At 43.6% G+C, this 70775-nt stretch overlaps 1 protein-coding gene across 2 annotated transcripts; it reads left to right on the top strand.

Annotated features, from left to right (window-relative positions):
* Positions 1 to 20019: 20019 nt before the first annotated feature.
* Positions 20020 to 32826, top strand: kcnj2a (potassium inwardly rectifying channel subfamily J member 2a). Of its 2 annotated transcripts, none has more exons than XM_075457599.1 (2): positions 20020 to 20201; positions 30612 to 32826. In XM_075457599.1, exon 2 carries the CDS (start codon positions 30839 to 30841, stop codon positions 32117 to 32119), a length of 1281 nt encoding a protein of 426 aa, XP_075313714.1. In that variant the 5' UTR covers positions 20020 to 20201; positions 30612 to 30838; the 3' UTR covers positions 32120 to 32826. The 2 variants fall into 2 exon arrangements, with proteins under 2 accessions (XP_075313714.1, XP_075313715.1); XM_075457600.1 differs by having other exon boundaries at positions 30615 to 32826.
* The last annotated feature ends 37949 nt before the right edge of the window (positions 32827 to 70775 follow it).

Genomic DNA, 70775 nt, shown 5'->3' on the forward strand with positions numbered 1-70775 from the left:
GGACAGTTCACCTCTTTAAAGGGACAGTTCGCCTCTTTAAAGGGACAGTTCGCCGCTTTAAAGTGACAGTTCTCCTCTTTAAAGGGACAGTTCGCCTCTTTAAATGGACAGTTCGCCTCTTTAAAGGGACAGTTCACCTCTTTAAAGGGACAGTTCGCCGCTTTAAAGTGACAGTTCGCCTCTTTAAAGGGACAGTTCTCCTCTTTAAAGGGACAGTTCGCCTCTTTAAATAGACAGTTCGCCTCTTTAAAGGGACAGTTCACCTCTTTAAAGGGACAGTTCACCAATTTAAAGGGCCAGTTCGCCGATTTAAAGGGACAGTTCGCCTCTTTAAAGGGCCAGTTCGCCTCTTTAAAGGGACAGTTCGCCTCTTTAAAGGGACAGTTCGCCTCTTTAAAGGGACAGTTCGCCGATTTAAAGGGACAGTTCGCCTCTTTAAAGGGACAGTTCGCCGATTTAAAAGGACAGTTCGCCTCTTTAAAGGGACAGTTCGCCTCTTTAAAGGGACAGTTCGCCGATTTAAAAGGACAGTTCGCCTCTTTAAAGGGACAGTTCATCTCTTTAAAGGGACAGTTCGCCGATTTAAACGACAGTTCGCCTCTTTAAAGGGACAGTTCGCCTCTTTAAAGGGACAGTTCGCCGATTTAAAAGGACAGTTCGCCTCTTTAAAGGGACAGTTCGCCTCTTTAAAGGGACAGTTCGCCTCTTTAAAGGGACAGTTCGACGCTTTAAAGGGACAGTTCACCTCTTTAAAGGGACAGTTCACCTCTTTAAAGGGACAGTTCACCTCTTTAAAGGGACAGTTCGCCTCTTTAAAGGGACAGTTCGCCGCTTTAAAGTGACAGTTCGCCGATTTAAAAGGACAGTTCGCCTCTTTAAAGGGACAGTTCGCCTCTTTAAAGGGACAGTTCGCCTCTTTAAAGGGACAGTTCACCTCTTTAAATAGACAGTTCGCCTCTTTAAAAGGACAGTTCGCCTCTTTAAAGGGACAGTTCTCCTCTTTAAAGGGACAGTTCGCCTCTTTAAAGGGACAGTTCGCCTCTTAAAGGGCCAGTTCTCCTCTTTAAAGGGACAGTTCGCCGCTTTAAAGTGACAGTTCGCCTCTTTAAAGGGACAGTTCTCCTCTTTAAAGGGACAGTTCTCCTCTTTAAAGGGACAGTTCGCCTCTTTAAATAGACAGTTCGCCTCTTTAAAGGGACAGTTCACCTCTTTAAAGGGACAGTTCGCTTCTTTAAAGGGACAGTTCGCCTCTTTAAAGGGACAGTTCGCCGCTTTAAAGTGACAGTTCGCCTCTTTAAAGGGACAGTTCTCCTCTTTAAAGGGACAGTTCTCCTCTTTAAAGGGACAGTTCGCCTCTTTAAATAGACAGTTCGCCTCTTTAAAGGGACAGTTCGCCGATTTAAAAGGACAGTTCGCCTCTTTAAAGGGACAGTTCGCCTCTTTAAAGGGACAGTTCGCCTCTTTAAAGGGAAAGTTCGACGCTTTAAAGGGACAGTTCACCTCTTTAAAGGGACAGTTCACCTCTTTAAAGGGACAGTTCACCTCTTTAAAGGGACAGTTCGCATCTTTAAAGGGACAGTTCGCCGCTTTAAAGTGACAGTTCTCCTCTTTAAAGGGACAGTTCGCCTCTTTAAATGGACAGTTCGCCTCTTTAAAGGGACAGTTCACCTCTTTAAAGGGACAGTTCGCCGCTTTAAAGTGACAGTTCGCCTCTTTAAAGGGACAGTTCTCCTCTTTAAAGGGACAGTTCTCCTCTTTAAAGGGACAGTTCGCCTCTTTAAATAGACAGTTCGCCTCTTTAAAGGGACAGTTCGCCTCTTTAAAGGGACAGTTCGCCGATTTAAAAGGACAGTTCGCCTCTTTAAAGGGACAGTTCGCCTCTTTAAAGGGACAGTTCGCCTCTTTAAAGGGACAGTTCGACGCTTTAAAGGGACAGTTCACCTCTTTAAAGGGACAGTTCACCTCTTTAAAGGGACAGTTCGCCTCTTTAAAGGGACAGTTCGCCGCTTTAAAGTGACAGTTCTCCTCTTTAAAGGGACAGTTTGCCTCTTTAAATGGACAGTTCGCCTCTTTAAAGGGACAGTTCACCTCTTTAAAGGGACAGTTCGCCGCTTTAAAGTGACAGTTCGCCTCTTTAAAGGGACAGTTCTCCTCTTTAAAGGGACAGTTCTCCTCTTTAAAGGGAGAGTTCGCCTCTTTAAATAGACAGTTCGCCTCTTTAAAGGGACAGTTCACCTCTTTAAAGGGACAGTTCGCCTCTTTAAAGGGACAGTTCGCCTCTTTAAAGGGACAGTTCGCCTCTTTAAAGGGACAGTTCGCCGATTTAAAAGGACAGTTCGCCTCTTTAAAGGGACAGTTCACCTCTTTAAAGGGACAGTTCACCTCTTTAAAGGGACAGTTCACCTCTTTAAAGGGACAGTTCGCCTCTTTAAAGAGACAGTTCGCCGCTTTAAAGTGACAGTTCTCCTCTTTAAAGGGACAGTTCGCCTCTTTAAATGGACAGTTCGCCTCTTTAAAGGGACAGTTCACCTCTTTAAAGGGACAGTTCGCCGCTTTAAAGTGACAGTTCGCCTCTTTAAAGGGACAGTTCTCCTCTTTAAAGGGACAGTTCTCCTCTTTAAAGGGACAGTTCGCCTCTTTAAATAGACAGTTCGCCTCTTTAAAGGGACAGTTCACCGATTTAAAGGGACAGTTCGCCTCTTTAAAGGGACAGTTCACCTCTTTAAAGGGACAGTTCGCCGACTTAAAGGGACAGTTCTCCTCTTTAAAGGGACAGTTCGCCTCTTTAAATGGACAGTTCGCCTCTTTAAAGGGACAGTTCACCTTAAAGGGACAGTTCGCCTCTTTAAAGGGACAGTTCACCTCTTTAAAGGGACAGTTCACCGATTTAAAGGGACAGTTCACCGATTTAAAGGGACAGTTCACCTCTTTAAAGGGACAGTTCACCTCTTTAAAGGGACAGTTCACCGATTTAAAGGGACAGTTCGCCTCTTTAAAGGGACAGATCGCCTCTTTAAAGGGACAGTTCTTCTCTTTAAAGGGACAGTTCACCGATTTAAAGGGACAGTTCGCCGCTTTAAAGGGCAAGTTCGCTGCTTTAAAGGGATAGTTATCCTCTTTAAAGGCACAGTTCACCTCTTTAAAGGGACAGTTCGCCGCTTTAAAGGGACTGTTCGATGCTTTAAAGGGACAGTTCGCCGCTTTAAAGGGACTGTTCGATGCTTTAAATGGACAGTTCGCCTCTTTAAAGGGACAGTTCGCCTCTTTAAAGGGACAGTTCGCCGCTTTAAAGGGACTGTTCGCTGCTTTAAAGGGACAGTTCGCCTCTTTAAAGGGACAGTTCGCTGCTTTAAAGGGACAGTTCGCCTCTTTAAAGGGACAGTTCGCCTCTTTAAAGGGACAGTTTGCCTCTTTAAAGGGACAGTTCTCCTCTTTAAAGGTACAGTTCGCCTCTTTAAAGGGACAGTTCACCTCTTTAAAGGGACAGATCGCCTCTTTAAAGGGACAGTTCTCCTCTTTAAAGGTACAGTTCAACTCTTTAAAGGGACAGTTCGCCTCTTTAAAGGGACAGTTCACCTCTTTAAAGGGACAGTTCACCTCTTTAAAGGGACAGTTCGCCTCTTTAAAGGGACAGTTCGCCTCTTTAAAGGGACAGTTCGCCTCTTTAAAGGGTCAGTTCGCCTCTTTAAAGGGACAGTTCGCCTCTTTAAAGGGACAGTTCGCCTCTTTAAAGGGACAGTTCACCTCTTTAAAGGGACAGTTCTCCTCTTTAAAGGGACAGTCACCTCTTTAAAGGGACTGTTCGCTGCTTTAAAGGGGCAGTTCGCCTCTTTAAAGGGACAGTTCTCCTCTTTAAAGGTACAGTTCGCCTCTTTAAAGGGACAGTTCACCTTTTTAAAGGGACAGATCGCCTCTTTAAAGGGACAGTTCTCCTCTTTAAAGGGACAGTTCGCCTCTTTAAAGGGACAGTTCACCTCTTTAAAGGGACAGTTCGCCTCTTTAAAGGGACAGTTCACCTCTTTAAAGGGACAGTTCACCTCTTTAAAGGGACAGATCGCCTCTTTAAAGGGACAGTTCGCCTCTTTAAAGGGACAGTTTGCCTCTTTAAAGGGACAGTTCGCCTCTTTAAAGGGACACTTCACCTCTTTAAAGGGACAGTTCGCCTCTTTAAAGGGACAGTTCTCCTCTTTAAAGGGACAGTTCACCGATTTAAAGGGACAGTTCACCTCTTTAAAGGGACAGTTCTCCTCTGTAAAGGGACAGTTCACCTCTTTAAAGGGACAGTTCACCGATTTAAAGGGACAGTTCACCTCTTTAAAGGGATAGTTCTCCTCTTTAAAGAGACAGTTCACCTATTTAAAGGGACAGTTCGCCGATTTAAAGGGATAGTTCTCCTCTTTAAAGGGACAGTTCGCCTCTTTAAAGGGACAGTTCACCGATTTAAAGGGCCATTTCGCATCTTTAAAGGGACAGTTCTCCTCTTTAAAGGGACAGTTCACCGATTTAAAGGGACAGTTCACCGATTTAAAGGGACAGTTCGCCGCTTTAAAGGGCCAGTTCGCTGCTTTAAAGGGATAGTTCTCCTCTTTAAAGGCACAGTTCACCTCTTTAAAGGGACAGTTCGATGCTTTAAAGGGATAGTTCTCCTCTTTAAAGGCACAGTTCGCCTCTTTAAAGGGACAGTTCGCCGCTTTAAAGGGACTGTTCGCTGCTTTAAAGGGACAGTTCGCCTCTTTAAAGGGACAGTTCGCCTCTTTAAATGGACAGTTCGCCTCTTTAAAGGGACAGTTCGCCTCTTTAAAGGGACAGTTCGCCGATTTAAAGGGACAGTTCGCCTCTTTAAAGGGACAGTTCGCCTCTTTAAAGTACAGTTCGCCTCTTTAAAGGGATAGTTTGACGCTTTAAAGGGTCAGTTCGCCTCTTTAAACGGACAGTTCGCCGCTTTAAAGGGACAGTTCGCCTCTTTAAAGGGACTATTCACCTCTTTAATGGGACAGTTCGCCTCTTTAAAGGGACAATTCGCCTCTTTAAAGGGACAGTTCGCAGATTTAAAGGGACAGTTCACCTCCTTAAAGGGACAGTTCGCCTCTTTAAAGAGACAGTTCGCCTCTTTAAAGGGACAATTCGCCTCTTTAAAGGGACAGTTCACCTCTTTAAAGGGACAGTTCACCTCTTTAAAGGGACAGTTCACCTCTTTAAAGGGACAGTTCGCCTCTTTAAAGAGACAGTTCGCCGCTTTAAAGTGACAGTTCTCCTCTTTAAAGGGACAGTTCGCCTCTTTAAATGGACAGTTCGCCTCTTTAAAGGGACAGTTCACCTCTTTAAAGGGACAGTTCGCCGCTTTAAAGTGACAGTTCGCCTCTTTAAAGGGACAGTTCTCCTCTTTAAATAGACAGTTCGCCTCTTTAAAGGGACAGTTCACCTCTTTAAAGGGACAGTTCACCGATTTAAAGGGACAGTTCGCCTCTTTAAAGGGACAGTTCACCTCTTTAAAGGGACAGTTCGCCGCTTTAAAGGGACTGTTCGATGCTTTAAAGGGACAGTTCGCCGCTTTAAAGGGACTGTTCGATGCTTTAAAGGGACAGTTCGCCTCTTTAAAGGGACAGTTCGCCTCTTTAAAGGGACAGTTCGCCGCTTTAAAGGGACAGTTCGCTGCTTTAAAGGGACAGTTCGCCTCTTTAAAGGGACAGTTCGCTGCTTTAAAGGGACAGTTCGCCTCTTTAAAGGGACAGTTCGCCTCTTTAAAGGGACAGTTTGCCTCTTTAAAGGGACAGTTCGCCTCTTTAAAGGGACAGTTCGCCTCTTTAAAGGGACAGTTCTCCTCTTTAAAGATACAGTTCGCCTCTTTAAAGGGACAGTTCACCTCTTTAAAGGGACAGTTCGCCTCTTTAAAGGGACAGTTCGCCTCTTTAAAGGGACAGTTCAACTCTTTAAAGGGACAGTTCACCTCATTAAAGGGACAGTTCGCCTCTTTAAAGGGACAGTTCGCCTCTTTAAAAGTTCAGTTCGCCTCTTTAAAGGGACAGTTCGCCTCTTTAAAGGGACAGTTCGCCTCTTTAAAGGGACAGTTCACCTCTTTAAAGGGACAGTTCTCCTCTTTAAAGGGACAGTCACCTCTTTAAAGGGACTGTTCGCTGCTTTAAAGGGACAGTTCTTCTCTTTAAAGGGACAGTTCTCCTCTTTAAAGGGACAGTTCGCCTCTTTAAAGGGACAGTTTGCCTCTTTAAAGGGACAGTTCGCCTCTTTAAAGGGACACTTCACCTCTTTAAAGGGACAGTTCTCCTCTGTAAAGGGACAGTTCACCTCTTTAAAGGGACAGTTCACCGATTTAAAGGGACAGTTCACCTCTTTAAAGGGATAGTTCACCTCTTTAAAGGGACAGTTCGCCGATTTAAAGGGATAGTTCTCCTCTTTAAAGGGACAGTTCACCGATTTAAAGGGACAGTTCACCGATTTAAAGGGACAGTTCGCCGCTTTAAAGGGCCAGTTCGCCTCTTTAAAGAGACAGTTCACCTCTTTAAAGGGACAGTTCACCGATTTAAAGGGACAGTTCACCGATTTAAAGGGACAGTTCGCCTCTTTAAAGAGACAGTTCACCTCTTTAAAGGGACAGTTCGCCGATTTAAAGGGATAGTTCTCCTCTTTAAAGGGACAGTTCACCGATTTAAAGGGACAGTTCACCGATTTAAAGGGACAGTTCGCCGCTTTCAAGGGCCAGTTCGCTGCTTTAAAGGGATAGTTCTCCTCTTTAAAGGCACAGTTCACCTCTTTAAAGGGACAGTTCGATGCTTTAAAGGGATAGTTCTCCTCTTTAAAGGCACAGTTCGCCTCTTTAAAGGGACAGTTTGCCGCTTTAAAGGGACTGTTCGCTGCTTTAAAGGGACAGTTCGCCTCTTTAAAGGGACAATTCGCCTCTTTAAATGGACAGTTCGCCTCATTAAAGGGACAGTTCGCCTCTTTAAAGGGACAGTTCGCCGATTTAAAGGGACAGTTCGCCTCTTTAAAGGGACAGTTCGCCTCTTTAAAGGACAGTTCGCCTCTTTAAAGGGATAGTTTGACGCTTTAAAGGGTCAGTTCGCCTCTTTAAACGGACAGTTCGCCGCTTTAAAGGGACAGTTCGCCTCTTTAAAGGGACTATTCACCTCTTTAATGGGACAGTTCGCCTCTTTAAAGGGACAATTCGCCTCTTTAAAGGGACAGTTCGCAGATTTAAAGGGACAGTTCACCTCCTTAAAGGGACAGTTCGCCTCTTTAAAGAGACAGTTCGCCTCTTTAAAGGGACAATTCGCCTCTTTAAAGGGACAGTTCGCCTCCTTAAAGGGACAGTTCACCTCTTTAAAGGGACAGTTCGCCTCCTTAAAGGGACAGTTCACCTCCTTAAAGGGACAGTTCGCCTCTTTAAAGGGACAGTTCGCCCCTTTAAAGGGACAGTTCGCCTCTTTAAAGGGAGAGTTCGCCGCTTTAAAGGGACAGTTCGCCTCTTTAAAGGGACAGTTCGCCTCTTTAAAGAGACAGTTCGCCTCTTTAAAGGGACAATTCGCCTCTTTAAAGGGACAGTTCGCCTCCTTAAAGGGACAGTTCTCCTCTTTAAAGGGACAGTTCACCTCTTTAAAGGGACAGTTCGCCTCCTTAAAGGAACAGTTCGCCTCTTTAAAGGTACAGTTCACCTCTTTAAAGGGACAGTTCGCCTCTTTAAAGGGACAGTTCGCCTCCTTAAAGGGACAGTTCGCCTCTTTAAAGGGACAGTTCACCTCTTTAAAGGGACAGTTCGCCTCCTTAAAGGGACAGTTCACCTCTTTAAAGGGACAGTTTGCCTCTTTAAAGGAACAGTTCGCCGCTTTAAAGGTACAGTTCGCAGATTTAAAGGGACAGTTTGCCTCCTTAAAGGGACAGTTCACTGCTTTAAAGAGACAATTCGCCGCTTTAAAGGGCCAGTTCGCCGCTTTAAAGGGCCAGTTCGCCTCTTTAAAGGGACAGTTCGCCTCTTTAAAGGGACAATTCGCCTCTTTAAAGGGACAGTTCGCCTCCTTAAAGGGACAGTTCTCCTCTTTAAAGGGACAGTTCACCTCTTTAAAGGGACAGTTCGCCTCCTTAAAGGAACAGTTCGCCTCTTTAAAGGGACAGTTCACCTCTTTAAAGGGACAGTTCGCCTCTTTAAAGGGACAGTTCGCCTCCTTAAAGGGACAGTTCGCCTCTTTAAAGGGACAGTTCACCTCTTTAAAGGGACAGTTCGCCTCCTTAAAGGGACAGTTCACCTCTTTAAAGGGACAGTTTGCCTCTTTAAAGGAACAGTTCGCCGCTTTAAAGGTACAGTTCGCAGATTTAAAGGGACAGTTTGCCTCCTTAAAGGGACAGTTCACTGCTTTAAAGAGACAATTCGCCGCTTTAAAGGGCCAGTTCGCCGCTTTAAAGGGCCAGTTCGCCTCTTTAAAGGGACAGTTCGCCTCTTTAAAGGGACAGTTCGCCTCCTTAAAGGAACAGTTCACCTCTTTAAAGGGACAGTTTGCCTCTTTAAAGGGACAGTTCGCCTCTTTAAAGGGACAGTTTGCTGCTTTAAAGGGACAATTCGCCGCTTTAAAGGGCCAGTTCGCCTCCTTAAAGGGACAGTTCGCCTCTTTAAAGAGACAGTTCGCCTCTTTAAAGGGACAATTCGCCTCTTTAAAGGGACAGTTCGCCTCCTTAAAGGGACAGTTCGCCTCTTTAAAGGGACAGTTCACCTCTTTAAAGGGACAGTTCGCCTCCTTAAAGGAACAGTTCACCTCTTTAAAGGGACAGTTTGCCTCTTTAAAGGGACAGTTCGCCTCTTTAAAGGGACAGTTCGCTGCTTTAAAGGGACAATTCGCCGCTTTAAAGGGCCAGTTCGCCTCCTTAAAGGGACAGTTCGCCTCTTTAAAGAGACAGTTCGCCTCTTTAAAGGGACAATTCGCCTCTTTAAAGGGACAGTTTGCCTCCTTAAAGGAACAGTTCACCTCTTTAAAGGGACAGTTTGCCTCTTTAAAGGGACAGTTCGCCCCTTTAAAGAGACAGTTCGCCTCTTTAAAGGGACAATTCGCCTCTTTAAAGGGACAGTTCGCCTCCTTAAAGGGACAGTTCGCCTCCTTAAAGGGACAGTTCGCCTCCTTAAAGGGACAGTTCGCCTCCTTAAAGGGACAGTTCGCCTCTTTAAAGGGACAGTTCACCTCTTTAAAGGGACAGTTCGCCTCCTTAAAGGGACAGTTCACCTCTTTAAAGGGACAGTTCGCCTCTTTAAAGGAACAGTTCGCCTCTTTAAAGGAACAGTTCGCCGCTTTAAAGGTACAGTTCACAGATTTAAAGGGACAGTTTGCCTCCTTAAAGGGACAGTTCGCTGCTTTAAAGGGACAATTCGCCACTTTAAAGGGCCAGTTCGCCGCTTTAAAGGTCCAGTTCGCCTCTTTAAAGGGACAGTTCGCAAGTTTTATGGATTATTTTTCTGAATTATTGTCTGTTATTTCGTCTGATTTTAAGCATTTCATCTTGACCGGGGATTTTAAGATTCAAATAGATAATATGACGGATGGTAATGCCAAAGAATTTTCTTCTGTGCTGCTCATGTTTGGTTTGTGGCAACGTGTAACAGAACCTACCCACCTTCGAGGTCACATTCTGGACCTGGTCATTTCTAAAGGTGTTGATATTTCTTCTGTTGTGGTAATGGATTTGGCCTTGTCTGACCATTTTTCTATTTTATTTGATTTACATATTACTCAGAATGTTCAAACAACCAGCTTCTCAGTTAAGAAGAGGCACATCAATGAGAAAACAAGTGCTCAGTTTAGGGAGGCCATAGCTATGTTACCAACAATGAGCGCAGAGTCGGTTGAAGGAATGCTGGATCATTTTAACTTGAAAATTTTGAATGTAATGGAAGCTGTTGCACCGATAAGAATCAAGAGCACCTTGATCAAACAGAAAACCCCATGGAGAAACACCACTACGGTCAAAAACCTGAAAAGAGAATGCAGGAGAGCTGAACGTAAATGGAGGAAAACAAAGCTTCAGATTCACTATCAAACCCAGACCTCCTCTCCACTGAGAAATGCAACGAATTTTCCAACTTTTTTAGCCAAAAAATCAAAACAATTAGACAAACAAGAAAACTAATCTGTGTCTAAAACCTATTACTAACTCTGACGTTATGTCACAATTTAATATTTTTAATTTAAAAATCCTATAGGAAACAGTTCGGCAGCTGAAATCAACAACTTGTTCTCTGGACATAATACCATCCGACTTTTTAAAAACTGTTTTTACTTCAGTAGAAAGTGATCTCCTACGAATAGTTAACAGCTCACTGGCATCAGGCATTTTTCCCAAGTCACTAAAGACAGCTGCCATTAAGCCACTCCTAAAGAAGAGAACTCTAGATGCCTCTATGATGAACAACTACAGACCTGTCTCTAATCTCTCTTTTATATCTAAGATTATTGAGAAAGTTGTATTTAACCAGCTCAACGACTTTCTAAATGAAAGTGGAAGTCTTGATAAGTTTCAATCAGGCTTCAGACGTCATCACAGCACTGAAACAGCTCTGGTCAAAGTGTTAAACGACATCAGGTTGAATACTGATTCTGGTAATGTTTCAGTCCTGGTTCTGTTGGACCTCAGCGCTGCGTTTGATACTGTAGATCACAGAATCCTGTTGCACAGGCTGGAAAACTGGGTTGGACTTTCTGGAGCGGTCCTTAACTGGTTCAGGTCCTACTTAGAAGGCCGGAGTTATTTTGTTACTATTGGCAGCTATGAATCTGAGCGAGTGGCCATGACTTGTGGAGTCCCCCAGGGGTCAATTCTTGGACCTCTTCTGTTTAACTTGTATATGCTCCCTTTGGGTCAGATATTAATTATATATTATATTTAGAATTATCACGATACACAACTTTATGTGTCTCTGTCACCGGACGACTGCAGCCCAGCAGACGTGCTGTGTCAGTGTCTGGAGGAAGTAAACACCTGGATGAGATAGAATTTTCTACAATTAAATGAAGACAAAACTGAGATCCTTCTGTTTGGTAGCAAAGAGAAGAGGGTCAGCGTTGGTACATATCTTGAGACTCGGGACCTTACAATCACTGACCAGGTTCGTAACCTCGGAGGGTTGATAGACTCAGATCTGACTTTCAGCAGCCACATCAAAGCTGTCACCAAGGCAGCTTTTTACCACCTCAGAAACATCAACAGAATTAAAGGTTTCCTCTCCCAAAAAGACCAGGAGAAACTCATCCATGCATTCATCTCCAGTAGACTCCATTACTGTAACGCTCTTTTAACTGGACTTCCCACAAAGACCATTAAACATCTGCAGCTCATCCAGAACGCTGCTGCTGGAGTTTTAACCCGGACTAAGAGATCTGAACACATCACAGCAGCTTTAAAATCTTTACTCTGGCTTCCAGTCAGTCACAGAATAGATTTTAAAAGCCTGCTGATGGTTTACAATCTGTGATGTGTTCAGAGAATATAAAGCCAGCAGAGCTCTGAGATCCAAGGACTCAGGTCAGCTGGTCCAGTCCAGAGTCCAGACTAAACATGGAGAAGCAGCATTTAGCTGTTATGCTGCCAACAAGTGGAACAAACTGCCAGTGGAGATTAAACTTTCACCAAATGGAGACATTTTTAAATCCAGGTTAAAAACATTTCTGTTCTCATGTGTCTATGCATGAAATATCTTTGAACTTATCTGGACTGTTGCCTGTTTTTAAATTCATTTAAATAATTTTATTTGTTTCTCTTTATATTCTTTTATGTATTTTTAATGCTTCTTGCACTCCCTGCTGCAATGCTTTTATTTTATGTGGAGCACTTTGAACTGTTTGTACATGAAATGTGCTATATAAATAAATTTAATTTGATATATTTTAGATTTATAGAGATCCTATGTGCGTGTTTGGAGCTACTGGGGACTTGAATTTCCCTGAGGAGTCATCCCAAGGGATAAATAAAGTTGATTCATGGGGCAAATAAACGTGAAATATTTACAATTTTTTTTAAATATGGACTTCGTCTGTAGTGTGATAATTATCTTACTACTTTGATGTTTATAATAACCTAAACTTTTGAGAATTAAGCAAGTTATGTCTTGAATGTTTCACCATCAACACAATGAGAGAGCTGCCTGTGGTAAGATGGCGGCCATCTGCGGACGTTCCACTCCGTTGCCCAGCAACGCGGACGAGACATCTAGCCATTCTATACATATCTATGGTGTTTAAGTCCAGGTTGAAGACACACCTATTATAGATAGATAGATAGAAGGATGGATGGATGGATAGATAGATAGATAGATAGATAGATAGATAGATAGATAGATAGATAGATAGATAGATAGATAGATAGATAGATAGATAGATAGATAGATAGATAGATAGATAGATAGATAGATAGATAGATAGATAGATAGTGAGGGTTTGTCTCCGTCAGGGCTGCCCTTTGTCACCAATTCTGTTCATAATTTTTATGGACAGAATTTCTAGGCGCAGCCAGGGCGTTGAGGGGATCCGTTTCGGTGACCTCAGAATCGGGTCTCTGCTTTTTGCGGACGATGCGGTTCTGTTAGCGTCGTCGGGCCGTGAGCTTCAGCTCTCACTGGAGCGGTTTGCAGCCGAGTGTGAAGCGGCTGGGATGAGAATCAGCACCTCCAAATCCGAGACCATGGTCTTCGGCAGTAAAAGGGTGGAATGCTCTCGCCGGGTCGTGAATGAGATCCTTCCCCAAGTGGAGGAGTTCAAGTATCTCGGGGTCTTGTTCACGAGTGAGGGACGAATGGAGCAGGAGATTGACAGACGGATCGGTGCGGCGTCTGCAGTGATGCGGGCTCTGCACCGGCCCGTCGTGGTGAAGAAGGAGCTGAGCCAGAAGGCCAAGCTCTCGATTTACCGGTCAATCTATGTTCCTACCCTCACCTATGGTCACGAGCTGTGGGTAGTGACCGAAAGAACGAGTTCCTATCCTCACCTATGGTCACGAGCTGTGGGTAGTGACCGAAAGAACGAGATCCTACCCTCACCTATGGTCACGAGCTGTGGGTAGTGACCGAAAGAACGAGATCCTACCCTCACCTATGGTCACGAGCTGTGGGTAGTGACCGAAAGAACGAGTTCCTACCCTCACCTATGGTCACGAGCTGTGAGTAGTGACCGAAAGAACGAGTTCCTACCCTCACCTATGGTCACGACCTGTGGGTGGGGACCGAAAGAACAAGATCCTACCCTCACCTATGGGCACGAGCTGTGGGTAGGGACCGAAAAAACGAGATCCTACCCTCACCTATGGGCACGAGCTGTGGGTAGGGACCGAAAGAACAAGATCCTACCCTCACCTATGGTCACGAGCTGTGGGTAGGGACCGAAAGAACGAGATCGCGAATACAAGCGGCCGAAATGAGTTTCCTCCGCAGGGTGGCTGGGCTCTCCCTTAGAGATAGGGTGAGAAGCTCGGTCATCCGGGAGGTAGAACCGCTGCTCCTCCGCATCCAGAGGAGTCAGATGAGGTGGCTCGGGCATCTGGTGAGGATGCCTCCTGGGGCATCTGGTTAGGACGCCTCCTGGGGCATCTGGTTAGGACGCCTCCTGGGGCATCTGGTTAGGACGCCTCCTGGGGCATCTGTTAGGATGCCTCCTGGGGCATCTGGTGAGGATGCCTCCTGGGGCATCTGTTAGGATGCCTCCTGGGGCATCTGGTGAGGACGCCTCCTGGGGCATCTGTTAGGATGCCTCCTGGGGCATCTGGTGAGGATGCCTCCTGGGGCATCTGTTAGGACGCCTCCTGGGGCATCTGGTGAGGATGCCTCCTGGGGCATCTGGTGAGGATGCCTCCTGGGGCATCTGGTGAGGATGCCTCCTGGGGCATCTGGTTAGGATGCCTCCTGGGGCATCTGTTAGGACGCCTCCTGGGGCATCTGGTGAGGATGCCTCCTGGGGCATCTGGTGAGGATGCCTCCTGGGGCATCTGGTTAGGATGCCTCCTGGGCATCTGGTTGGGATGCCTCCTGGGGCATCTGGTGAGGATGCCTCCTGGGGCATCTGGTGAGGATGCCTCCTGGGGCATCTGGTTAGGATGCCTCCTGGGGCATCTGGTTAGGATGCCTCCTGGGGCATCTGGTTAGGATGCCTCCTGGGGCATCTGGTTAGGATGCCTCCTGGGGCATCTGGTTAGGATGCCTCCTGGGGCATCTGGTGAGGATGCCTCCTGGGGCATCTGGTTGGGATGCCTCCTGGGGCATCTGGTGAGGATGCCTCCTGGGGCATCTGGTGAGGATGCCTCCTGGGGCATCTGGTTAGGACGCCTCCTGGGGCATCTGGTTAGGATGCCTCCTGGGGCATCTGGTTAGGATGCCTCCTGGGGCATCTGGTGAGGATGCCTCCTGGGGTATCTGGTTAGGATGCCTCATGGGGTATCTGGTTAGGATGCCTCCTGGGGTATCTGGTTAGGATGCCTCCTGGGGCATCTGGTTAGGATGCCTCCTGGGGTATCTGGTTAGGATGCCTCCTGGGGTATCTGGTTAGGACGCCTCCTGGGGTATCTGGTTAGGATGCCTCCTGGGGTATCTGGTTAGGATGCCTCCTGGGGCATCTGGTTAGGATGCCTCATGGGGCATCTGGTTAGGATGCCTCCTGGGGTATCTGGTTAGGACGCCTCCTGGGGTATCTGGTTAGGATGCCTCCTGGGGTATCTGGTTAGGATGCCTCCTGGGGCATCTGGTTAGGATGCCTCATGGGGCATCTGGTTAGGATGCCTCCTGGATGCCTCCTGGGGTATCTGGTTAGGACGCCTCCTGGGGTATCTGGTTAGGATGCCTCCTGGGGCATCTGGTTAGGACGCCTCCTGGGGCATCTGGTTAGGACGCCTCCTGGGGCATCTGGTGAGGATGCCTCCTGGGGTATCTGGTTAGGATGCCTCCTGGGGCATCTGGTGAGGATGCCTCCTGGGGTATCTGGTTAGGATGCCTCCTGGGGTATCTGGTTAGGATGCCTCCTGGGGTATCTGGTTAGGATGTCTCCTGGGGCATCTGGTTAGGATGCCTCCTGGGGCATCTGGTTAGGACGCCTCCTGGGGCATCTGGTTAGGATGCCTCCTGGGGCATCTGGTTAGGACGCCTCCTGGGGCATCTGGTTAGGATGCCTCCTGGGGCATCTGGTTAGGATGCCTCCTGGGGTATCTGGTTAGGATGCCTCCTGGGGTATCTGGTTAGGATGCCTCCTGGGGCATCTGGTTAGGATGCCTCCTGGGGTATCTGGTTAGGATGCCTCCTGGACGCCTCCCTGGTGAGGTGTTCCAGGCCCGTCCCGCTGGGAGGAGGCCCCGGGGAAGACCCAGGACACGTTGGAGAGACTATGTCTCTCGGCTGGCCTGGGAACGCCTCGGGGTCCCCCCAGAAGAGCTGGAGGAAGTGGCCGGGGACAGGGACGCCTGGGTCTCTTTGCTCAAGCTGCTGCCCCCGCGACCCGACCCCCGGACAAGAGGAAGATGATGGATGGATGGATGGATGGATGGATGGATGGATAGATAGATAGATAGATAGATAGATAGATAGATAGATAGATAGATAGATAGATAGATAGATAGATAGATAGATAGATAGATAGATAGATAGATAGATAGATAGATAGATAGATAGATAGATACTTTATTCATCCCAATTTGGGAAATTATTGTGTTGCAACAGCGTACAGTATAAAAGATATGTAAACAATTAAAGGAAAAACAGGCAAATATAATAGAATAAAAATAGAGAATAAACATCAGCTATAAACAAATCTACAGTATGAAGAGTAGGGTAAATAATAAAAATATTAATAATAATAATAATACTAAACATCAGTAAACTAAATAAAAACAGATTTGTAAATTTAACAATAAAGATAAAAATAAATTTAACTGAGCAGACTGAACCAATAAGAAATATGGGGAATATGGATAATTTACGATATATTGTACTTTGATGATATTTGTGCAAATGTTATTAGTGCAACTAGTTCAGCTGCATTTGAATAAAGCTCCAAATCTGAAGCTCGAGTTTCAAAACTTAATCACATTTTAACTCCTGATTTTATCTATTGTTCTTCTTTCTTTCTTTTTTTGTTTAAAGTTTAAATCTTGCTTTTTATTTCTACTGTTTTAATGTCTCTGTAAAGCACTTTGAATCGCCTTGTTGTTGGATTGTGCCGCACAGATAAACCTGCCTTGCCTTAAACCTTCAGCAGATTTGGAAAAAAGTCAACAACCAACCACGAGATGAGTTGTTCATGAAAATCTTCTAAAGTGAGGCTGAAACCTGCACATGTGACCAGGAAATAAAGTTGGGTCTGTTACGTCTCCTTCAGGTACGATACAACAGGATCCACTGACCTGTGGAGGACAAGTCCAGCCTTTATCATCACCATGTACAGAAATTATTTACTCATTAAGGAATATTCAGTTCCAGCCCTTTGTGCTCAGAGGAAACATTTTAAACAGGAAGATGGAGAAGATATCATTATTAGGGCTGGGCGAGATAACTCGTTATTACTTTCATGGCAGGCTTTATTTTTTAAACCCCAACCAACTAACCGGACTACCTTTTATTTAGGATTGCTTTTAATAATAAGTATGATGGCACTTTTATCTTATTTGATTTTGTTGTATTTTATTGCTTTTACTGTTCTTTGATTGTTTTTTATTTGTTTTTACTTCTTCTTCTCTTTATTTTTCACCTGCTGTACAGCACTTTGGTACATCGTAAGAATCGTCTGTAAAGGGCTGTAGAAATAAACTACATCTACCTTCATCAACACCAAAACGAGGCTGGAGCTCTGCTCACAGGACGCAGCAGGGGGTAAGAAGATGTTCAGAAATGATGTTGCTGATATGGGATGTTACACAGCTTCATGTCAAAAGAGGCGAACTGTCCCTTTAAGGTGTGGGGGGGGGGGCAGCTTCTCCAAACTGTGGCTACCGAGAAATATACACTGAAAAAAACAACTCATAAGATTTACTTAAAAAACCCTTTGTAAGTATTTGCACTCAAATGATTTAAGTAACATTGAATGCTGCAGTATCAAGTAAATGTTACTCACCATAAAACAGTTTTGAAGATATTAAGTACACTGTAAACCCGGAATTTGTTTTCAATTAAACGTTTTAGTGTTCATTACTTATTCTATTATGTTTTGTAAAAATCTATGTAATTACTAAATCAAATTAGTTCTTTGGATTACAAATGTGAAAATATACACTGCAATGATCATGTTAAGCAGAAATTACATATAAAGTTACGTTCTGTGAGGGAGGGGCGGAGCCTATTTGAAGTTCAACTGAGAGTCAAGACCCGTCCTGTGTGAGAGCGTGACCTGCTCGATTTTTGGAGAAAACTGAATTGTGAATTTAAAAATAAACTGTGGATGTTTTAAAGTAGTTTTAACGACACTAAGTAGACGGAAGAGCGTGTAAAGCAATTATTAAGATCGGTCTGGTTGCTAAACGTTTGCTAAAGGTTAGCTTAGGACTGCACCAGTCTTAATTCATTATTGCTGCAGTGAATTATTTGTGTTAATTTTTATTTGTTAATTTCAGTGTTTTCTGAAATAAAATAACTTGAACAATTTAAAAGTATTTTTTAATTTCTTCCTTCCCATACAAATTTCTTTTTAAACAATATATTGTGGCGTGCTGTGGGTGTGTTGCCGCATTGCATTATGGGTGCTCTCTGTTCCCCGTTTATGTGCTGTATTTAGTGCTGTGGTAGAGTTTGTATGGGTTTATGTTTATGTTCTGTACGCAGTGACGGTGTAGTACAAGGTTTTTGTTCGTGTTGCATTTTAACTAAATCTGCACCATAACTGAAAGTGGTGAGATAGAAAGTTACCACCACTTGTTCGAATACATGTGGGTTGGTTGAAATTCACTATCGTTCCTGTGAATTGTCTGTCAAGATAAAAGTGCTTATTGCAGGAGGAAGTCTGGACTAAGCCTTTTCTTGCCTCCACCTCTACCATTACTACAATGGTATATACAAACTCTAAATCAAAACAGTATAAGTCATTAATTTAAATTTGAAGACAATACATTACTTATGTCAACAAATGATGTTAAGTAGTGCTTTAATATATATTTATGTGCATTTGACCTAAAATGATTGGCTAGACCTCAGAAAAGAGATAAGTTATGTGAACTAATGGTTTTGAGTAAAGACTACTAATGTAAACTTGAATATGTCTAAGTTATCTATGCCAATACAACTTAAAAGGTTTAGTTTCATGTTTTGTAAAAACTTAAACGGGATAAGGCAACGGGTTTCCACGCGATTTTCTAGTAAACTCAACTAGTTCGGGTTAAGAGTGTAGCATTTTCTTAATTACATCTAAGTTTTAAGTTATATTTATTTAAACAAAGGAAGTAAAGTCTACTTGTTTTTCATAGGCAGGAACATCATTTTACTCAAACTTTTAAGTCAATGTTATATATCTGTAGTATTTGCTGTTATGAAGTAACTTAGTAGATTTTAACGATACACTTTCAGAGTAAAGTTTATGTACCATTTCTAGGTTTATGTACATACAACTATTAAACATTTAAATTGTATGAGGAAACCTAAGTAAAACTTACTCTCCCCCCATAATTCATGTATTACGTTAATAAAATGTTTAATTTTACTTAAGAAGCTCCAGTTCTTACTGAATCTTAAAAATATAAGGTAGAAATGATGACAGTTACTCTAATAGAGTTTACTTCACCAAAAAGTCACTTTTTTCAGTGTAGAGATGCGTGCAAAGAGTGATAAAATGTTGCTCAGTGCATCCTAAAGCAGCTCGCAGGTTCCCGGCAGCCTGAGTCTGATTCCAGCCTCCAGCCCCCCACCTTGTGGTCGGCGCGCGGCACTGGCTCCCCCTGCACGCATTGTCGGAAATTGGGCATGGAAAACAAAATACACGCGCACACAGGTGGTTTGGGCTAAATATAAGCGCTGCTATAAATAACTGGAGCTAAACATAAGGTGTGCGGGCAGAACATGGAGCGGTTCGGCAGCTTTGGAGCGAACCGTGAAGCCGCGGAGGTTAATGTCGATGAGGAATTAGTAAGCAGGAAGGATGATTTAGCCCGAGGCTTTAGGACAACATGGTTACAGCCCGAGCTGAAATTACAGGGCAGCGGATGCACAGCATAAACACCCGAAGCAACATGATCTGTGCGCGGAGGAAACAGTCACATCGCGGCGCGGCGCGTCGGGCTGCGCGGAGTGACTCAGTGTTTCCGAAGCAGCACATTTTCCATGCCCACGTCTGAAAAAATCTCATCTGTGGACACGGCATACCGTGCAAATCTGCAGGTGGGACGTCCGCGTGTCAAGCTGGTGTTTAATCTTTTTTTTTGTTTGTTTTTATTGCTTTCACGCGCCGGATGATTCCTGTAGCTCAACTCAGAGGTTTAAAAACCCGCGTGTTTTCTGTGGCTGGAAACCTTCAGATGATGTAAACGTTTATTTATTTATTCCTCCCACACCAGTGTAAAAAAAAGGGTTCTTTGTCCAGGTTTGAGCTCTCAACTCAACTTTATTTATAAAGCCCTTTAATGAAACAAAGTGCTGTAACAACATGAAGTATAAGGCATAAAACACAGGAACAATGTAAAAAACAATAATAAACAATGTTAAAATAATAAAACAATAACAGAAACAGAGTCTCATGCTGGGTTGAAAGCCAGAGAATAAAAACGGGCTCTGATTGATGTTTCTCTCAGGTTGAAATTCTTCTTTCTTTCTTTTTTCCGGCTTCAGATTTAACGCGTCCTCGCCTAATTGGAGTCAAACTACCCTCCTTTATTTGCATGTTGCGTCCCGTTCACATCCCTTCCACCGTTCAAACTCCAGATTACACAGAAACACAACAACACAACAACGTTGCGCCTCTGTGTGTGCGCGCGTCCCCGTCCCCCCCGGCTCGCTCCCATTGGCCTGGCGCGCAGCGGTGGGGGCGGGCCGGCCGGTGCGTGCAGTTTAAAACGCTTTGGGGAACTCGCTGCGGAGCACATTATCAAGACCGGTCCTCCAGAGACACGAGGGAAGTTTGAGTCTGGAGTGCGTGTCCAAAAAAATAAATAACAAGCGCGCGGAAGCGACACTTTTGTAGGATACTGGAGGCCGAAATAAATAAAGCGCCTGGATTATATTTCACCCAGCTGAGCCCGACCGGTACACAAATGAGCAACAGGTAGAGCAAACGCGCCTTTTCACCTCTGCTTTGTAGGAAGATGTCTTGTGTTTGAACTTGATTGTGATGTCTGATCTGTTATCTTTTGGCAAACCAACCCAACCCGCTTGGTTTTACCCGCGTTTACGCGCAGATTTCCCGGCTTTATGCACCGCCGCCGCGGTCAGATGGCCCCGCCAAAAAGCTGCCTTACACCGGCTCGCTTCATGCTTTCTTTTTTCAGTTTGAAGTCCTGATTTCTTTATGGTCTGAGTGGTGAATGAGAGGCGTCGGTGGGTGTGAGGGGTGCGCGCGGATGCCTGCATCAGGGACCGGCTCCCTTTCCCTCGCACCTGTTAACATTTGTCGCTGGTGCCGCATTCTTGCAGCTCTGAGGTCCGTCAGATGCTCTGCTGGTTCAAATTATTCACCATCAGAACAATAATGAGAGTCGGGATTATTTTGTGGAGGTTTAACCCCTTAACGCCTGAATTTATATAGCTGTATGTAAAAAAATGTTTTGTGTGTGTTTTAGCCTTTAAGTAGATGGTAAATAATGCTGAGATTAATTTAACTTTTGCACAAAAAATAAATAGAAATTTTGGTCTGTTGCTTATTTGCAACACCAGGCATAATGGTGAATAATAAGATAACAACAACACAGTAAAATAACAGTGAAAAAACAATGTTTTTTTATTGCATATTTATTTATATAAAGGTTCCTGGGTCCGTAGTGAATCTGGACTAACCGGCATTGGGGGAATAAAGAAGCTCTCTCAGCTGTCAAACGGTTTGTAGCATATATGCGACAATAAGCAATAAGGCGTAAAGGGGTTTAAGCAGCTTTTTTCCACTTCTTTTGCATATTTTAAACTGTTCAGATTTGGGTGCAGAGAACCATAAAAACTCTAAAAAATCTGTTGATTGGCTGAGAAACCAGCTTGTAAATCTGTTATATCTGACAGCAGATTTCCCTTTGCTGAAAAAGTGCAGCCGGCTTTCTGCTTTAGAAGTTATTTAAATGATGGATCAGGAGTTTATCCAGGTGCAGAGTTTGGTGTTTGTGTGAAAGCACTGAAGCAAGTTGCATCAGCCGGCTGTGAAACCTCATCATGAATCAGCGGCCGTTTGATAATCTCTGTTCCGACCAGCAAGTGATACCGCAGAACGTTCTGGTTCCGACCGTCGGCTTCCTCCTCATCTTTTAGCCTTTGTGCCACAGAGATGAATCCACCCCAGCACCGTCAGAGGGCCGAGCAGCTGGTTGTGACTTTGTTCCCAGGACAGCCAGAAACTAATGAGAGGTGTTGTTAGTCGTGGTGGGAGAAGCGCAGCAGGGACACCGAACCCCCCGGGGTTTTTTTAGAGTCTCCGACTTAATGCATCCAAAGATGAAGCTCCAAAAAAAACTGAAACTGTCCTGATGGAACTTTTACCTGCAGACAAATAAAAAAAGCTAATTATTATTCATGCAAAAACATCCTGAAACTGCTCAGGAGAAATCCTGATTTTTTTTTTTTTTATTAAATGCTGCATGTCAGCAATCTGCACGTCTAAGCTTTCTCGGTGTAAACTGTTTACATAATCCATCAGCGGGGCAGAACCAGCGGACCATGAGATCCCATAGAAACGCTGCGGCCCAGCTAGAAATGACCAGGTCAGTGCAGAGCATCAGGGCTAAACATCAGGGCTAAACATCAGGGCTAAACATCAGGGCTAAACATCAGGGCTAAACATCAGGGTTAAACCTCAGGGTTAAACATCAGGGCTAAACATCAGGGTTAAACCTCAGGGTTAAACATCAGGGCTAAACCTCAGGGCTAAACCTCAGGGTTAAACATCAGGGCTAAACATCAGGGCTAAACCTCAGGGTTAAACATCAGGGCTAAACATCAGGGTTAAACCTCAGGGTTAAACATCAGGGCTAAACATCAGGGTTAAACATCAGGGCTAAACCTCAGGGCTAAACATCAGGGTTAAACCTCAGGGTTAAACATCAGGGCTAAACCTCAGGGTTAAACATCAGGGTTAAACATCAGGGTTAAACATCAGGGCTAAACCTCAGGGTTAAACATCAGGGTTAAACATCAGGGTTAAACATCAGGGTTAATTATCAGGGCTAAACATCAGGGTTAAACATCAGGGTTAAACATCAGAGTTAAACTTCAGGGTTAATCATCAGGGTTAAACATCAGGGTTAAACATCAGGGTTAATTATCAGGGTTAATTATCAGGGCTAAACATCAGGGTTAAACATCAGAGTTAAACTTCAGGGTTAATCATCAGGGTTAAACATCAGGGTTAAACATCAGGGTTAATTATCAGGGTTAATTATCAGGGCTAAACATCAGGGTTAAACATCAGAGTTAAACTTCAGGGTTAATCATCAGGGTTAAACATCAGGGTTAAACATCAGGGCTAAACCTCAGGGTTAAACATCAGGGTTAAACATCAGGGTTAAACATCAGGGCTAAACCTCAGGGTTAAACATCAGGGTTAAACATCAGAGTTAAACTTCAGGGTTAATCATCAGGGTTAAACATCAGGGTTAAACATCAGGGCTAAACCTCAGGGTTAAACATCAGGGTTAAACATCAGGGTTAAACATCAGGGCTAAACCTCAGGGTTAAACATCAGGGTTAAACATCAGGGTTAAACATCAGGGTTAAACATCAGGGTTAAACATCAGAGTTAAACTTCAGGGTTAATCATCAGGGTTAAACATCAGGGTTAAACATCAGGGTTAATTATCAGGGCTAAACATCAGGGTTAAACATCAGGGTTAAACATCAGGGTTAATCATCAGGGTTAAACATCAGGGTTAAACATCAGGGTTAAACATCAGGGTTAAACTTCAGGGTTAAACATCAGGGTTAAACCTCAGGGCTAAACATCAGGGTTAAACCTCAGGGTTAAACCTCAGGGTTAATCATCAGGGTTAAACTTCAGGGTTAAACTTCAGGGTTAATCATCAGGGTTAAACATCAGGGTTAAACCTCAGGGTTAAACATCAGGGTTAAACATCAGGGTTAAACATCAGGGTTAATCATCAGGGTTAATCATCAGGGTTAAACATCAGGGTTAAACCTCAGGGTTAAACATCAGGGTTAAACATCAGGGTTAAACATTAGGGTTAATTATCAGGGTTAATTATCAGGGCTAAACATCAGGGTTAAACCTCAGGGTTAAACCTCAGGGTTAAACTTCAGGGTTAAACCTCAGGGTTAATCATCAGGGTTAAACATCAGGGTTAAACATCAGGGCTAAACATCAGGGCTAAACATCAGGGCTAAACATCAGGGTTAAACATCAGGGTTAAACCTCAGGGTTAAACATCAGGGCTAAACATCAGGGTTAAACCTCAGGGTTAAACATCAGGGCTAAACATCAGGGCTAAACATCAGGGTTAAACATCAGGGTTAAACCTCAGGGTTAAACATCAGGGCTAAACATCAGGGTTAAACCTCAGGGTTAAACATCAGGGTTAAACATCAGGGTTAAACCTCAGGGTTAAACATCGCCAAACATGGCAAGATCAAGAATTCTATCCTCAAAGAAGCATCGAGCCCTTCTCCCTCCCCAGCCTACTCCATCGACCAAAGCCCCCCCAGCATGGCCCCCATCACCGGTGCCCACAGCTGTCATTTCCAACAGCGTCAATGCTGTTGTCTAGGACACTAAGGGCCTCTGTGTTGGTAAACACCATCTCAACCAGAGGTCCAAGGATGGAGTGAAGAGAGGGACAATCAGACTGTCCAATCAGAGAAATCTTATCCATATCCCTTGCCAGAACACAGCATCCAGTTCAACTATAACTAATCTCAAACACGCAGTACTCAATGTCAGATCTTTAAGTAACAAATCATTCTTAATTAACAGTTTTATTTCCTCTCACAATCTTGATTTTATGTTTTTAACTGAGACGTGGCTCGACAAAAACACAGCAAATGCAGTCCTGATTGAGTCTAGTCCACCTCACTTCAATTTTGTGTCTGAAACAGGAGAAAACCAGAGGGGTGGGGGTGTTTGTGCCATGTTCAGGGACAATATACCCACCCACAAGCTGTCATTTGGGTTTTTTTCATCATTTGAGTATGTGTCATTCAAAATGGAGATTAAACAATCTTCCATACTTTATATCACCATTTATAAACCACCACAGAATTGTTTTATTGATGATTTTACTGAACTACTTTCAATTGTGTGCACTGCTTTTGACTGTTTAGTCATAACAGGGGACTTGAATGTGCATGTGGACGTAGCGCATAACAAGGAAGCTAAAGAGCTCACTGCTGTCCTTGAAATGTTTGGTCTAACTCAGCATGTGACTGAGCCCACCCACAACAGAGGGCACACTCTAGATGTGCTCATTTCAAGGGGTGTTGTTATTTCAAACGTGAATGTCGTCGATGTTGCTTTATCTGATCATTTCTGTGTTTTCTTCGACCTATCTACTTTACCCAAAACACCAGCTGGGTCTGCAGTTGTTCGGGGAAGACTCATAAATGACAGAACAGGGACGCAGTTTATGGAAATGATTAGGTTTGAGAACACCCCGTGTTCTGATGTTGATGATCTGTTGAACTCTTACACATCAAGTCTCTTAAATGTTTTGGATACCATTGCTCCTGTCAAGGTTAGAATGGTTAAAAGTAGGCAAAGGGCGCCATGGAGGAAAGAAGAGTCGGTCAGGGCACAGAAAAGGGAGTCAAAGCTCCAGGTTCATTATGAGACTTACAAAGAAAAGCTATGTGTGTTCAACCAGACTTTGCGTAGAACGAGGGAGAGTTATTTTTCTGAAATCATCAAAAACTGCAGTAACAACTCTCGTGTCCTGTTTGCTACAGTAAACAGGTTAACAAACCCTCCAGTTTCACTGCCTTTAGAACTCATTTCTACATCCAAGTGTAATGAGTTTGCAATATTCTTTAATGACAAAGTTCAAGGCATTAAAAATGCAATAATTTCCACAACACAAATAACTACTCTGCAGCCAGCTAGACACCTAGAGCTGACACATTTCACACCTGTTACTGACAAAACAGTCGAAGAGACCATCTGCAGTCTGAGTTCATCAACGTGCTGCCTTGATGAGTTGCCCACTAGATTCCTAAAGTCTGTGCTGAGCAGTTTGTTACCACAACTCGCTCATCTAGTCAACATCTCACTCCAGACAGGAACATTTCCAAAGGCCTTAAAAACCGCTGTCATTAAACCCCTTCTAAAGAAGAGCAATCTTGATGCCACAGTACTGAACAACTACCGGCCCATATCAAACCTGCCATTCTTAGGCACAGTCCTAGAAAAGGTTGTATACCAACAGCTTAGTGACTTTCTCCTGTCTAACAATAGCCGCTTTGGGACTGTAGGAACCTTTGGCAGTTCTAATAACCTTTTAATCCGCGGGGCCGTTTTCTCCCGTGTTCGGACATACAGGAACTCGGGGCTTTCTCCCTTAGTTCCTATAACTATTTAGCTCCTTCTCCGAGGTCGGGTCTTTTCATGGTTCTATAGAACTAATCTAACGGAGGTGTGTGGTGGTCGGTAGCTACGCCCCATGTCATGCTATCACGGCTGAAATGTTTCCAGGCGCGTGTTTAATAAGTTAAACTTACACTGGTCTCATTTGTCTGCAGCGCTGCTCTCCTTTCTTCCTTCATGAAATAAAAAAGTATCTCCTGACTCTCTCTGTGAGCTCTTCCAGCCTCGATATTAGACGCCTGATGTGATCGTCCATGATTAATATCACCATCATGCAGACCATAAACACGATGGCCTCCCCGCTCTCCATGTTAGCTTCTTTGTGGTGTTTTTTGTACTCTCCTTACTTTTACCGTTTTGTTTTGTGTTTGAATGTAGCGCTAAACGGCTAACGGCTAACACGTCACTGAAGCAGACGGCTGCGCGCGGCGCATCAGTCCCTATCAGGTCCCGACTCATGTGCGAATGCAGACTGAAACAGTTCCGCTGGGGAAGGATAGTTATCAGAACGAAATTCGAGGAGGGTAGTTCTGATAACTACTTTCTTAGAACGGTCTGTCCGAAAGCGGCTAATGCTTTTGATACTTTCCAATCAGGCTTTAGGCCCCACCACAGCACTGAGACAGCTCTGATCAAGGTGACAAATGACATCCGCCTGAACACAGATGCAAGTAGAGTCACAGTCTTAGTTCTGCTGGACCTGAGTGCTGCCTTTGACACAGTTGACCATGCGATCTTATTACAGAGGTTAGAAGACTGGGTGGGAATCTCTGGTCGTGTTTAAACTGGTTCAAGTCCTATCTGGAGGACAGGAAATATTTTGTTGAAATTGGTAACTGTGTCTCAGACCAAATGGTATGACCTGTGGGGTTCCCCAGGGGTCAATCCTGGGGCCCCTATTGTTCAATCTGTACATGCTTCCACTAGGCCAGCTAATACGCAGCTATAATGTGTCCTACCACAACTATGCAGATGACACTCAGATCTACGTGTCACTGACGGCAGGAGAACACGGGCCTGTAGATACACTGTGTCGCTGCATCGAACAGATCAGTGTGTGGATGCAAAACAATTTCCTCCAGCTAAACTCAGACAAAACTGAAATCATTGTCTGTGGCCCACAGAAACAAAGAGAAAGTGTTATCAGTCACCTTGAGACTCTCTCTCTAAAACCTAACTATCAAGTTAGAAATCTCGGGGTAATATTGGACTCAGACCTGAACTTTAACAGCCACATTAAATCTGTAACATCAGCAGCTTTTTACCATCTAAAAAACATTGCTGGAACAGCCTTCCAGAAGATGTGAGACAGGCCTCAGCTCCGACAATGTTTAAATCCAGGCTGAAAACAGTTCTGTTTAGCCGTGCATATGACACCTGAAAGTATTTTATCTGCACTCTTCACTTTTTAATTACTTAATGATTATTTTAATGGGTTTTAAATTTCTTTCTTTTTTAATTTCTTTCTTTTATTTTTTTATTCCTTTTTAATGATTTTATTGCCTTCTTGTGATTTTATGTAGCTGTAAAGCACTTTGAATTGCCCTGTGTATGAATTGTGCTCTATAAATAAAATTGCCTTGCCTTAAACTTCAGGGTTAAACATCAGGGTTAACATCAGGGTTAAACATCAGGGCTAAACATCAGGGCTAAACATCAGGGCTAAACATCAGGGCTAAACATCAGGGTTAAACTTCAGGGTTAAACTTCAGGGTTAACATCAGGGTTAAACATCAGGGCTAAACATCAGGGCTAAACATCAGGGTTAAACATCAGGGCTAAACATCAGGGCTAAACATCAGGGCTAAACATCAGGGCTAAACTTCAGGGTTAAACATCAGGGTTAACATCAGGGTTAAACATCAGGGTTAAACTTCAGGGTTAACATCAGGGTTAAACGTCAGGGTTAAACTTCAGGGTTAAACATCAGGGTTAAACTTCAGGGTTAAACATCAGGGTTAATTATCAGGGTTAAACATCAGGGTTAAACATCAGAGTTAAACATCAGGGTTAAACATCAGGGTTAATTATCAGGGTTAAACATCAGGGTTAAACATCAGGGTTAATTATCAGGGTTAAACATCAGAGTTAAACATCAGGGTTAACATCAGGGTTAACATCAGGGTTAAACATCAGGGTTAAACATCAGGGTTAAACATCAGGGTTAACATCAGGGTTAACATCAGGGTTAAACATCAGGGTTAACATCAGGGTTAAACATCAGGGTTAACATCAGGGTTAAACATCAGGGTTAACATCAGGGTTAAACATCAGGGTTAAACATCAGGGTTAAACTTCAGGGTTAAACATCAGGGTTAAACATCAGGGTTAAACATCAAGGTTAAACATCAGGGTTAACATCAGGGTTAAACGTCAGGGTTAAACATCAGAGTTAAACATCAGAGTTAAACATCAGGGTTAAACTTCAGGGTTAAACTTCAGGGTTAAACATCATGGGTTAAACATCAGGGTTAAACTTCAGGGTTAAACATCAGAGTTAAACATCAGAGTTAAACATCAGGGTTAAACATCATGGGTTAAACATCAGGGTTAAACATCAGGGTTAAACATCAGGGTTAAACTTCAGGGTTAATTATCAGGGTTAAACATCAGAGTTAAACATCAGGGTTAAACATCAGGGTTAAACATCAGGGTTAAACATCAGGGATAAACATCAGGGTTAAACTTCAGGGTTAAACATCAGGGATAAACATCAGGGTTAAACATCAGGGTTAAACATCAGGGTTAAACATCAGGGTTAAACATCAAGGTTAAACATCAGGGTTAAACATCAGGGTTAAACTTCAGGGTTAATTATCAGGGTTAAACATCAGAGTTAAACATCAGGGTTAAACATCAGGGTTAAACATCAGGGTTAAACATCAGGGATAAACATCAGAGTTAAACATCAGGGTTAAACATCATGGGTTAAACATCAGGGTTAAACATCAGGGTTAAACTTCAGGGTTAATTATCAGGGTTAAACATCAGAGTTAAACATCAGGGTTAAACTTCAGGGTTAATTATCAGGGTTAAACATCAGAGTTAAACATCAGGGTTAAACATCAGGGTTAAACATCAGGGTTAAACATCAGGGTTAAACGTCAGGGTTAAACATCAGAGTTAAACATCAGAGTTAAACATCAGAGTTAAACATCAGGGTTAAACATCAGGGTTAAACATCCGAGTTAAACATCAGGGTTAACATCAGGGTTAAACATCAGGGTTAAACTTCAGGGTTAATTATCAGGGTTAAACATCAGGGTTAAACATCAGGGTTAACATCAGGGTTAAACATCCGAGTTAAACATCAGGGTTAAACATCCGAGTTAAACATCAGGGTTAAACTTCAGGGTTAAACTTCAGGGTTAATTATCAGGGTTAAACATCACCGCCGTTCGTCACAACTAGATGAAATGTCGAGCTTCTCCGAGCCGGGTGGCGTTACGTTTTTACTGGCTTTTCTCAGGCTGCACATCAGACTTTCCCATTAATGTCAGTTTGTCTTTATACATCAGAGATTCTTACTATTTATTTCAGATTGGCAGCAAAATCAAGGGAAGAGTCACTTTTACCACAACATATTAAAGTCCCATTTTTGCAAATATGCATTTCTACATATAAAAAAGAAATAACACAGCCAATACATTTCCAATTCAGACCACATTTACCTTAATACTGGGATGAGCGGAAGCTGGCGTGCATGTCCTCGACTTTCTTCATGTTGTATTTGTAGTTTGTTGTTGTAATCATAGTGAGACATTCAGGATGAGCATGTTTTTTGTGCTGGTTTTTGCCCTTTTTTTATTAAAAACCGATCCGTTGTGCCTGCATCTCGCGCTTGCTAAAGGAGCTAGTGTGCTCTGGCTAAAGGAGCTAGCGTGCTCTGGCTAAAGGAGCTAGCGTGCTCTGGCTAAAGGAACTAGCGTGCTCTGGCTAAAGGAGCTAGCGTGCTCTGACTAAAGGAGCTAGCGTGCTCTGGCTAAAGGAGCTAGCGTGCTCTGGCTAAAGGAGCTAGCGTGCTCTGGCTAAAGGAACTAGCGTGCTCTGACCAAAGGAGCTAGCGTGCTCTGGCTAAAGGAGCTAGCGTGCTCTGGCTAAAGGAGCTAGCGTGCTCTGGCTAAAGGAACTAGCGTGCTCTGGCTAAAGGAACTAGCGTGCTCTGGCTAAAGGAGCTAGCGTGCACTGGCCAAAGGAGCTAGCGTGCTCTGGCTAAAGGAGCTAGCGTGCTCTGGCTAAAGGAACTAGCGTGCTCTGGCTAAAGGAGCCAGCGTGCTCTGACTAAAGGAGCTAGCGTGCTCTGGCCAAAGGAGCTAGCGTGCTCTGGCCAAAGGAGCTAGCGTGCTCTGGCCAAAGGAGCTAGCGTGCACTGGCCAAAGGAGCTAGCGTGCCCTGGCTAAAGGAGCTAGCGTGCACTGGCCAAAGGAGCTAGTGTGCTCTGGCTAAAGGAACTAGCGTGCTCTGAGGTCAAGTGTGCCGGTGGTTTAAGCGGGCTGCGTTGCCAGGTTTAACAGTGTGCCCCCTTTAGGAAACACCATTAAGCCTTAATTAATACTTAATAAAAATACTTAATACTACAAAAACAAAATTAATAAAAAATGCTTAACCCTTTAACGCCTGAATTTATATAGCTGTATATAAAAAAATGTTTTGTGTGTGTGTAAATAATGCTGAGATTATTAATTTCACTTTTGTACAAAAAATAAATAGAAATTTTGGTATGTTGCAAATTTGCGACAACAGGCATAATGTTCAATAATAAGATAACAACAACACAGTAATATAACAGTGAAAAAACAATGTTTTTTTATGCACCCTTTTTTTTTTTACATATTTATTTATGCCAATTAGAGCTTGAGGAGCCGCGCAATGAGTATCTCTGTTGCACCGTCAGAGCTCGCATTAAAGCCGGTCTCTCTGACAGAAATCTCCCGTTTCTGTTTCTTTTAGCAGATGACGTTGATGAGGTCCAGTCCCCTGATGAAAGAGGAGTGACCGATCCATCCTCCTCTCGTTGCTCTCCATCCTAGAGGCTGAAGGGACGCCTCGTTTTCGTCACCATTTCCTCCCCGAAGTTGGTTTCCCGAAGCGTTTCGAAGCTGTTTCTCCAACGCTTTTTCCAGAAACTCAGACTGTTTTCCAAAGCAGAAGCAGCACAGCCCTCCCAGACTGAGGTGATGGGAAGTGTGCGAGCCAGCCGCTACAGCATTGTGTCATCAGAGGAGGACGGCATGAAGCTCGCCACTATGGCGGTGCCCAACGGCTACGGCAACGGCAAGGGCAAGGTGCACACGAGGCACCAGCCCCAGAGCAGATTCGTGAAGAAAGACGGCCACTGCAACGTTCAGTTCATCAACGTGAGCGAGAAGAGTCAGCGCTACCTGGCGGACATCTTTACGACGTGCGTGGACATCCGCTGGAGGTGGATGTTCATCATCTTCTGCCTCGCCTTCCTGCTGTCGTGGCTGTTCTTCGGCTGCGTCTTCTGGCTGGTCGCCATCTTCCACGGGGACTTGGCCGGCAGCAGCTCCCAGAAGTGCGTCTCCAACGTCAGCAGCTTCACCGCCGCCTTCCTGTTCTCCATCGAGACTCAGACCACCATCGGTTACGGCTACAGATACGTGACGGAGGAGTGCCCCGTCGCCGTGTTCATGGTGGTTTTCCAAAGCATCGTCGGCTGCATCATCGACGCCTTCATCATCGGCGCCGTCATGGCCAAAATGGCAAAGCCCAAGAAGAGGAACGAGACTCTGGTGTTCAGCCACAACGCCACAGTGGCCATGAGGGACAACAAGCTGTGCCTGATGTGGCGCGTGGGCAACTTACGGAAGAGCCACCTGGTGGAGGCCCACGTCCGAGCTCAGCTGCTCAAATCCAGAACGACAGCGGAGGGCGAGTACATCCCGCTGGACCAGATGGACATCGACGTGGGCTTCGACAGCGGGGTGGACCGCATCTTCCTGGTCTCCCCGATCACCATCGTCCACGAGATCAACGAGGAGAGTCCCTTCTACAACATGAGCAAGCAGGACCTGGAGAACTCGGAGTTCGAGATCGTGGTCATCCTGGAGGGAATGGTGGAGGCCACGGCGATGACCACGCAGTGCCGCAGCTCCTACGTGGCCGGCGAGATCCTCTGGGGCCACCGCTTCGAGCCGGTGCTCTTCGAGGAGAAGAACTACTACAAGGTGGACTACTCCCGCTTCCACAAGACGTACGAGGTGCCGAGCACCCCGCTGTGCAGCGCCAGGGACCTCGCCGAGAAGAAGTACATCCTCTCCAACTCCTTCTGCTACGAGAACGAGATGGCGCTGGAGAACAAGGAGGACACGGACGAGGGCAACGGGGGCAGCGTGGGCCCCGACGGCACCCAGACGGACAACATCTCAGAGACGGAGCACAGCCAGGCCATGGTGCCCCTGGAGCCCCGGCCGCTGAGGCGGGAGTCGGAGATATGACCGATCGGACCTCACGCCAGAGACTTCCCAACGGTCGCCTCAACGCTCCGACGCGCACAACGAGCCGAGCTGGGCCTCGAGGACGAGTTAAAACGGTACTGCGAGTCTGTCTGAACTCTGACTGCACACAGTATGACAAAAAAACTATGAAAAGCATGTGCTCACTGCAGAATGAATTCTCCACCGAGTCCCCGGGAACGCATTGCTCGGCATGCGCCTCCGAAGACGAAGATTCGTCTCGGGTTTGCTCGTGTCCGGCAGGAACAAGATGCTTTCAGATTTTGTTTTCGGATCTCTACTGCTGCTAGAAAATAGTGGAAGTTAACCCCCCCCCACCCCCTTGAGATGCTTTATTTCCCAGCCAGCACGTCCATTTAAACCCATAAGGTTTAAATTTGGGCTGCAGATAAGGGTCCCAAGTGGGTTTGTCCGCAGTTTCCACGGTGGCCCCACCTGTGTTTACAATATGGGTTTCAAGCGGGTTCTGACTGGGTTTCAGATGGGGCCCAACTTGGTGAGTTGCACAGGACCCATGTAGGCCCCATATCTTTGCCCACCTGTGTGACTTTAAGAGTGATCTGACTGGTCTTTAAGTGGGACCCAAATAGGCTACATGATGGGTTTCAAGTGGGTTTGTCTGCAGTTTCCACGGTGGCACCACCTGTGTTTGCCCATATGGGTTTCAAAGTGCAACTTGAAGGGTTAGGGTAAGGGTTAGGGTTAGGGTAAGGGTAAGGGTTAGGGTAAGGGTAAAGGTTAGAGGGTTAGGGTGAGGGTTAGAGTAAGGGTTAGGGTAAAGGTTAGAGGGTTAGGGTAAGGGTTAGGGTAAAGGTTAGGGTAAAGGTTAGAGGGTTAGGGTAAAGGTTAGAGGGTTAGGGTAAGGGTTAGGGTAAAGGTTAGAGGGTAAGGGTGAGGGTTAGAGTAAGGGTAAGAGGGTAAGGGTGAGGGTTAGAGTAAGAGGGTTAGGGTAAAGGTTAGAGGGTAAGGGTGAGGGTTAGAGTAAGGGTTAAAGGGTTTGGGGTTAGGGTTAGGGTTGGGGTTAGGGTAAAGGTTAGAGGGTGAGGGTTAGAGTAAGGGTTAGAGAGTTTGGGGTAAGGGTTAGGGTAAAGGTTAGAGGGTAAGGGTGAGGGTTAGAGTAAGAGGGTTAGGGTAAGGGTTAAAGGGTTTGGGGTAAGGGTTAGGGTAAAGGTTAGAGGGTGAGGGTTAGAGTAAGGGTTAAAGGGTTTGGGGTTAGGGTTGGGGTTGGGGTTAGGGTAAAGGTTAGAGGGTGAGGGTTAGAGTAAGGGTTAGAGGGTTTGGGGTAAGGGTTAGGGTAAAGGTTAGAGGGTAAGGGTGAGGGTTAGAGTAAGAGGGTTAGAGTAAGGGTTAGAGGGTTTGGGGTAAGGGTTAGGGTAAAGGTTAGAGGGTGAGGGTTAGAGTAAGGGTTAGAGGGTTTGGGGTAAGGGTTAGGGTAAGGGTTAGGGTAAAGGTTAGAGGGTGAGGGTTAGAGTAAGGGTTAGAGGGTTACGGGTAAGGGTTAGGGTAAAGGTTAGAGGGTGAGGGTTAGAGTAAGGGTTAGGGGGTTAGGGTTACCCTAAGCCTTAAATTATTCCAAAGGCAATACAGATAACACATCACACAAAGTAAAAGAAGAACAAGAAGTTCACATTCAAATTAGCTAAATGAGTCCAACCAAAGCCACACAAGAGACTTGAAACCCATGTGGGCAAACACAGGTGGGGCCACCGTGGAAACTGTGGACAAACCCACCTGGGACCCTTATCTGAAGCCCAAATTTAAACCTTTTGGGCCCCACATCGACATGCTGGCTGGGGTTTTTTTGGGCGCTTTCACGTAGAACCAAAAGAATAACAAAAGCAGATGTCTGCGACACCGAAGGTACAAAGTAGAGGATTTGTCGATGAGCTGGTCTCATAAGCAAAGCTGACGCCGCTGAATGCAATAAAGACTTTGAGTCCAACAGAGTTCCCTGGGACGCGACAGCACTGATTCTCTGAGCGGAAAGCTGCTCGGACCGATTAAAAGAACACCTGTGAGGGGGTCAGAGCAGTATTAACCACATCCGACTGACAGAAATCCTTAATTTAAAGAAGACCCCGGGGGGAATACGAGAATCTGAATGTTCTTAAAAGTGCTGCTATGATGTTGCTTCTGTTTTTTTGTTTTCGTTTTGTTTGTTTTTTTAAAAATGCCAAAGAGTATTATCATAGTTCTGTGTTTCTTAAAAAAAAAAGTAGATTTGGTACAGAGACGTAGACCTTTTTTAGGGTGTTTAAGTAGCTTTGTTTTTGAAGAACATGTGTACAGTTTCCTTCTTTTTTCTACGTTGAGCATCCCCACCTGGAGACACGTCATCAAGCCTTAATCCGGATGCTCGAAAACGGGGGCGAGCGTAGACAATAAATTGAGTTCTGTAGGGTTCGCTGAACCAAAAAAACAGTTGATTACCAAACACAAACCTGCTTTAAAGGTTGTAAAACACAGGCGCATGAGTGGGTTTTGGGAGAAATCTTCTACAAGGATGGAAGATTTCTCTTAAAGTCGATATCAGAGCTCTATTAAAGCCACGTTCCCTTGGCGCTGCATGCAGACGACAGATCGGCCGACTTCATTATCAACACTACCTGTGTCTTCATTCTGTGTTGAGGATGTGAGATGCCAAACGTACTGTGAGCCCGGCACATGAAGGCGTACCGCACAATACAAACGTATATATCCTGTAAATATCTCCTTCCTGTTGCAGTTCTTTTGTTATCAGTCTTCCAAATGTACTGCAAAAACCACAGAATGTACAGATTTTTGTATTAATGTTATTATAATTATTATTGTATATGATATTATATTGCTCTTTTTCAATAAAATGTCAGAGGACGAACAGAATCCAGCTGTGGTGCTCGTCGTTCATCATCTCCAGTCACTGAATGTGGATGTAAAACTTTATTTATTTTACAGCCCTTTACAGACGATCCTTACGGTGTACCAAAGTGCTTTACAGCAGGTGATAAATAAAGAGAAGAAGAAGTAAAAACAATAAAAGAACAGTGAAAGCAATAAAATACAACAAAATTGAATAAGATAAGCGTCATCATACTACTGGGCATTAAAGGGACAGTTCACCTCTTTTTGACATGAAGCTGTGTAACATCCCATATCAGCAGCATCATTTATGAACATCTTCTTACCCCCTGCTGCGTCCTGTGAGCAGAGTTCCAGCCTCGTTTTGGTGTTATTTATCCATCCTAAATAAGCAGGTTTTTAGCCCAGATGTGAAGAGGCCCAGGTCAGAAACAAGACGCAGCTGGACGGGGGGCTTATTCCAGAGCCGGGGGGCAGCTTTGGGAAAAGGCTCGCTCACCCCAGGGTTTGTATTCTGACCTGGGCACTTCCAGCAGAAACTGATCTGTTGACCTCAAATGTAAAATAAGATGTGATATTTGGGACTTTTGAGTTAAAAGTGATCTTGAAATTAGCTTAAAAACCTCTTTAAATGTAAAAAAAAAAGCTTGTTTCATATGATATATGACTCAAAACAATTTGTTTTCAAGACTTTTTCATTTAACAAGATATTCCAGATGTATTGTATTAAAACAAGTCCCTATATCTGGCCGAAATGGTGCTTGTTAGGCAGTTGTGTCTGATATTAAGTGTAATGAGATCCTCAATGAGAGAAATATACTTGGTAAGATTTAGATTTTTTCCAGTGTGAGGGCTTTCTCAAGGTCATGACGACGTAAATTTTTTTAACTTTGGCCAGGAGACGCAGCTGGAAAAAAACTAGTCCTGATGACGTGATGTTTGTCCGACCTCAGATCAAAGGTCAAAGGTCACTCCCAGATTTCTGACGGTTGAACTGAGTTTTGAAGACGAGGTGCCAAAGCCAGCCGTCACCGTGTCCCCGAACACAATGATTTCAGTTCTGTCATCATTTAAATTCTCAACTCAACTCAAACTTTATTTATAGAGCACATTTAAAAAACAACAAAGTGCTGTACAGGATAAAAGCTGCATAAAAAGGTCAAAGTGACTCAGATAATGCTGCCGTTCCAAGCAGTTAAAATCAATAGATACTAAAACATGGTGCAGTAAAATAAGTTCAAATAAAATACATTAAAATAAATAAAATAAAGATATAAAACAAATCAAGGTTATCAGCCAAGAGTCTACTTAAATATGATTAAAAGCCGGGGAGAAAATGTGTGTTTTTAAGGAGGAAAGGTGTTTTAAATGAAAAAAAGAAAGACTGAAAGACTATTTTACACAAGATGAGCTCAGTTCTGTGAGTCCGAAATGATGAAAAACTCATTTAGCACCGAGATCGTGATCAGATGAAACCGTTTGCCATGAACACCAACCTCTGGTACTAAAGATATTTAACAACGTGCCATATTCGCAGATTTATTTGACTTTCTTTGCCTTTAAACCAAACTTCTGCTCATCAAACACGACATATTTACAGCTGTTTAACCTGCACCGTGGATATAATCTGAATTTTGATCAGTTTATTCATCGTTATCACTCATTTAAAGAAAGTCACGAGCACATACGTCTATGCTGATTCGATTTTTCACTGCTGAGGAAAACGATTCTCAGTAAAAACATAATTTAATCAGCACATCTGGCCTCATGTGGGCACGAATAAACCCGTCTCCATAGACTCGCTGTAGGCAACATGTCAGACATTAAAAGCTAACCTGTTATTCTGATGATTAATGATAAAAAAGGAATGATTTTTCAACTCATTTCAGTATTACCCATAGATCTGGGAGTCGGAACTCAACTCAAACACTCAGAGAGTCTTTCAGATTCACTTAAATCTCTTTCCAGGGTTTTCCAGCCTCCTCTGAACAGAGCCCAGGTTGCACTCACCGTACCTCAGAATCACATTTAAAGCAGCAATGTTGACCAAAGTGAAGTAAATAACAAATAATTAACAAAGAACAACTATCAAATCCAATAAAAGTGATACTAAGATTGAAACTAAGTGATAAGTAAAGCATAAAAGAGAAGTCAAAGACAGTAAAAAGTAAATAATGTTGCTTTTTGCTTTGATGTTTACATCAAATCTCAACATTAGTTGCTAACAATGCTCCAATAACATTTTTAAGTCATGTTTTATATACTAGGGCTGGGCAACGATTAAAATGTTTAATCTAATTAATCGCATGATTTCCCTGATTAATCACGATTAATCGCATTTGTACGCAGAATCCAAAAATGAATCCAAAAGTAGCGTATAGCTTTTAGCATTTAGCTTTATTTTAAATGTGCTGCCATATGAATGAAAGTGCCATAACATTTGTTGTGCAAACACACTTTTAACATCAGCATCTTTCTGTAGTTTTTATGTAGAAGCCTCGCTCCACTGTCTGTTTCCTTGAATGACTTGCTGCTATCAGTTGTGTGTTTTGCCTTTAAGTGATATTTTAGACTGGAACTACTACGCTGAGAAGACAATTCAACTTGGCAGAGTTTACAGATGACTTTGGTTCTGTCGACTCCGCCGTCTGGAAGAACTTTAACATGAAAATGGCCGAGTAAAAGTTCCGTACCCTTCTCCATGTTTGGTGGATCCGCCGATTACTTTCTTTTCCTGTTCCACAGCAGCAGACTTTTACAAAATAAAAGCCTGTGAGCAACAGACTTTTACAAAATAAAAGCCTGTGAGCAGCAGACTTTTACAGAATAAAAGCCTGTGAGCAACAGACTTTTACAGAATAAAAGCCTGTGAGCAACAGACTTTTACAAAATAAAAGCCTGTGAGCAACAGACTTTTACAGAATAAAAGCCTGTGAGCAACAGACTTTTACAAAATAAAAGCCTGTGAGCGACAGACTTTTACAATAATAAAATAAATTTAAAAACATTTTTTTTTTTCAAAAACTGCATTAATGCGCGATAAAATATTTATTGTAGTTAAACAATTAGCGAGTTAACTCGCCCAGCCCTACAAAAATACTTATCTGAATGACTACATGGTGTCACTTCAACAGACTGATGAATGTTACATCGTCCCGTTTCTGAAAATGAGTCCAGATTTGTGGTTTTAAACACTTAAAAAAAAATTACTTTTACAAAAAAGACTTTTACAATAATAAAATAAATTTAAAAAATTTTAATTAAAAAGAAAAAAAAACGCGTTAAATTATTTATCGCGATAATAACGAGTTAACTCGCCCAGCCTTAGTTTTATATCTTGAAAAAGAACTCTTACTTCTAATCGGCTTCCTTTAATGTTTGACTAGATTGAAGCTGGAAATTCCCATTTCCCATCCTTTTCATGAACAAACGCCAGTAAAACTTTGGCCATTTAAGCAACAGTTCTTAATGCTGGGCACTAAAAACTTAAAGAAAACAGACTTCTGCACCGTTCACATGTGCACTTTGGTTTTTACTGAGCGACAGTAAAGTATCCATCCATCCAGAGGACGTACAACACGAGTTTTCAGTTATGGTGTTAACCGGCCAGCCAACGCTGGGTTCTGTGGGGCCCGTTTTAACAACTTAAACCAGTTTAACTAATGACCGGTGAAGAGGAATCACTAGCCGAACAGCTGTCCCTGAAACGAAAGCATTTTTACAGTAAAACTGATCTCATTTCGTCGCGGTCAGCGCTCTCAGGTGATTAGTTTATTCTGTTGGAATATCTTTATTTCTTCTCAGAGACGCTCTGAATTCATCTGAAAGAGGATCGGCGGTTTGAGTCTGACGGAGAAGAAGCAGGACAGCCGCTGGAAGCAGAGCTCTGTTCACAGAAAAGTGGAATAAAAACTCAAATCCGTAGAGAATCGTGCCGCCCTGAGACATTAAAACTCTGAGAGTTTTAGCGGAGGAGGCGGGGCTTACCAGAGGAGGCGGGGCTTAGCGGAGGAGGCGGAGTCAACTTAAGGAGCGACGGCTCGTTAAATGAGGAACTTTAAAACAAACTGGACTAATAAACAAATGTCAGGATTGTGTTTTTTGGGCAGTTTTCACTTCAAACACCCTAATAAATGCTCCCTGTAAGAGAAAGAGGGGATTTTTTTACAGAATATTTACAAACATTTCAACCATTTTATGGTCGGTAAATTAATCAAAAGAGGCTAAAAAGTAGAGATGGGGCCAAGTCACACATGTGCAAGTCTCAAGTAAGTCTCAAGTCTTAGCTTTCAAGTCTCAAGTAAGTCCCAAGTCTTAGCTTTCAAGTCTCAAGTAAGTCTCAAGTCTTAGCTTTCAAGTCCCAAGTAAGTCCCAAGTCTTAGCTTTCAAGTCTCAAGTAAGTCTCAATTCTTAGCTTTCAAGTCTCAAGTAAGTCTCAAGTCTTAGCTTTCAAGTCTCAAGTAAGTCCCAAGTCTTAGCTTTCAAGTCTCAAGTAAGTCTCAAGTCTTAGCTTTCAAGCCTCAAGTAAGTCTCAAGTCTTAGCTTTCAAGTCTCAAGTAAGTCCCAAGTCTTAGCTTTCAAGTCTCAAGTAAGTCTCAATTCTTAGCTTTCAAGTCTCAAGTAAGTCTCAAGTCTTAGCTTTCAAGTCTCAAGTAAGTCCCAAGTCTTAGCTTTCAAGTCTCAAGTAAGTCCCAAGTCTTAGCTTTCAAGTCTCAAGTAAGTCTCAATTCTTAGCTTTCAAGTCTCAAGTCTTAGCTTTCAAGTCTCAAGTAAGTCCCAAGTCATTTTTTCTTGGGCAAGTCAAGTCACCTTATTATTGCAGTTTTACCTGCAGAATCTGATCTTAATAAAGTGAAAACACAAAGATATAAGTATCTGTCAGTACACATCATTGGCCAATGTGTCCAACCTGTCCACCCCGTATCATATCAAGCTAACGTTAGCTAACTACCGACTAGGCTAACAGGATAATATTAGCTAATTTAACAGCACTTACTGGTCAGAATGGATCTTTAAATGACGAACAAAGTTGGAAGTTGTCGTCTGGCTGTCTGATGTTGATGCCGCATGTCTTGCACTGAGTTGTTTATCTTTTGCCGTCAAAATGGTGATTATGAAAGCCGAAGACAACGACTCTCGGTCCCGCTGACGTGTTGATGCATATCTGATATGAGTTTATTCTCTCCAATAAACACTAAGGTATGCAGAGAGGGCATGGCTGACTGACAGGGTAGGGATCCAATCAGGACGCCATTCTCAGCCTGCGCTCCTACCGGCTAATCCATGTCATTTCTTTTTAATTAACCCTTTGTGCGGTCTTAACATTGTGTTTACTCTCTTTGTCCTACGGGTCAGAAATGAGCCGCCCTACCAAAGCCCCAAAATAAAGCAACTTAATTGAATTTTAAATCCAAAATCCTTTTTGTATGATGAAACCACCTGTTATTGATCTATTCAACTCAATTCAATACATTTTTTATCATGTAGTTTCTGTTACACAATACAAAAAGACAATCACCAGTTTTCAGGATTACACTTTTTTTTTGGTCAGCTGGACCAACAGTTTTCTTGTTTTCTCAGTTTTCTTTTACATAATAAAGGTTCCATCCATCCATCCATCCATTATCTATACCGCTGAATCCGTCGATCGGGTCGCGGGGGGGCTGGAGCCTATCCCAGCGGTCAATGGGCGAGAGGCGGGGTACACCCTGGACAGGCCGCCAGTCCATCGCAGGGCCACATAGAGACATACGAGACAAACAACCATGCACGCTCACACTCACTCCTACGGACAATTTAGAGATGCCAATCAACCTAACATGCATGATTTTTTGGACAATGGGAGGAAGCCGGAGTATAATAAAGGTTTATTATTGCTATTATATAAATGTGAAGTAATTACTTCTGAATTAATTATATTGAAAGGGGAAAGGAAAGACAAGGAAAGGAAACAAAAGGAAACGAAAGGAAAGGAAAGACAAGGAAAGGAAAGGAAAGGAAAGACAAGACAAGGAAAGGAAACAAAAGGAAACGAAAGGAAAGGAAAGACAAGGAAAGGAAAGGAAAGGAAAGGAAAGACCAGAAAAGGAAAGGAAAGACAAGACAAGGAAAGGAAACAAAAGGAAAGGAAAGGAAAGGAAAGGAAAGACAAGGAAAGGAAACAAAAGGAAACGAAAGGAAAGGAAAGACCAGAAAAGGAAAGGAAAGACAAGACAAGGAAAGGAAACAAAAGGAAAGGAAAGGAAAGGAAAGGAAAGGAAAGGAAAGGAAAGACAAGGAAAGGAAAGGAAAGGAAAGGAAAGGAAAGGAAAGGAAAGGAAAGGAAAGGAAAGGAAAGGAAAGACAAGGAAAGGAAAGGAAAGGAAAGACAAGGAAAGGAAAGACAAGGAAAGGAAACAAAAGGAAACGAAAGGAAAGGAAAGACAAGGAAAGGAAAGGAAAGGAAAGGAAAGGAAAGACCAGAAAAGGAAAGGAAAGACAAGACAAGGAAAGGAAACAAAAGGAAAGGAAAGGAAAGGAAAGGAAAGGAAAGGAAAGACCAGAAAAGGAAAGGAAAGGAAAGGAAAGGAAAGGAAAGGAAAGGAAAGGAAAGGAAAGGAAAGGAAAGGAAAGGAAAGGAAACAAAAGGAAAAAAACAGTGAACTTTTTTCTGGTGTTTAAATGTTTTTATAATTCACGGGTCAAAAATGAGCCATAAGACAATCTTTGTACCCTGGTGGTGTACAGCCCACATGGAGACATAAACAAAAATAAAGTCTGACTTTTTCTAATGATGGGGTCCCTTTAGGAAAAGTCAGAACATTTAAGATAGTTTAAGGTATTTTTTCTACAGCTAAACATGGTGGTGGCTCCCTTTTGACCCGCAAGACACCAGGAAGGGTTAAATTTATTAATTTTATATTCAAACTGAAAACATGAACTGAATAACACTTAAGTCATTCAAGTCATCGTGTCTCAAGTCAAGTCCCGAGTCTTTAACTTCCAAGTCAAGTCACAAGTCATCAAAACATCGACTCGAGTCCCCATCTCTGCTAAAAAGCCTCAGAGAAAGTGGAAACATTCCTGGTTATACTCTTCTGTAACTCCAGCAGCTTTCTTTAGGTGCGCAGACTGAGAAAAAAGAAAAGAAAACGTGGACGTAAATCCAGCTCAATGGAAAATTCCTGAGTTTGCTGTAGGAGGAGGATCGCAGTATCATGTTGAAAGGGAAAATGAGTCACGTTCAGATTGTGTTTTTCATATTTCCTCCGAGAGAAATTCATCTCGTGCTTTGATCCACGCTTTTGGATTACACAGTTTGAGTCAAACATTTGGAAAACTACAAACACAATGAGTCGTCACAGAAGATATTCATCTCATTTCTTTTACTTTCTTTTTTTTTTTCCCTCAACAGAATTTGGCAGCACTTGGTCCAGAAAGGGTGGGAAAGCAAGGAGGCCCTTTCCGGTCACACCATTTAATATTGCATTTATTTATTGGATTATTAATATAAAGTTGCCACCAGGAAAAAGGCTTCTTCCTGTCTGAAGGCCCCTTTCGGAGCTGTGGTCTGTTCCTATTGTGCAGCTCTGCTCGCTCCCTGCTTATGAGAACAATAACACGGCCTATCAGAGGAGTAAACATCTGAAGGTAAATGTTAGGCCGGCTTCCATTATTCCCGTGTAAACTCCCGAGATATCAAGTATCCAAACTGTTTACGTTCGATCCCTATTTATTTGTGTTTTTTATACATCGTGCTGCAGAAGCTCGCTGAGGCTGCGAGCTGGAAACAACAAAAACCTGCAACACAAACACAATCTGGGCTTCGTAACTATAACCGGAAGGCCTGGCTTTTATTGAGGCTTCTGGGAACCCGGCGTTCAAACGGACACCGGCACCTCCAGCGGACCTGTGATCGTCTGTGTTTAGTCTTTGGCTGAGCAGAGGTCTTCCTGCTTCACACGGACCCCCGCCTGGCCAGACAAAACCCATCTTCAGACAAGGTGGACGGCCTCGAAGAAGCCGGGAGAAGTTGTGACCAGGGATGGGAATGGAAAACCGGTTCTTGTTGAGAACCGGTTCCCAGTGTTTCAGTTCCTTGGAGTCGTTTGGCGATTTAGCAAACGATTCTCTTATCGATTCCAGTGGGCGCGAATAACGTCCAGTAGCCTAGAAATCTAGACGCCCCTAGCGGCCGCAAATTGAATTTGCTCCCGGGCTAGTCTAGTCAGTTGTGGTCGTTTTGCGAGGCTGAAAATAGGAACTTAATCGGGCCAATCAAATGGTGAGGAGCGGGGTCGGAGGCCGGGCTACCTGGTGACGACAGAGGTGCGACGTTTCAGTGTGTAGTTCCAGAGAGAACTGCACTAAGTTTGTCTTGAAAAAAAAGACGTTTTCGGCGTTTTGCCCACCGGGTACGGTAAAAGTTTAATTTACCAGCTTGCTTCGTTGGTGGGACGACGCATGGGTCGCGCTGACTACGTAATCCTTCTTCATCGCTCTGATTGGTTGTTGCGCCATCCTATTGCGTGGCGTTGAGTGCAGAGGCAACTTAACAGACAACCGTTTATCCTGCCCACACTGCTATCCAGCTTCCCTAGACCCCTGTACAGCTTTTTGCTGTACGGGTCTGGCTTGCTAGGCTAGATGTCCAGCACAGCCAGCAGTCAACAGTAAACATGGCGCCCAGGCGGTAAAAACGCTCGAAAGTTTGGTTCCACATCCCTAAAAAAGACGACAACAGGGCAACTTGCAAAGTGAATATTTCACCAAAGGGAGGAAATACTACCAACATGCAATAACTATGAATGAATGATTAACGTTGGTGAATCTGAACCCAGCAACGTTAGCAACGTTAGCATGTCCTCGGCTAACACTGCAGGTAACTAACTAACAAACACTGCCTATCATGTTAGCGCCATTTGCCTGATTGTAAAAGCTGCTGTTAGTAACGGTTAAGGTTAAATGAATGCCTTCTCAGGCATTACATTTAGATGAAATCATGAGAGACAGAGCCTGACTGGCTCAGAGCCAGAGGCTGGTGGTACTACCCCCAGTTCACCTCTACCTCCAACTTCTCCTTTCACCAGAGCAGGAAGAGTTCAATTACCCAGGCCAGGATAGACCAATGTGGACCTCACCGTTGTTGGGTTTGTGAGGTCATGACTCGTGTTACTTCTAAACTAAACAAAGTTGATGCTGATCGACCGGTTTGTTGTCCTTTTTCTCCAAATGAGAATCGATAAGGGAACCGACAAAGAACCGAATCGTTAAGCAGAATCGAAAATGGAATTGGAATCGTAAAAATCTTATCAATTTCCATCCCTAGTTGTGACCAGGGCTCTAAATTAACACCTGCCAAATGTGGGTGAAAGTTATTTTTGGCGTGTATTAAAAAAAACTGACTAGGCAGCTTGGCCGATGATAAATGAGGAACTTTACCATCTAAATTATGATATACAGTCTATGCGAGCGCAGTTTCTATGGGAACGCATCCACCGAGGCTGCCGTACTAGGGGAGCGGGTCACTCTTGGTTTGGAAATACGATAGACGCCGGTACAAATACAAATACAGACGCAAACACTAACAAAATGTGGCGATGGTTGGGAAGAGAAAAGAAATGCCTGCCAAACACGCCGGCCACACTTTGTGAGAAAAGGGAAAAATGGAACTGAGTTAGATGGATCCGAAGACAGTTCAGAGAGCTCGGACGATGTTTGAGCATTTCACAGTATCCCCCTCATAATTAGTCTCTGCACATAGTTTTGTGTTTAATTTTGTGCATTATCTGCACTAAAACATGGTTAGAAAGTTGTTAAATATTTCCATTTTTGTAGATTCAGGGTTCACATGAATATAGGTCAGTTTTAAAGTTATTTTTTTATGTACAAAAAATGTGACCCTGAATAGTATGTGAGGGTTGAGGAGTAATGAAATGTAAGAATAAGTTTTGTATAGATAGATAGATAGATAGATAGATAGATAGATAGATAGATAGATAGATAGATAGATAGATAGATAGATAGATAGATAGATAGATAAATACTTTATTAATCCCAATTTGGGAAATGGTTTTGTTGCAGCAGCATACAGTAAAGATATGAATACAATAAAAGTAGTAAAAAACAAGCAAATAGAATAGAATAAAATAAATATAAAATAAAATAAAATAGTGAATAAACATTCGCTATGTACAAATCTACAGTATTTTATTTTTTTTAATTATTGTAATTATTTTAATTGGATATTCATTCCCAATTTCACTGTAAAATGAATTTAAAGCTTTAGTTAATGAATTGATCAAATGAATTCAGTGGCTCTCATCTGTGTTTTTTGCACGGAAAAATATGTGGCTGGTGGAAATTCTGATTGGCTGGTAACTTCAGAAACTTACTAGCCACATTGGCTGGTGATCAAAAAAGTTAATTTAGAGCCCTGGTTGTGACCCATTTGGACCGAGCAGAAACTCCGAGGTGCTTCTGCAGACTCGTAGGGACATGTTTAGAGAGTGTGAAAAATCCCTTTTCCTCCCGACGCCACAACAATGGGAGCCAGAGCCGAGGCGGCGGGGCCGATACGATCATCTGAGGAGTGTGAAGCGGAGCTGGTGCTGGGGCGGCCGTCGCTAAAGCCTGTTAAGAACAGCAGCTGGAGAAAGACTTGACGTTCAAGTTAAAAAACAGAGCTCAGAGACGGCCAAAGCCTCTCAGAGAATGATTCATCAGATGTGAAAACGAGCTCGGCTCCCACTGACGGGCTGCAGAAATGTGGAATAACACCCCCCCACCCGGCTCTGCCAGCATGTAGAAATAATGGGTTAGATTCCATTTTTAATAATCCGACTACAACCTTTAAGTTGTTTTGCTGCAGTCGCCTCCTGAAACAAAGGAGGAGAAACTAAGATGCTTCTACGATGTTTCATCTTCGTTCCACAACAGGACGGAGAAAAGATGGTTAGCCTGGGTTAGTCTGAGTTAGTCTGAGTTAGTCTGGGTTAGTCTGGGTTAGTCTGAGTTAGTCTGGGTTATTCTGGGTTAGTCTGGGTTAGTCTGAGTTAGTCTGGGTTAGTCTGAGTTAGTCTGAGTTAGTCTGGGTTAGTCTGGGTTAGTCTGAGTTAGTCTGGGTTAGTCTGAGTTAGTCTGAGTTAGTCTGAGTTATTCTGGGTTAGTCTGGGTTAGTCTGGGTTATTCTGGGTTAGTCTGGGTTAGTCTGGGTTAGTCTGAGTTAGTCTGGGTTAGTCTGAGTTAGTCTGGGTTATTCTGAGTTAGTCTGGGTTAGTCTGAGTTAGTCTGAGTTAGTCTGGGTTAGTCTGAGTTAGTCTGAGTTAGTCTGGGTTACTCTGGGTTACTCTGGGTTAGTCTGGGTTAGTCTGGGTTAGTCTGAGTTAGTCTGAGTTAGTCTGGGTTAGTCTGGGTTAGTCTGAGTTAGTCTGGGTTAATCTGGGTTAGTCTGGGTTAGTCTGAGTTAGTCTGGGTTAGTCTGGGTTAGTCTGGGTTAGTCTGAGTTAGTCTGAGTTAGTCTGAGTTAGTCTGGGTTAGTCTGAGTTAGTCTGGGTTAGTCTGAGTTAGTCTGAGTTAGTCTGAGTTAGTCTGAGTTAGTCTGGGTTAGTCTGGGTTAGTCTGGGTTAGTCTGGGTTATTCTGGGTTAGTCTGGGTTAGTCTGGGTTAGTCCGGGTTAGTCCGAGTTAGTCCGAGTTAGTCCGGGTTAGTCTGGGTTAGTCTGAGTTAGTCTGGGTTAGTCTGGGTTAGTCTGAGTTAGTCTGGGTTAGTCTGAGTTAGTCTGAGTTAGTCTGAGTTAGTCTGGGTTAGTCTGGGTTAGTCTGAGTTAGTCTGAGTTAGTCTGGGTTAGTCTGAGTTAGTCTGGGTTAGTCTGGGTTAGTCTGAGTTAGTCTGGGTTAGTCTGGGTTAGTCTGGGTTAGTCTGGGTTAGTCTGAGTTAGTCTGGGTTAGTCTGAGTTAGTCTGGGTTAGTCTGGGTTAGTCTGAGTTAGTCTGGGTTAGTCTGGGTTAGTCTGGGTTAGTCTGAGTTAGTCTGGGTTAGTCTGAGTTAGTCTGAGTTAGTCTGAGTTAGTCTGGGTTAGTCTGAGTTAGTCTGGGTTAGTCTGGGTTAGTCTGAGTTAGTCTGAGTTAGTCTGGGTTAGTCTGAGTTAGTCTGGGTTAGTCTGAGTTAGTCTGAGTTAGTCTGGGTTAGTCTGAGTTAGTCTGGGTTAGTCTGGGTTAGTCTGAGTTAGTCTGGGTTAGTCTGAGTTAGTCTGAGTTAGTCTGAGTTAGTCTGGGTTAGTCTGGGTTAGTCTGAGTTAGTCTGAGTTAGTCTGGGTTAGTCTGAGTTAGTCTGGGTTAGTCTGGGTTAGTCTGGGTTAGTCTGGGTTAGTCTGAGTTAGTCTGAGTTAGTCTGGGTTAGTCTGAGTTAGTCTGGGTTAGTCTGGGTTAGTCTGAGTTAGTCTGGGTTAGTCTGGGTTAGTCTGGGTTAGTCTGAGTTAGTCTGGGTTAGTCTGAGTTAGTCTGGGTTAGTCTGGGTTAGTCTGAGTTAGTCTGGGTTAGTCTGGGTTAGTCTGGGTTAGTCTGAGTTAGTCTGGGTTAGTCTGAGTTAGTCTGAGTTAGTCTGAGTTAGTCTGGGTTAGTCTGAGTTAGTCTGGGTTAGTCTGGGTTAGTCTGAGTTAGTCTGAGTTAGTCTGGGTTAGTCTGAGTTAGTCTGGGTTAGTCTGAGTTAGTCTGAGTTAGTCTGGGTTAGTCTGAGTTAGTCTGGGTTAGTCTGGGTTAGTCTGGGTTAGTCTGGGTTAGTCTGAGTTAGTCTGTGTTAGTCTGGGTTAGTCTGATGCATTAGTAAATATGACACTATCTTATTATCATGGATAACACTGAAGGACATCAAAGCTCATATCAGATTAACTGAATTTACAACTTCAAACAACAAATAAACTGGTGTAAATAAAGTTATTGAAAAACAGAAAAAGATGGAGCGTTTCTAATAAATTAGTCTTCCAAACGACAACAGAGCAACAAGTTCAGCTCCTTTATCATTCAGTAAAAAACATCTCCACATCGATGCATTAACCAAATGAGTCCATTTATCATCAGAATGTTTCACATTCATTTTTCTCTTTATTTATTGACGTTTAACCAAATTTCTTCACCAGAAGAAGAAGCAGTTTAAAGGTCAGGAGCACCATGTGACCCACCATGTGACCCACCATGTGACCCACCATGTGACCCACCATGTGACCCACCATGTGACACACCATGTGACACACCATGTGACACACCATGTGACCCACCATGTGACCCACCATGTGACCCACCATGTGACCCACCATGTGACACACCATGTGACACACCATGTGACACACCATGTGACACACCATGTGACCCACCATGTGACACACTATGTGACCCACCATGTGACCCACCATGTGACCCAGGCTCAGCTTCAGTTTCAGGGAGAACTTCAGCCGCCAAACACCAAACACCTCCAGGATAAAACACTTTTAGTCCCTTTTACTTTAAATTTAGAGGCTTGCACTGCCACCAACACAGATATTTAGTGATAATTTCCTTTGGGAACATTTCTTAGAGTTTTGGGAGCCGTGTTAAGGGGAACGAGGTGGACAACAATGAACCCGAACCCGGCACAGAGACGGTGGAATTTTCCGCTGAGCTGCCCGTCCAGCGGACCGGAAACGCCTCGCCGCCTCTGGCTGCAGCTTTGCTTTGAGGCCCCGCCAGCCGAGGTCGACGCATCTTTGATGCCACGCCAAGCAACGTCACCTCCCGGCACATCACCGCCGACATCTGGAGCAGACGAGTCGAGTCTTTAGCTGCAGCGGCACTCTGGAAAGGTCACCGTTAACTTGGCTAAATCTGGTGTCCACAGCAGAGGTGTGAGCAGAAAAGCACGTGTGGGGGGGCAGTTAGCTCATCTGGGGGGCAGAAAACAATACCTGAAAAAAATCGGTGGAAAACCACTACTACAACTTCAAGAATAATAATAATAATAATAATAATGATTAAAATATATATATATTAAAAAATAATAATAATAATAATAATAAAAATAATAATTCAACTCGGTAATGAAAATATGGTAACACTAGGATAAATCATGATCGTCAATTTAAATTTTTAATTTTAATTAACATGCTCCACATTCTCCATTGAGGTTTTAACGCCTATTGTCGCATATATGCTACAAACCGTTGACAGCTGAGATAGCATCTTTATTCCCCCAATGCCGGTTAGTCCAGATTCACTACGGACCCAGGAACCTTTATATAAATAAATCTGTAAAAAAAAAAGGGTGAATAAAAAAACATTGTTTTTTCACTGTTATATTACTGTGTTGTTGTTATCTTATTATTCACCATTATGCCTGGTGTTGCAAATAAGCAACATACCAAATTACATACCAAACATACCAAATTACATACCAAACATACCAAATTACATACCAAACATACCAAATTACATACCAAACATACCAAATTGACTCCAAATTGACCCGGATGCCTGTTCTCGCAAATTTGCAACTTACCAAAATTTCTATTTATTTTTTGTGCAAAAGTGAAATTAATAATCTCAGCATTATTTACCACCTACTTAACTCATTGGCTGCCAGCCATTTTCAGTTCAGAGCCACCCATACTGCCAAGTGTTTTTCAGTATTTTGACTGATTTTCCAAGACCCACAGAAAAGTGTGTCTTATGACTATGTACACACCGAAATTACCAAAAGAAAGAGTAGACTCTCTTCTTTGATCAGGAAAAAAAAGTTTGTTTCTACCATTTTCAGTCTTTTAGTAATAGACAGTAGAACATAGGTTGGTTTCACCAAAATCAGCTGTTTGACCCAAAAAACGGAGAAAACACGCTTTTTCTTTTTTTGAGCAAAGTGGCACTGCTGCCACCTTGCGGGTAATTTTGCCAGTATATTCTCTGTTTAGTGTTTACAAGCCTAAGATTTAGTGACGAACTCCGCTAGATTGTCCCCCAGCCCGCTCCGTTAAAAAACGCAATTGACGTCTATAGACGTCTTTGGCAGTGAACGTTTTTTTTTAAATTGACGTCTATAGACGTCAATGGCACCGAAAGAGTTAAAGGCTAAAACACACACACATTTTTTTTTTTTATATACAGCTATATAAATTCAGGCTTAAGGGGTTAACATGCTCCACATTCTCCATTGAGGGTTTAAATTCAAGCAGATACTTTGGGGCGAGACATCAAGCCAACTCCAGCTTTTTATTACCTTCATTAAGTCTACATTTCAGATCATTATATACAACAAAAACATCCGAAAATGTGAAAATCGCCTTTTTTTTTCAGCAGCAAGGGGTTAAGTTTACGGAGGGGGGGGGACACACGATAACAAAAAAATAAATAAAGCTATAAACTTTGCAGATATGTGTTTTTTTAAAATCACCACCTGCATTTATTCTATCAATAAATAAACAGAGATAATAAATCGTGGCCTTTTTTCTGGCCAGTTTTCTTTGGATGGACGGGGCATTTCTCAGGGGGGCAGTGCCCCCCAGCCCCCCCGTAGCCACACCCCTGGTCCACAGACGGGTCACAGCCAAAGTCACGGGGCGTCCCTGACTGTCAGCTGACCTCAGGCGAAGCTGAGCGCCCGACGTTGTCCCGATACAAAAATAAAACGTGTTGTCGTACATGTAAGTGGGTTAGACAGAAGGCTGGGGAACAATATGCTGCCTGTTATGTCACATCCTGCATAATTCATCAGGCTTCCTCGTACCTCTGCTGGTTCACTGTCCTCTTTGAAGGCTAAATTAGATCTGACCAGATGATTCATATCCCCAGAAGAGGCGTTTCCACTTCCTGCATCTGCTCACTGGCAGCGACGGACGAGCAGAAAGCTAAAGAGTTTCACACTTTAGCCTCACAGAGAGAAAACGTTACAGGTGCCGACGTCTTTAAATCTGCTTCATGTTCCAGAAACTCACTGAGATTTGTCCCAGAATAAGGTGTCACAACTTTGAATGTTTGTTTTTTTAATTACACAAAACCAGAGATGGGACCAAGTCACACATGTGCAAGTCTCAAGTCTTAGCTTTCAAGTCTCAAGTAATTTTTTCTTGGTCAAGTCAAAGTCGAGTCACCTTCTTATTGCAGTTTTACCTGCAGAATCTGATCTTAATAAAGTGAAAACACAAAGATTTAAGTAACTGTCAGTAAACATCATTGGCCAATGTGTCCAACCTGTCCACCCCGTATCATATCAAGCTAACGTTAGCTAACTACCGACTAGGCTAACAGGATAATATTAGCTAATTTAACAGCACTTACTGGTCAGAATGGATCTTCCAATGACGAACAAAGTTGGAAGTTGTCGTCTGGCTGTCTGAGATGTTGATGTCTTGCACTGAGCTGTGCTGTGAAAGCTAAAGAGTTTCACACTTTAGGCTCAGAGAGAGAAAACAGGTGCCGACGTCTATTAGATCTGCTTCATGTTCAAACTTTAAATACTTCGAAAATAAAGTTTAAATACTTCGCTTATTGAACATTAAAACACTTGCAGGGCACATTAATTGATGTTTGACCCCAAGAAATCCCGTTTTAATCAAACTGTCCTCAGATGACTTTTTGTTGTCAGCCGGTACCATACGAATAAAGTTCTAAAAACACCCCCACATCTCAGATACAGCTTGAAAGTGTTGCCAAGTGTATTTTGAAGGTGATTCTGCTTGGAGGCGATCCCCAGGAGGCTGCCTCTGCATTGCTGTGACAGGATTAGATGCAGGTTTGACCCAACACATTCACTCTAACCTTGACCTTCCCCGTGCCGGTGGTATCCGAGGTAAACGGGGCGCTAGGGACCGTTGTTAGGCACGTCCACTGGAAGCAACCTGAGCCCGAGCTTCACCGTTTGACAGACGGAGCTGTCGACAGATCTATCTCAGAGGGACATAAGTCCAGAGGTGGGCAGAGCAGCCAAAAATTGTACTCAAGTAAAAGTACTGTTACTTTAGAATATTATGACTCAAGTAAAAGTAAAAAGTATTCATCCAAATAATTACTTGAGTAAGAGTAAAAAAGTGCTCGGTGAAAAAACTACTCAAGTACTGAGTAACTGTTGAGTAACGTCTGATTTATTTGTTAACACAAGCATTCAATCAGACAGACAAAAATACTAAATAACCATCTTTAGGCCAATTAGAGTTAATCCAATTGATCAAATAAATTCAAATGAATTAATTAATTACAAAATAGCTTAAATTAAAATAATCCAGGTAAATTCAAGAACTTCAATAAAAAATAAAAGAGACTTAGGAAATGTTTAAAACATATGTAACCCATATGTAACCTAAAAAACAAACATTCACCTATCCATGGGGGGAAAAACGAGTTTAGGAAACTTAGCGCTACATGTTTCCTCAAGTTAGATGTTGAGTTTCTGCTGAAATGTGCGTTTGTTTTGGTTGCCACAGAAGACACATAATGTAGCTGCTGTTTCTCACTCTTTGTAAGGTAAACATGCTTTCAGTATGAGGCCTCGTCTGCGTCTTCATTTCCCACCGTTGGTTCTGACATTTTTCATCTGTTTCTTTGTTTGTTTGCTACGACTGCTAATGCTAAAGCTAACCCGTCCCGCCGCTGAGATCGAGTACGGTCACGTGACCAGACTGCACGGCTGCGTCTGATTGGTGGAACACAGTCAGGTGGTAGAGCCTTTGGCGGAAGTGTCTCTCTCTGTCAGAATAAAACATTAAAATGAGGCGTACGCGGGGGGATAAAAATAATGAGGCGTAGAATACCAAAGAGGTAAGAAGAAAAGTAACCAGCTCATTGTAGCCTAATGTAGCGGAGTAAGAGGACAGTTTCTGCTGCACACATCTACTCAAGGAAAAGTAAAAAGTATAGAGATTTAAAACTACTCCTGGAAGTATAATGTTTTCAAAAACTTACTCAAGTAAATGTAACTCGTTACTACCCACCATTTACTCCGAATAAAGAGAAACCTGAATAAATGAAAGTGCTACTCGTCTTGCTTTTGGACGCCTGAATACGATCTTAAAATTCCACCTCGAGATGTTTCACTCTAATTTTATGGATCACAACCTTTTAGCATTTTCCAAGGACATTCGTCGGACGTTAAAGAAGCTTTTTTCATGCGTACATTCCAGCTAATATATTTCTGCTCAAACAGAGAGCTTTGGAACATGTTAAAGAAGCATTGTGAGCCCACAATAAAAGGTTTTCAGCGTCCAAGCACCACAGTTTGTTCAACAAATTCCAGCTCTGATCCTCCTATTATACGCCTATCAAATGCCCACTAGAATGTCAGGTTGACAAAAAAGCCAAAGAATGTGAGTAATGTGAGGGGCAGCGTGATGTAGCAGCAGAGCGCCAAAGTCGCTCGAGCTTTTCATGGCGGTCTGCAGCAGCGGTTCGGTGCACCATGTGGTACGGTCGGTTCTGCTGGCTCATCCAGGCCATAAACACACACTTTATGTCCGTAGCAGCCAATTAGAAAGCGTTCCCGTCATCATCATCATCATCATCATTACGAGGCCGAATCGTTCTGTTAATTCGATCTGGCCTCGCTCGTTCTTTTTATAGAGCATGACACATCAGTGAGCAGGCAGCGAAAACAAATCGAATCAGAGAGATCTGCCGCTGACAAAAACAACTGTGTGGGGGTCCGAAAGCGTACAGTAAAGCGCGCTCTGAGGATCACAGAAACGGTTAATCTGCGGCATCGTTCAGCGACCTAACCGGCAGTGACAGGAGGCACTCTGTCATGTAGGGTCCCAGATGACAACAGTCAGGGTTGGTGTGTTGGAGGTTAAACCTCTGATCATTTATCAATCCCTGCTGGGAAATGATATTGTTTCAGGATAAACTGTCAGAGGGAAACATGTAGGAGCAAACAATCAGAGTAGAGCTGTTGGGTTTTTCTGTGGGCCGGGATGAGTCCCTATACCAGTCCTGCATGAAGAGGCCTCTGGCTGAAGGCTCACTGCTGCTCAATCAGCTTGTTGTGTAGAGGGTGTGCAGCTTTGGCCATTAAGTTGGGAAGCCTGTGCAGCATTTTTCTTTCCCCAATCAGCTCGAACAGAACTTCTCTGTGCTGCTCTTTTTTCTTCACGAACTTCTCTGTGCTGCTCCTTTTTCTTCACGAACTTCTCTGTGCTGCTCCTTTTTCTTCACAAACTTCTCTGTGCTGCTCCTTTTTCTTCACGAACTTCTCCGTGCTGTTCCTTTTTCTTTTTTTGAACTTCTCCGTGCTATTCCTTTTTCTTCACGAACTTCTCCGTGCTGTTCCTTTTTCTTCACGAACTTCTCCGTGCTGTTCCTTTTTCTTCACAAACTTCTCCGTGCTGTTCCTTTTTCTTCACGAACTACTCCGTGCTGCTCCTTTTTCTTTTTTCGAACTTCTCCGTGCTGTTCCTTTTTCTTCACAAACTACTCCGTGCTGCTCCTTTTTCTTTTTTCGAACTTCTCCGTGCTGTTCCTTTTTCTTCACGAACTTCTCCGTGCTGTTCCTTTTTCTTCACGAACTTCTCTGTGCTGTTCCTTTTTCTTCACGAACTTCTCCGTGCTGTTCCTTTTTCTTCACGAACTTCTCCGTGCTGTTCCTTTTTCTTCACAAACTTCTCTGTGCTGTTCCTTTTTCTTCACGAACTTCTCCGTGCTGTTCCTTTTTCTTCACAAACTTCTCTGTGCTGTTCCTTTTTCTTCACAAACTTCTCTGTGCTGTTCCTTTTTCTTCACGAACTTCTCCGTGCTGCTCCTTTTTCTTCACGAACTTCTCCGTGCTGTTCCTTTTTCTTCACGAACTTCTCTGTGCTGTTCCTTTTTCTTCACGAACTCCTCCGTGCTGTTCCTTTTTCTTCACGAACTTCTCCGTGCTGTTCCTTTTTCTTCACAAACTTCTCCGTGCTGTTCCTTTTTCTTCACGAACTTCTCCGTGCTGTTCCTTTTTCTTCACGAACTCCTCCGTGCTGTTCCTTTTTCTTTTTTTGAACTTCTCCGTGCTATTCCTTTTTCTTCACGAACTTCTCCGTGCTGTTCCTTTTTCTTCACGAACTTCTCCGTGCTGTTCCTTTTTCTTCACGAACTTCTCTGTGCTGCTCCTTTTTCTTCACGAACTCCTCCGTGCTGTTCCTTTTTCTTTTTTTGAACTTCTCCGTGCTATTCCTTTTTCTTCACGAACTTCTCCGTGCTGTTCCTTTTTCTTCACGAACTTCTCCGTGCTGTTCCTTTTTCTTTTTTTGAACTTCTCCGTGCTATTCCTTTTTCTTCACGAACTCCTCCGTGCTGTTCCTTTTTCTTCACGAACTTCTCCGTGCTGTTCCTTTTTCTTTTTTCGAACTTCTCCGTGCTGTTCCTTTTTCTTCACGAACTTCTCCGTGCTGTTCCTTTTTCTTCACGAACTCCTCCGTGCTGTTCCTTTTTCTTTTTTTGAACTTCTCCGTGCTATTCCTTTTTCTTCACGAACTTCTCCGTGCTGTTCCTTTTTCTTCACGAACTTCTCCGTGCTGTTCCTTTTTCTTCACAAACTTCTCCGTGCTGTTCCTTTTTCTTCACAAACTTCTCCGTGCTGCTCCTTTTTCTTCACGAACTCCTCCGTGCTGCTCCTTTTTCTATTTTCGAACTTCTCCGTGCTGTTCCTTTTTCTTCACGAACTCCTCCGTGCTGTTCCTTTTTCTTTTTTCGAACTTCTCCGTGCTATTCCTTTTTCTTCACGAACTCCTACGTGCTGCTCCTTTTTCTTCACGAACTTCTCCGTGCTGTTCCTTTTTCTTCACGAACTTCTCCGTGCTGTTCCTTTTTCTTCACGAACTCCTACGTGCTGCTCCTTTTTCTTCACGAACTTCTCCGTGCTGTTCCTTTTTCTTCACGAACTTCTCCGTGCTGTTCCTTTTTCTTCACGAACTACTCCGTGCTGCTCCTTTTTCTTTTTTCGAACTCCTCCGTGCTGTTCCTTTTTCTTCACGAACTTCTCCGTGCTGTTCCTTTTTCTTCACAAACTCCTCCGTGCTGCTCCTTTTTCTTTTTTCGAACTTCTCCGTGCTGTTCCTTTTTCTTCACAAACTTCTCCGTGCTGTTCCTTTTTCTTCACAAACTCCTCCGTGCTGCTCCTTTTTCTTCACGAACTTCTCCGTGCTGTTCCTTTTTCTTCACGAACTTCTCTGTGCTGTTCCTTTTTCTTCACGAACTTCTCTGTGCTGTTCCTTTTTCTTCACAAAGTCCTCCGTGCTGTTCCTTTTTCTTCACGAACTCCTCCGTGCTGCTCCTTTTTCTTCACGAACTCCTCCGTGCTGCTCCTTTTTCTTTTTTCGAACTCCTCCGTGCTGTTCCTTTTTCTTCACGAACTTCTCCGTGCTGTTCCTTTTTCTTCACGAACTTCTCCGTGCTGCTCCTTTTTCTTCACGAACTTCTCCGTGCTGTTCCTTTTTCTTCACGAACTTCTCTGTGCTGTTCCTTTTTCTTTTTTCGAACTACTCCGTGCTGTTCCTTTTTCTTCACGAACTTCTCTGTGCTGTTCCTTTTTCTTCACGAACTTCTCTGTGCTGTTCCTTTTTCTTCACAAACTCCTCCGTGCTGTTCCTTTTTCTTCATGAACTCCTCCGTGCTGTTCCTTTTTCTTCACGAACTCCTCCGTGCTGCTCCTTTTTCTTTTTTCGAACTTCTCCGTGCTGTTCCTTTTTCTTCACGAACTTCTCCGTGCTATTCCTTTTTCTTCACGAACTTCTCCGTGCTGTTCCTTTTTCTTCACAAACTTCTCCGTGCTGTTCCTTTTTCTTCACAAACTTCTCCGTGCTGTTCCTTTTTCTTCACGAACTTCTCCGTGCTGTTCCTTTTTCTTCACGAACTTCTCCGTGCTGCTCCTTTTTCTTCACAAACTTCTCCGTGCTGTTCCTTTTTCTTCACAAACTTCTCCGTGCTGCTCCTTTTTCTTCACAAACTTCTCCGTGCTGCTCCTTTTTCTTCACAAACTCCTCCGTGCTGTTCCTTTTTCTTCACGAACTTCTCCGTGCTGTTCCTTTTTCTTCACAAACTACTCCGTGCTGCTCCTTTTTCTTTTTTCGAACTTCTCCGTGCTGTTCCTTTTTCTTCACGAACTTCTCCGTGCTGTTCCTTTTTCTTCACGAACTTCTCTGTGCTGTTCCTTTTTCTTCACGAACTTCTCCGTGCTGCTCCTTTTTCTTCACAAACTCCTCCGTGCTGTTCCTTTTTCTTCACGAACTCCTCCGTGCTGCTCCTTTTTCTTCACGAACTCCTCCGTGCTGTTCCTTTTTCTTTTTTCGAACTTCTCCGTGCTGTTCCTTTTTCTTCACGAACTTCTCCGTGCTATTCCTTTTTCTTCACGAACTTCTCCGTGCTGCTCCTTTTTCTTCACGAACTTCTCCGTGCTGTTCCTTTTTCTTCACGAACTTCTCTGTGCTGTTCCTTTTTCTTTTTTCGAACTACTCCGTGCTGTTCCTTTTTCTTCACGAACTTCTCTGTGCTGTTCCTTTTTCTTCACGAACTTCTCTGTGCTGTTCCTTTTTCTTCACAAACTTCTCCGTGCTGTTCCTTTTTCTTCACAAACTTCTCCGTGCTGCTCCTTTTTCTTCACGAACTCCTCCGTGCTGCTCCTTTTTCTATTTTCGAACTTCTCCGTGCTGCTCCTTTTTCTTTTTTCGAACTTCTCCGTGCTATTCCTTTTTCTTCACGAACTCCTACGTGCTGCTCCTTTTTCTTCACGAACTTCTCCGTGCTGTTCCTTTTTCTTCACGAACTTCTCCGTGCTGTTCCTTTTTCTTCACGAACTACTCCGTGCTGCTCCTTTTTCTTTTTTCGAACTCCTCCGTGCTGTTCCTTTTTCTTCACGAACTTCTCCGTGCTGTTCCTTTTTCTTCACAAACTCCTCCGTGCTGCTCCTTTTTCTTTTTTCGAACTTCTCCGTGCTGTTCCTTTTTCTTCACAAACTTCTCCGTGCTGTTCCTTTTTCTTCACAAACTCCTCCGTGCTGCTCCTTTTTCTTCACGAACTTCTCCGTGCTGTTCCTTTTTCTTCACGAACTTCTCTGTGCTGTTCCTTTTTCTTCACAAAGTCCTCCGTGCTGTTCCTTTTTCTTCACGAACTCCTCCGTGCTGCTCCTTTTTCTTCACGAACTCCTCCGTGCTGCTCCTTTTTCTTTTTTCGAACTCCTCCGTGCTGTTCCTTTTTCTTCACGAACTTCTCCGTGCTGTTCCTTTTTCTTCACGAACTTCTCCGTGCTGCTCCTTTTTCTTCACGAACTTCTCCGTGCTGTTCCTTTTTCTTCACGAACTTCTCTGTGCTGTTCCTTTTTCTTTACGAACTTCTCTGTGCTGTTCCTTTTTCTTCACAAACTCCTCCGTGCTGTTCCTTTTTCTTCATGAACTCCTCCGTGCTGTTCCTTTTTCTTCACGAACTCCTCCGTGCTGCTCCTTTTTCTTTTTTCGAACTTCTCCGTGCTGTTCCTTTTTCTTCACGAACTTCTCCGTGCTATTCCTTTTTCTTCACGAACTTCTCCGTGCTGTTCCTTTTTCTTCACAAACTTCTCCGTGCTGTTCCTTTTTCTTCACGAACTTCTCTGTGCTGTTCCTTTTTCTTTTTTCGAACTACTCCGTGCTGTTCCTTTTTCTTCACGAACTTCTCTGTGCTGTTCCTTTTTCTTCACGAACTTCTCTGTGCTGTTCCTTTTTCTTCACAAACTCCTCCGTGCTGTTCCTTTTTCTTCATGAACTCCTCCGTGCTGTTCCTTTTTCTTCACGAACTCCTCCGTGCTGCTCCTTTTTCTTTTTTCGAACTTCTCCGTGCTGTTCCTTTTTCTTCACGAACTTCTCCGTGCTATTCCTTTTTCTTCACGAACTTCTCCGTGCTGTTCCTTTTTCTTCACAAACTTCTCCGTGCTGTTCCTTTTTCTTCACAAACTTCTCCGTGCTGCTCCTTTTTCTTCACAAACTTCTCCGTGCTGTTCCTTTTTCTTCACAAACTTCTCCGTGCTGCTCCTTTTTCTTCACAAACTCCTCCGTGCTGTTCCTTTTTCTTCACGAACTTCTCCGTGCTGTTCCTTTTTCTTCACAAACTACTCCGTGCTGCTCCTTTTTCTTTTTTCGAACTTCTCCGTGCTGTTCCTTTTTCTTCACGAACTTCTCCGTGCTGTTCCTTTTTCTTCACGAACTTCTCTGTGCTGTTCCTTTTTCTTCACGAACTTCTCCGTGCTGCTCCTTTTTCTTCACAAACTCCTCCGTGCTGTTCCTTTTTCTTCACGAACTCCTCCGTGCTGCTCCTTTTTCTTCACGAACTCCTCCGTGCTGTTCCTTTTTCTTTTTTCGAACTTCTCCGTGCTGTTCCTTTTTCTTCACGAACTTCTCCGTGCTATTCCTTTTTCTTCACGAACTTCTCCGTGCTGCTCCTTTTTCTTCACGAACTTCTCCGTGCTGTTCCTTTTTCTTCACGAACTTCTCTGTGCTGTTCCTTTTTCTTTTTTCGAACTACTCCGTGCTGTTCCTTTTTCTTCACGAACTTCTCTGTGCTGTTCCTTTTTCTTCACGAACTTCTCTGTGCTGTTCCTTTTTCTTCACAAACTTCTCCGTGCTGTTCCTTTTTCTTCACAAACTTCTCCGTGCTGCTCCTTTTTCTTCACGAACTCCTCCGTGCTGCTCCTTTTTCTATTTTCGAACTTCTCCGTGCTGCTCCTTTTTCTTTTTTCGAACTTCTCCGTGCTATTCCTTTTTCTTCACGAACTCCTACGTGCTGCTCCTTTTTCTTCACGAACTTCTCCGTGCTGTTCCTTTTTCTTCACGAACTTCTCCGTGCTGTTCCTTTTTCTTCACGAACTACTCCGTGCTGCTCCTTTTTCTTTTTTCGAACTCCTCCGTGCTGTTCCTTTTTCTTCACGAACTTCTCCGTGCTGTTCCTTTTTCTTCACAAACTCCTCCGTGCTGCTCCTTTTTCTTTTTTCGAACTTCTCCGTGCTGTTCCTTTTTCTTCACAAACTTCTCCGTGCTGTTCCTTTTTCTTCACAAACTCCTCCGTGCTGCTCCTTTTTCTTCACGAACTTCTCCGTGCTGTTCCTTTTTCTTCACGAACTTCTCTGTGCTGTTCCTTTTTCTTCACAAAGTCCTCCGTGCTGTTCCTTTTTCTTCACGAACTCCTCCGTGCTGCTCCTTTTTCTTCACGAACTCCTCCGTGCTGCTCCTTTTTCTTTTTTCGAACTCCTCCGTGCTGTTCCTTTTTCTTCACGAACTTCTCCGTGCTGTTCCTTTTTCTTCACGAACTTCTCCGTGCTGCTCCTTTTTCTTCACGAACTTCTCCGTGCTGTTCCTTTTTCTTCACGAACTTCTCTGTGCTGTTCCTTTTTCTTTTTTCGAACTACTCCGTGCTGTTCCTTTTTCTTCACGAACTTCTCTGTGCTGTTCCTTTTTCTTCACGAACTTCTCTGTGCTGTTCCTTTTTCTTCACAAACTCCTCCGTGCTGTTCCTTTTTCTTCATGAACTCCTCCGTGCTGTTCCTTTTTCTTCACGAACTCCTCCGTGCTGCTCCTTTTTCTTTTTTCGAACTTCTCCGTGCTGTTCCTTTTTCTTCACGAACTTCTCCGTGCTATTCCTTTTTCTTCACGAACTTCTCCGTGCTGTTCCTTTTTCTTCACAAACTTCTCCGTGCTGTTCCTTTTTCTTCACAAACTTCTCCGTGCTGCTCCTTTTTCTTCACAAACTTCTCCGTGCTGTTCCTTTTTCTTCACAAACTTCTCCGTGCTGCTCCTTTTTCTTCACAAACTTCTCCGTGCTGCTCCTTTTTCTTCACGAACTTCTCCGTGCTGTTCCTTTTTCTTCACGAACTTCTCTGTGCTGTTCCTTTTTCTTTTTTCGAACTACTCCGTGCTGTTCCTTTTTCTTCACGAACTTCTCTGTGCTGTTCCTTTTTCTTCACGAACTTCTCTGTGCTGTTCCTTTTTCTTCACAAACTTCTCCGTGCTGTTCCTTTTTCTTCACAAACTTCTCCGTGCTGCTCCTTTTTCTTCACGAACTCCTCCGTGCTGCTCCTTTTTCTATTTTCGAACTTCTCCGTGCTGCTCCTTTTTCTTTTTTCGAACTTCTCCGTGCTATTCCTTTTTCTTCACGAACTCCTACGTGCTGCTCCTTTTTCTTCACGAACTTCTCCGTGCTGTTCCTTTTTCTTCACGAACTTCTCCGTGCTGTTCCTTTTTCTTCACGAACTACTCCGTGCTGCTCCTTTTTCTTTTTTCGAACTCCTCCGTGCTGTTCCTTTTTCTTCACGAACTTCTCCGTGCTGTTCCTTTTTCTTCACAAACTCCTCCGTGCTGCTCCTTTTTCTTTTTTCGAACTTCTCCGTGCTGTTCCTTTTTCTTCACAAACTTCTCCGTGCTGTTCCTTTTTCTTCACAAACTCCTCCGTGCTGCTCCTTTTTCTTCACGAACTTCTCCGTGCTGTTCCTTTTTCTTCACGAACTTCTCTGTGCTGTTCCTTTTTCTTCACAAAGTCCTCCGTGCTGTTCCTTTTTCTTCACGAACTCCTCCGTGCTGCTCCTTTTTCTTCACGAACTCCTCCGTGCTGCTCCTTTTTCTTTTTTCGAACTCCTCCGTGCTGTTCCTTTTTCTTCACGAACTTCTCCGTGCTGTTCCTTTTTCTTCACGAACTTCTCCGTGCTGCTCCTTTTTCTTCACGAACTTCTCCGTGCTGTTCCTTTTTCTTCACGAACTTCTCTGTGCTGTTCCTTTTTCTTTTTTCGAACTACTCCGTGCTGTTCCTTTTTCTTCACGAACTTCTCTGTGCTGTTCCTTTTTCTTCACGAACTTCTCTGTGCTGTTCCTTTTTCTTCACAAACTCCTCCGTGCTGTTCCTTTTTCTTCATGAACTCCTCCGTGCTGTTCCTTTTTCTTCACGAACTCCTCCGTGCTGCTCCTTTTTCTTTTTTCGAACTTCTCCGTGCTGTTCCTTTTTCTTCACGAACTTCTCCGTGCTATTCCTTTTTCTTCACGAACTTCTCCGTGCTGTTCCTTTTTCTTCACAAACTTCTCCGTGCTGTTCCTTTTTCTTCACGAACTTCTCTGTGCTGTTCCTTTTTCTTTTTTCGAACTACTCCGTGCTGTTCCTTTTTCTTCACGAACTTCTCTGTGCTGTTCCTTTTTCTTCACGAACTTCTCTGTGCTGTTCCTTTTTCTTCACAAACTCCTCCGTGCTGTTCCTTTTTCTTCATGAACTCCTCCGTGCTGTTCCTTTTTCTTCACGAACTCCTCCGTGCTGCTCCTTTTTCTTTTTTCGAACTTCTCCGTGCTGTTCCTTTTTCTTCACGAACTTCTCCGTGCTATTCCTTTTTCTTCACGAACTTCTCCGTGCTGTTCCTTTTTCTTCACAAACTTCTCCGTGCTGTTCCTTTTTCTTCACAAACTTCTCCGTGCTGCTCCTTTTTCTTCACAAACTTCTCCGTGCTGTTCCTTTTTCTTCACAAACTTCTCCGTGCTGCTCCTTTTTCTTCACAAACTCCTCCGTGCTGTTCCTTTTTCTTCACGAACTTCTCCGTGCTGTTCCTTTTTCTTCACAAACTACTCCGTGCTGCTCCTTTTTCTTTTTTCGAACTTCTCCGTGCTGTTCCTTTTTCTTCACGAACTTCTCCGTGCTGTTCCTTTTTCTTCACGAACTTCTCTGTGCTGTTCCTTTTTCTTCACGAACTTCTCCGTGCTGCTCCTTTTTCTTCACAAACTCCTCCGTGCTGTTCCTTTTTCTTCACGAACTCCTCCGTGCTGCTCCTTTTTCTTCACGAACTCCTCCGTGCTGTTCCTTTTTCTTTTTTCGAACTTCTCCGTGCTGTTCCTTTTTCTTCACGAACTTCTCCGTGCTATTCCTTTTTCTTCACGAACTTCTCCGTGCTGCTCCTTTTTCTTCACGAACTTCTCCGTGCTGTTCCTTTTTCTTCACGAACTTCTCTGTGCTGTTCCTTTTTCTTTTTTCGAACTACTCCGTGCTGTTCCTTTTTCTTCACGAACTTCTCTGTGCTGTTCCTTTTTCTTCACGAACTTCTCTGTGCTGTTCCTTTTTCTTCACAAACTTCTCCGTGCTGTTCCTTTTTCTTCACAAACTTCTCCGTGCTGCTCCTTTTTCTTCACGAACTCCTCCGTGCTGCTCCTTTTTCTATTTTCGAACTTCTCCGTGCTGCTCCTTTTTCTTTTTTCGAACTTCTCCGTGCTATTCCTTTTTCTTCACGAACTCCTACGTGCTGCTCCTTTTTCTTCACGAACTTCTCCGTGCTGTTCCTTTTTCTTCACGAACTTCTCCGTGCTGTTCCTTTTTCTTCACGAACTACTCCGTGCTGCTCCTTTTTCTTTTTTCGAACTCCTCCGTGCTGTTCCTTTTTCTTCACGAACTTCTCCGTGCTGTTCCTTTTTCTTCACAAACTCCTCCGTGCTGCTCCTTTTTCTTTTTTCGAACTTCTCCGTGCTGTTCCTTTTTCTTCACAAACTTCTCCGTGCTGTTCCTTTTTCTTCACAAACTCCTCCGTGCTGCTCCTTTTTCTTCACGAACTTCTCCGTGCTGTTCCTTTTTCTTCACGAACTTCTCTGTGCTGTTCCTTTTTCTTCACAAAGTCCTCCGTGCTGTTCCTTTTTCTTCACGAACTCCTCCGTGCTGCTCCTTTTTCTTCACGAACTCCTCCGTGCTGCTCCTTTTTCTTTTTTCGAACTCCTCCGTGCTGTTCCTTTTTCTTCACGAACTTCTCCGTGCTGTTCCTTTTTCTTCACGAACTTCTCCGTGCTGCTCCTTTTTCTTCACGAACTTCTCCGTGCTGTTCCTTTTTCTTCACGAACTTCTCTGTGCTGTTCCTTTTTCTTTTTTCGAACTACTCCGTGCTGTTCCTTTTTCTTCACGAACTTCTCTGTGCTGTTCCTTTTTCTTCACGAACTTCTCTGTGCTGTTCCTTTTTCTTCACAAACTCCTCCGTGCTGTTCCTTTTTCTTCATGAACTCCTCCGTGCTGTTCCTTTTTCTTCACGAACTCCTCCGTGCTGCTCCTTTTTCTTTTTTCGAACTTCTCCGTGCTGTTCCTTTTTCTTCACGAACTTCTCCGTGCTATTCCTTTTTCTTCACGAACTTCTCCGTGCTGTTCCTTTTTCTTCACAAACTTCTCCGTGCTGTTCCTTTTTCTTCACAAACTTCTCCGTGCTGCTCCTTTTTCTTCACAAACTTCTCCGTGCTGTTCCTTTTTCTTCACAAACTTCTCCGTGCTGCTCCTTTTTCTTCACAAACTTCTCCGTGCTGTTCCTTTTTCTTCACGAACTTCTCCGTGCTGTTCCTTTTTCTTCACAAACTACTCCGTGCTGCTCCTTTTTCTTTTTTCGAACTTCTCCGTGCTGTTCCTTTTTCTTCACGAACTTCTCCGTGCTGTTCCTTTTTCTTCACGAACTTCTCTGTGCTGTTCCTTTTTCTTCACGAACTTCTCCGTGCTGCTCCTTTTTCTTCACAAACTCCTCCGTGCTGTTCCTTTTTCTTCACGAACTCCTCCGTGCTGCTCCTTTTTCTTCACGAACTCCTCCGTGCTGTTCCTTTTTCTTTTTTCGAACTTCTCCGTGCTGTTCCTTTTTCTTCACGAACTTCTCCGTGCTATTCCTTTTTCTTCACGAACTTCTCCGTGCTGCTCCTTTTTCTTCACGAACTTCTCCGTGCTGTTCCTTTTTCTTCACGAACTTCTCTGTGCTGTTCCTTTTTCTTTTTTCGAACTACTCCGTGCTGTTCCTTTTTCTTCACGAACTTCTCTGTGCTGTTCCTTTTTCTTCACGAACTTCTCCGTGCTGTTCCTTTTTCTTCACGAACTCCTCCGTGCTGTTCCTTTTTCTTCACGAACTTCTCCGTGCTGTTCCTTTTTCTTTTTTCGAACTTCTCCGTGCTGTTCCTTTTTCTTCACGAACTTCTCCGTGCTATTCCTTTTTCTTCACGAACTTCTCCGTGCTGCTCCTTTTTCTTCACGAACTTCTCCGTGCTGTTCCTTTTTCTTCACGAACTTCTCTGTGCTGTTCCTTTTTCTTTTTTCGAACTACTCCGTGCTGTTCCTTTTTCTTCACGAACTTCTCTGTGCTGTTCCTTTTTCTTCACGAACTTCTCCGTGCTGTTCCTTTTTCTTCACGAACTCCTCCGTGCTGTTCCTTTTTCTTCACGAACTTCTCCGTGCTGTTCCTTTTTCTTCACAAACTTCTCCGTGCTGTTCCTTTTTCTTCACGAACTTCTCCGTGCTGTTCCTTTTTCTTCACGAACTCCTCCGTGCTGTTCCTTTTTCTTTTTTTGAACTTCTCCGTGCTATTCCTTTTTCTTCACGAACTTCTCCGTGCTGTTCCTTTTTCTTCACGAACTTCTCCGTGCTGTTCCTTTTTCTTCACGAACTTCTCTGTGCTGCTCCTTTTTCTTCACGAACTCCTCCGTGCTGTTCCTTTTTCTTTTTTTGAACTTCTCCGTGCTATTCCTTTTTCTTCACGAACTCCTCCGTGCTGTTCCTTTTTCTTCACGAACTTCTCCGTGCTGTTCCTTTTTCTTTTTTCGAACTTCTCCGTGCTGTTCCTTTTTCTTCACGAACTTCTCCGTGCTGTTCCTTTTTCTTCACAAACTTCTCCGTGCTGTTCCTTTTTCTTCACGAACTTCTCCGTGCTATTCCTTTTTCTTCACGAACTCCTCCGTGCTGTTCCTTTTTCTTTTTTTGAACTTCTCCGTGCTATTCCTTTTTCTTCACGAACTTCTCCGTGCTGTTCCTTTTTCTTCACGAACTTCTCCGTGCTGTTCCTTTTTCTTCACAAACTTCTCCGTGCTGTTCCTTTTTCTTCACAAACTTCTCCGTGCTGCTCCTTTTTCTTCACGAACTCCTCCGTGCTGCTCCTTTTTCTATTTTCGAACTTCTCCGTGCTGTTCCTTTTTCTTCACGAACTCCTCCGTGCTGTTCCTTTTTCTTTTTTCGAACTTCTCCGTGCTATTCCTTTTTCTTCACGAACTCCTACGTGCTGCTCCTTTTTCTTCACGAACTTCTCCGTGCTGTTCCTTTTTCTTCACGAACTTCTCCGTGCTGTTCCTTTTTCTTCACGAACTCCTACGTGCTGCTCCTTTTTCTTCACGAACTTCTCCGTGCTGTTCCTTTTTCTTCACGAACTTCTCCGTGCTGTTCCTTTTTCTTCACGAACTACTCCGTGCTGCTCCTTTTTCTTTTTTCGAACTCCTCCGTGCTGTTCCTTTTTCTTCACGAACTTCTCCGTGCTGTTCCTTTTTCTTCACAAACTCCTCCGTGCTGCTCCTTTTTCTTTTTTCGAACTTCTCCGTGCTGTTCCTTTTTCTTCACAAACTTCTCCGTGCTGTTCCTTTTTCTTCACAAACTCCTCCGTGCTGCTCCTTTTTCTTCACGAACTTCTCCGTGCTGTTCCTTTTTCTTCACGAACTTCTCTGTGCTGTTCCTTTTTCTTCACGAACTTCTCTGTGCTGTTCCTTTTTCTTCACAAAGTCCTCCGTGCTGTTCCTTTTTCTTCACGAACTCCTCCGTGCTGCTCCTTTTTCTTCACGAACTCCTCCGTGCTGCTCCTTTTTCTTTTTTCGAACTCCTCCGTGCTGTTCCTTTTTCTTCACGAACTTCTCCGTGCTGTTCCTTTTTCTTCACGAACTTCTCCGTGCTGCTCCTTTTTCTTCACGAACTTCTCCGTGCTGTTCCTTTTTCTTCACGAACTTCTCTGTGCTGTTCCTTTTTCTTTTTTCGAACTACTCCGTGCTGTTCCTTTTTCTTCACGAACTTCTCTGTGCTGTTCCTTTTTCTTCACGAACTTCTCTGTGCTGTTCCTTTTTCTTCACAAACTCCTCCGTGCTGTTCCTTTTTCTTCATGAACTCCTCCGTGCTGTTCCTTTTTCTTCACGAACTCCTCCGTGCTGCTCCTTTTTCTTTTTTCGAACTTCTCCGTGCTGTTCCTTTTTCTTCACGAACTTCTCCGTGCTATTCCTTTTTCTTCACGAACTTCTCCGTGCTGTTCCTTTTTCTTCACAAACTTCTCCGTGCTGTTCCTTTTTCTTCACAAACTTCTCCGTGCTGCTCCTTTTTCTTCACAAACTTCTCCGTGCTGTTCCTTTTTCTTCACAAACTTCTCCGTGCTGCTCCTTTTTCTTCACAAACTTCTCCGTGCTGTTCCTTTTTCTTCACGAACTTCTCCGTGCTGTTCCTTTTTCTTCACAAACTACTCCGTGCTGCTCCTTTTTCTTTTTTCGAACTTCTCCGTGCTGTTCCTTTTTCTTCACGAACTTCTCCGTGCTGTTCCTTTTTCTTCACGAACTTCTCTGTGCTGTTCCTTTTTCTTCACGAACTTCTCCGTGCTGCTCCTTTTTCTTCACAAACTCCTCCGTGCTGTTCCTTTTTCTTCACGAACTCCTCCGTGCTGCTCCTTTTTCTTCACGAACTCCTCCGTGCTGTTCCTTTTTCTTTTTTCGAACTTCTCCGTGCTGTTCCTTTTTCTTCACGAACTTCTCCGTGCTATTCCTTTTTCTTCACGAACTTCTCCGTGCTGCTCCTTTTTCTTCACGAACTTCTCCGTGCTGTTCCTTTTTCTTCACGAACTTCTCTGTGCTGTTCCTTTTTCTTTTTTCGAACTACTCCGTGCTGTTCCTTTTTCTTCACGAACTTCTCTGTGCTGTTCCTTTTTCTTCACGAACTTCTCTGTGCTGTTCCTTTTTCTTCACAAACTCCTCCGTGCTGCTCCTTTTTCTTCACGAACTCCTCCGTGCTGCTCCTTTTTCTTTTTTCGAACTTCTCCGTGCTGTTCCTTTTTCTTCACGAACTCCTCCGTGCTGTTCCTTTTTCTTTTTTTGAACTTCTCCGTGCTATTCCTTTTTCTTCACGAACTTCTCCGTGCTGTTCCTTTTTCTTCACGAACTTCTCTGTGCTGTTCCTTTTTCTTCACAAACTTCTCCGTGCTGTTCCTTTTTCTTCACAAACTTCTCCGTGCTGCTCCTTTTTCTTCACGAACTCCTCCGTGCTGCTCCTTTTTCTATTTTCGAACTTCTCCGTGCTGCTCCTTTTTCTTTTTTCGAACTTCTCCGTGCTATTCCTTTTTCTTCACGAACTCCTACGTGCTGCTCCTTTTTCTTCACGAACTTCTCCGTGCTGTTCCTTTTTCTTCACGAACTTCTCCGTGCTGTTCCTTTTTCTTCACGAACTACTCCGTGCTGCTCCTTTTTCTTTTTTCGAACTCCTCCGTGCTGTTCCTTTTTCTTCACGAACTTCTCCGTGCTGATCCTTTTTCTTCACAAACTCCTCCGTGCTGCTCCTTTTTCTTTTTTCGAACTTCTCCGTGCTGTTCCTTTTTCTTCACAAACTTCTCCGTGCTGTTCCTTTTTCTTCACAAACTCCTCCGTGCTGCTCCTTTTTCTTCACGAACTTCTCCGTGCTGTTCCTTTTTCTTCACGAACTTCTCTGTGCTGTTCCTTTTTCTTCACAAAGTCCTCCGTGCTGTTCCTTTTTCTTCACGAACTCCTCCGTGCTGCTCCTTTTTCTTCACGAACTCCTCCGTGCTGCTCCTTTTTCTTTTTTCGAACTCCTCCGTGCTGTTCCTTTTTCTTCACGAACTTCTCCGTGCTGTTCCTTTTTCTTCACGAACTTCTCCGTGCTGCTCCTTTTTCTTCACGAACTTCTCCGTGCTGTTCCTTTTTCTTCACGAACTTCTCTGTGCTGTTCCTTTTTCTTTTTTCGAACTACTCCGTGCTGTTCCTTTTTCTTCACAAACTTCTCTGTGCTGTTCCTTTTTCTTCACGAACTTCTCTGTGCTGTTCCTTTTTCTTCACAAACTCCTCCGTGCTGTTCCTTTTTCTTCATGAACTCCTCCGTGCTGTTCCTTTTTCTTCACGAACTCCTCCGTGCTGCTCCTTTTTCTTTTTTCGAACTTCTCCGTGCTGTTCCTTTTTCTTCACGAACTTCTCCGTGCTATTCCTTTTTCTTCACGAACTTCTCCGTGCTGTTCCTTTTTCTTCACAAACTTCTCCGTGCTGTTCCTTTTTCTTCACAAACTTCTCCGTGCTGCTCCTTTTTCTTCACAAACTTCTCCGTGCTGTTCCTTTTTCTTCACAAACTTCTCCGTGCTGCTCCTTTTTCTTCACAAACTTCTCCGTGCTGTTCCTTTTTCTTCACGAACTTCTCCGTGCTGCTCCTTTTTCTTCACAAACTACTCCGTGCTGCTCCTTTTTCTTTTTTCGAACTTCTCCGTGCTGTTCCTTTTTCTTCACGAACTTCTCCGTGCTGTTCCTTTTTCTTCACGAACTTCTCTGTGCTGTTCCTTTTTCTTCACGAACTTCTCCGTGCTGCTCCTTTTTCTTCACAAACTCCTCCGTGCTGTTCCTTTTTCTTCACGAACTCCTCCGTGCTGCTCCTTTTTCTTCACGAACTCCTCCGTGCTGTTCCTTTTTCTTTTTTCGAACTTCTCCGTGCTGTTCCTTTTTCTTCACGAACTTCTCCGTGCTATTCCTTTTTCTTCACGAACTTCTCCGTGCTGCTCCTTTTTCTTCACGAACTTCTCCGTGCTGTTCCTTTTTCTTCACGAACTTCTCTGTGCTGTTCCTTTTTCTTTTTTCGAACTACTCCGTGCTGTTCCTTTTTCTTCACGAACTTCTCTGTGCTGTTCCTTTTTCTTCACGAACTTCTCTGTGCTGTTCCTTTTTCTTCACAAACTCCTCCGTGCTGCTCCTTTTTCTTCACGAACTCCTCCGTGCTGCTCCTTTTTCTTTTTTCGAACTTCTCCGTGCTGTTCCTTTTTCTTCACGAACTCCTCCGTGCTGTTCCTTTTTCTTTTTTTGAACTTCTCCGTGCTATTCCTTTTTCTTCACGAACTTCTCCGTGCTGTTCCTTTTTCTTCACGAACTTCTCTGTGCTGTTCCTTTTTCTTCACAAACTTCTCCGTGCTGTTCCTTTTTCTTCACAAACTTCTCCGTGCTGCTCCTTTTTCTTCACGAACTCCTCCGTGCTGCTCCTTTTTCTATTTTCGAACTTCTCCGTGCTGCTCCTTTTTCTTTTTTCGAACTTCTCCGTGCTATTCCTTTTTCTTCACGAACTCCTACGTGCTGCTCCTTTTTCTTCACGAACTTCTCCGTGCTGTTCCTTTTTCTTCACGAACTTCTCCGTGCTGTTCCTTTTTCTTCACGAACTACTCCGTGCTGCTCCTTTTTCTTTTTTCGAACTCCTCCGTGCTGTTCCTTTTTCTTCACGAACTTCTCCGTGCTGTTCCTTTTTCTTCACAAACTCCTCCGTGCTGCTCCTTTTTCTTTTTTCGAACTTCTCCGTGCTGTTCCTTTTTCTTCACAAACTTCTCCGTGCTGTTCCTTTTTCTTCACAAACTCCTCCGTGCTGCTCCTTTTTCTTCACAAACTTCTCCGTGCTGTTCCTTTTTCTTCACGAACTTCTCTGTGCTGTTCCTTTTTCTTCACGAACTTCTCTGTGCTGTTCCTTTTTCTTCACAAAGTCCTCCGTGCTGTTCCTTTTTCTTCACGAACTCCTCCGTGCTGCTCCTTTTTCTTCACGAACTCCTCCGTGCTGCTCCTTTTTCTTTTTTCGAACTCCTCCGTGCTGTTCCTTTTTCTTCACGAACTTCTCCGTGCTGTTCCTTTTTCTTCACGAACTTCTCCGTGCTGCTCCTTTTTCTTCACGAACTTCTCCGTGCTGTTCCTTTTTCTTCACGAACTTCTCTGTGCTGTTCCTTTTTCTTTTTTCGAACTACTCCGTGCTGTTCCTTTTTCTTCACGAACTTCTCTGTGCTGTTCCTTTTTCTTCACGAACTTCTCTGTGCTATTCCTTTTTCTTCACGAACTCCTCCGTGCTGTTCCTTTTTCTTCACGAACTCCT

This window comes from Odontesthes bonariensis, chromosome 23 (genome assembly GCF_027942865.1).
Source record: "Odontesthes bonariensis isolate fOdoBon6 chromosome 23, fOdoBon6.hap1, whole genome shotgun sequence".
Lineage (NCBI taxonomy): Eukaryota > Metazoa > Chordata > Actinopteri > Atheriniformes > Atherinopsidae > Odontesthes > Odontesthes bonariensis.

Coding starts and splice junctions, on each gene's coding strand:
- kcnj2a (XM_075457599.1), top strand. CDS start 30,839: ATGGGAAGTGTGCGAGCCAGCCGCTACAGCATTGTGTCATCAGAGGAG.